Source organism: Malus sylvestris, chromosome 2 (assembly GCF_916048215.2).
Source record: "Malus sylvestris chromosome 2, drMalSylv7.2, whole genome shotgun sequence".
In the NCBI taxonomy this organism is placed as follows: Eukaryota; Viridiplantae; Streptophyta; class Magnoliopsida; order Rosales; family Rosaceae; genus Malus; species Malus sylvestris.
The window spans coordinates 37,363,257-37,421,422 of NC_062261.1; the positions used below are offsets into that span (position 1 = coordinate 37,363,257).

The 58,166-nt window shown below is 36.0% G+C and overlaps 1 protein-coding gene, 3 long non-coding RNA genes and 1 pseudogene across 5 annotated transcripts in view; 3 read left to right on the top strand and 2 right to left on the bottom strand.

The window, feature by feature from the left end:
* Nucleotides 1-2,510: 2,510 nt before the first annotated feature.
* LOC126605371 (linoleate 13S-lipoxygenase 2-1, chloroplastic-like) lies at nucleotides 2,511-6,426 on the top strand (annotated as a pseudogene).
* A 14,683-nt stretch (nucleotides 6,427-21,109) lies between these two features.
* On the bottom strand, nucleotides 21,110-24,296 carry LOC126614082 (uncharacterized). The gene is made up of 3 exons (XR_007620270.1): nucleotides 23,932-24,296; nucleotides 23,457-23,600; nucleotides 21,110-21,415 (listed from the first exon to the last, which is right to left on the bottom strand). It is a non-coding gene; the product is annotated as an uncharacterized LOC126614082 (long non-coding RNA).
* Nucleotides 24,297-44,339: 20,043 nt separating this feature from the next.
* LOC126614081 (uncharacterized) lies at nucleotides 44,340-46,662 on the bottom strand. Its single transcript, XR_007620269.1, has 2 exons — nucleotides 46,351-46,662; nucleotides 44,340-44,657 (listed from the first exon to the last, which is right to left on the bottom strand). It is a non-coding gene; the product is annotated as an uncharacterized LOC126614081 (long non-coding RNA).
* A 487-nt stretch (nucleotides 46,663-47,149) lies between these two features.
* LOC126614080 (uncharacterized) lies at nucleotides 47,150-48,393 on the top strand. Its single transcript, XR_007620268.1, has 3 exons — nucleotides 47,150-47,896; nucleotides 47,966-48,067; nucleotides 48,193-48,393. It is a non-coding gene; the product is annotated as an uncharacterized LOC126614080 (long non-coding RNA).
* Nucleotides 48,394-51,709: 3,316 nt separating this feature from the next.
* The window catches only part of LOC126614079 (linoleate 13S-lipoxygenase 2-1, chloroplastic-like), a 7,881-nt gene continuing 1,424 nt past the window's right edge, over nucleotides 51,710-58,166 (top strand). The window contains exons 1-7 of one of the 2 annotated variants that reach the window (XM_050281709.1): nucleotides 51,710-52,177; nucleotides 55,489-55,757; nucleotides 56,123-56,360; nucleotides 56,796-57,116; nucleotides 57,235-57,320; nucleotides 57,539-57,649; nucleotides 57,734-58,035. In XM_050281709.1, coding sequence (XP_050137666.1) covers nucleotides 51,787-52,177; nucleotides 55,489-55,757; nucleotides 56,123-56,360; nucleotides 56,796-57,116; nucleotides 57,235-57,320; nucleotides 57,539-57,649; nucleotides 57,734-58,035 — 1,718 coding nt within the window. In that variant the 5' untranslated portion in view covers nucleotides 51,710-51,786. Of the gene's footprint in view, nucleotides 52,178-54,802; nucleotides 55,067-55,302; nucleotides 55,758-56,122; nucleotides 56,361-56,795; nucleotides 57,117-57,234; nucleotides 57,321-57,538; nucleotides 57,650-57,733; nucleotides 58,036-58,166 lie in introns of those variants that run through there. The other variant, XM_050281710.1, reaches the window with a different exon arrangement.

Genomic DNA, 58,166 nt, shown 5'->3' on the forward strand with positions numbered 1-58,166 from the left:
CATACATATTAAGTCGTACCAAAGAATAAAATAAAATAAAATAAAATAAAATATAGTTTTACCTATAATTTCCTGTTATTTTCGTTTCTTTTATATTGGAAAATTGAAGTCCATGATATTTGACATTGTGATCTCTTTCAATAGAATCGAAATAACTCTAAACCGATTTGGCATCTTAATTATTTGTTGCTCTAGCTAGAAACGTTTAGAGTATACTTGAGTGCATTCATTTTACCTTGTGTGAGATGAAAGAGATTTCATGTGGTTAGAGTGATTCTCTCATTTTCTCTTTCACTGTTTCACAAAAACAATCAAACCGTGAAACAATTTCTAATCTGGCTAACTTTTTGCGAGGATGATTTTCAAATGGTGATATTTAAATTGAACGGTTCGGATCATAAAAATTTATTGCAGAGTAGACCCAAACGAGTAGTTAACATTATATATATATAAACTTACCGGTTAGTACTACTACTTGCATATATACATGTTAACATAATTCAGTCATACCAAAGAATAAAAGATAAAAAAAATAAAAGATAGTTTTAACCTATAATTCTCTTCTTTTTGTTTCTTTTATATTGAAAATTGAAGTCCAATATTTGAATTTGTGATCTCTATCACTAGAATGGAAACTAACTCTAACCGATTTGGCATCTTAATTATTAGTTGCGCTAGCTAGAACCATTATATTTGCGGGTCCTGATTATGAGTTTTTAGTCTCTAATCATTAAATGATAAAGATGCTTACATAAAATTAATTAAATTAAAAATAAAATAAAAACATAAGGAGTAAAAAAAAAAAAAAAAAAAAAAATCTATAAATGTGAGAGAGGAAGAAACACAACCATCCCTCTCCGCTAGCAACCAGAACCCAATAACAACAATAGTCCTACATAAGCAAGAAGAGATCTAAGATATTCCATTAATTCATTTGTTATCTGTGTCGAATTATCATTGAGACAAGCTGAATGCCCACTATCAACAACACCGATATTGTCCCCAACTTGGTAATTATTACCTGCACAATCCGTCAGGTATAAAGTTGTATCACAAAAGGCATCGGTATTAGTTGGAGTGGGGTTGAGATATTTAAACTCTTCTTGTCACAAAGATATTGTCAATGTAGGATATTCCAACACAGCCCCTTACGTGAGCCAAGAGGACGTGGGTCACGTGAGATATCCATACATCGACAACCACATGGAGCCAAGAGGACTCACCCTACACGTGGGGCCAAGGGGACCCACTCATCACGTGGTAGTACAGTATGGGCCCGTTCCTTGGTGGTGGGGATACCATGTCAAATTATCAGAGAGAAAGGGTAGAAGGCCCACTACCAACAACACCGATGTTGTCTTCAACTTGGTAATTACCACTTGCACGATCTGTCAACTGTAGAGTTTTATCATAAAATGCCTTGGTATTAGTTGGAGCGGGATTAAGATATTTAAACTTTTCTTTTCATAGAAATACGGTTGATGTGAGATATTTCAACAATCTTAAGTTTTGAACAAGAAATTAACTGGAAAAAAAGGTTACGAAACGAGCATCACAAGGTGCCCCTCAAATAAAATTATTTGAGGATCCCTCAATGGAAGGGGACTCTCACTCTGTATATAATAAATTGAAAGGTGTGATATCTACACACCATTTTTTACTTCTCACACATCTTTTTAATTTTTGACCGTCGGATTGGATGAATTGAAGAAGATCAAAGGACAAAAATTAATAAGGGGCGTGTGAGAAGTAAAAAGAGATGTGTGGATAGCACACTCCTATGTTGAAACTGTAATACTTTGGATCGATCGTGTAGCCTTGTAAATCGAAATTTTTTCAGAATCCATTCATTAGAAAATTAATTTACATTTCGAAAATGGTTGGAGTCTATTTAAAAGAAAATTCAGTCAAGTTTTTCATACCTTGGCTTGAATCTTGCACGCTCTTTCTTTTAATGTGTTAGTGTTAATCATGAACTTCACATGTAGCTGTTTGTCATCATTATATTCAAATGTAATTACAGAAATATCATCGTTTTCTAATTCTTGTAGAGACGGGGTTGGAGAAGGAAGCAATGAAGGGGTATGTCCATAAACTGAGCCAAAAAGGGGACGAGGTGAGATATGAGAGTAAATTCAGCATCCCTGCAGATTTTGGGGAGGTTGGAGCAGTTCGGGTAGAGAATGAAAACCATAAGAAGATGTTCATCTATAGCATAGACCTCAGCGGCTTCACAAATGGCTCTGTAAATTTTCCATGTAATTCATGGGCTCATTCCAAGTTGGACAGCCTGCACAAGAGAATTTTTTTCACTACCAAGGTCCTATATTTTATCCTCAATGCTGGTGCTTAAATTTTTTGTAAATAAGCTGTCCAAAATAAACAGAGTTGGCCCATTTTACAAAATACGAACTCTCCTGTCCACCAAAATCCACGACTTAGTCAATTTAAATTACGTACGTAAAAAGCTCTACCCCCTGGTGGTTGCCGGTTGGCGGTGTGGTGGCTGCTATGGCAGCGGATATTGTGTAATTGGTCTTAGTGTTAGGGTTTTTGTTTTGGGTTTCATAGAACCAACTGTTGCTATTCTAAACACTTACTTCCTTAGTCTTGCGTTCTATGATCTGCATGATTTCCTCTATGAATTTTTTTCCCAATCAAACCTGATGAATGAGAAGTTGTGACTTGTGACCCACCTATTACGGGTGGAGTGTGATTTCCACTATATATGAAATAAAAGCCCTTCCCTTTTCTTTTCCACCAAGAAGAAAAAAAAAAAACAAAAAAAACTTGTATTGCTGAGATTCATTTGAAACTTGAGTACAATATTATCTGATTTGCTAATCTATGAGCAAAATGGAGCAGTCTTACCTGCCCTCAGAGACACCAAGTGGGTTGAAGAGGTTAAGAGAACTAGAGCTGGAAAATTTGCGAGGAAATGGACAAGGAGAAAGAAAAACATCCGATAGGATTTACGATTATGATACATACAATGATATTGGGGATCCGGATACCAAAGCTGAATTGATTAGGCCTGTCCTTGGCGGCAAACAGCACCCGTACCCCAGGCGCTGCAGAACAGGACGGCCACGCTCCAAAACGGGTAACCCTTTTCCATATTTTGGTCAATAAAAGCTAAGAAGGGTAACTAATTTATAAAAAATATTGTTTAGACACACAAAATTGGTTTCAGTGCTGACACACCTACTAGAGGTGGACTTTATCAGTGCAGCAATGAAACCAGTTTTGTGTCTAAATAACATTACTGATTATAAAGTCGTAAAATCCGCCAACAAGTAGGAAGAGAGAAAGTGGTGCAAAGGAGATTTATATGTATTACAAAAATTGTGTGATTCTGAATTTTTAACACATTAACATTTTTTTCCCCTCTATTTTAGTGATATGCTAATTTAATCTAACTACAAGGGATAGAGAAAGGGGATCTAACTTGGGCGCAAAGTGTTTTATCTTCTAATTATACGACCCCTGTGTTATGTTGCAGAAACATATTTTTTATTGTAAAACTGTGAGAGTTAGTAACTGTGTCAATATTACAGACCCCTTATCAGAAAAAAGAAGCAGCAGTGTGTATGTACCAAGAGGTGAAGCGTTTGCAGAGATGAAACAACTAACATTCTCGATAAAGGCCCTCAAATCAGTGTTGCACGCATTGGTTCCTACACTTGAGATGACGCTTATTAATCCAGACTTGGGATTTCCATACTTCACAGCCATAGATTCACTGTTTAATGAAGGTGTCACATTGCCTAAGTAAAAAACTGGTGGCTTTTTTCAGACAATTGTCCCAAGGCTAGTCAAGACTATTATTGATGGACAAGACGATCTTTTGCTCTTCGAGACCCCTGAAATGCTTGATCGTATGCCTCCCTGGACTTATCTTTCATACATAAAAAGATATATGTGTGTGTGTCTGTCTGTTTGCACAAGTAGAACTATAAAAGAATTATCCTCTTTTAAAGAAAAGAAAATGTCTGATTGTGGGGCACATTCGGTAATGTAAATGCAGATAGTTACCTAATCTCTTGATTATGCTATCGTCTTTTGTAGGTGATAAATTTTCTTGGTTTAGAGATGAAGAATTTTCCCGCCAAACTCTAGCTGGTCTTAATCCATATAGTATAGAGCTAGTAACGGTACGCTTTCCTTTTTTATTTGCTAACACAATTCAATTCTATTCTTTCACTTCATAAAGAAAACCGAGTTAACCTGCATTTCCCTCTGAACCCGTCTTCCTTGGAGAACAAGCTAAACAATGAACTCCTCTGGATGCAGGAATGGCCACTGAAAAGTAAACTTGACCCTGAAATTTATGGCCCACCTGAATCATTGATCACCACAGAATTGGTAGAGAAAGAGATCAAAGGTTGTATGACTGTCAATGAGGTAACACATAAATACCAACACTCCAATCTCTTTTTCATTTCTTGCTCTTTAAGTGGATGAGTTTCTTTCCCCACTGTTTTATAAAACTTTAAATCGTTTTAATTGTGTGTGTGTGTGTGTACCTTTATTTTCTGTATGAGAAAGTCTACTTGAACTTGCAATACAGGCCTTAGAAGGAAAAAGGATCTTTATTTTGGATTATCATGATTTGTACATGCCTTTTGTGAACAAAGTAAGAGAGATTGAAGGGACAACGTTGTATGGTTCTCGAACACTATTCTTCCTCACTGAGGACGGAACATTGAGACCTGTCACCATTGAACTCACCCGGCCACCCGTTGGTGACAAGCCACAATGGAAACAAGCATTCACCCCAACTTGGGATGCAACCGGTCGGTGGCTGTGGAGGCTCGCTAAAGCCCATGTTTGTGCTCATGATACTGGCTATCATCAGCTTGTTATCCACTGGTAAGAAAATATGTGCCTCAGTCATGCCCCTTCCAACTCAAGCATGGATCTAATGTTACTAAGATTTTTGGAGTCAACAATTGTGTGACTAAATCGTGGGTGGGTACTTGTTTGCACTTATATTTTCATAGGCTTAGGACTCATTGTTGCACGGAGCCGTATATAATTGCAGCTAATCGACAATTAAGTGCAATGCATCCCATCTATCGACTTCTACATTCTCATTTTCGATATACAATGGAAATCAATGCTCTGGCTCGAGAAAGCCTCATTAATGCCGGTGGAATCATTGAGAGCAGTTTCTCACCAGGAAAGTACTCCCTTCAGCTTCGTTCGGTTGCTTATGACCAACTTTGGCGTTTTGATATGGAAGCTTTGCCAGCAGATCTCATCAGAAGGTATTTTACATGATAAAACAAAGAGTAGTAATGCCATTAAGAGTTTAGACACAAAAATGACACTGTCATCGACACACTTTCTAATACAGGCTGGTCCCAGATATATTAGTAAGGTCTACTTGAGCTTGTGTCTGAATACCCACTATTGTTAAACAAATATAAGACTTATCCAAGCTTTTTACACGAATGAATTCTGGATAGAGGAATGAAAATTCATCTACTAAATAATCACTAATGTTTAATTTCAGGGGAATGGCAGTTGAGGATCCTACCGCTGAGCACGGTCTGAAGCTAACAGTTGAAGACTACCCATTTGCAAATGATGGTCTTATTTTGTGGGATGCCATTAAGGGATGGGTGAGTGACTATGTGAACCACTATTATCCAGACCCAACTCTTGTTGTGTCTGATGAGGAGCTTCAAAGTTGGTGGACAGAAGTTAGAACCAAGGGCCATGCAGACAAGAAAGACGAGCCATGGTGGCCTGTTTTAAAAACCCCAGAAAATTTGATTCACATTTTGACAACCATAATTTGGGTAACAGCTGGTCATCATGCAGCTGTGAACTTTGGCCAGTACATGTATGCTGGATACTTCCCCAACCGACCTTCAATCGCTCGAACCAACATGCCAACTGAAGATCCATCTGAAGAGGTTTTCCAGAACTTTTTGAGGAAACCAGAAATGGCACTGCAGATGTGTTTTCCCACACAGGTTCAAGCAACAAAGGTGATGGCTGTCTTAGATGTGTTATCGAATCATTCACCAGATGAGGAATACATTGGTGAGAATATGGAGCCATCTTGGGCTGAAAATCCTGTCATAAAGGCTGCATTCGAGCGTTTTAATGGCAACTTGAAGAAGATAGGAGGAATTATCGATGGGAGGAATACCAATCTAAACTTGAAAAACAGAGTTGGAGCTGGGGTTGTTCCGTATGAGCTTTTAAAGCCATTTTCAACTCCTGGGGTCACAGGAATGGGAATTCCATATAGTATCTCCATCTGAATTTGATGAATTTGATGTTGTAATAGTTGTAAAAATATCCAGCGGTTAATTTCATATGTATCAATAACACGGATATTTAAGACAAAACTGCTTTGGGTCTGCCAAGTTGGCAGCTCTCCTTATGCCGCATCGTAAAACACAATTCGTTGAAAACACCAACAACAACAACAACAACAACAAAGCCTTTTCCCACTAAGTGGGGTCGGCTATATGAATCCTAGAACGCCATTGCGCTCGGTTTTGTATCATGTCCTCCGTTAGATCCAAGTACTCTAAGTCTTTTCTTAGAGTCTCTTCCAAAGTTTTCCTAGGTCTTCCTCTACCCCTTCGGCCCTGAACCTCTGTCCAGTAGTGACATCTTTGAACCGGAGCGTCAGTAGGCCTTCTTTGCACATGTCCAAATCACCGGAACCGATTTTCTCTCATCTTTCCTTCAATTTCGGCTACTTCTACTTTACCTCGGATATCCTCATTCCCAATCTTATCCTTTCTCGTGTGCCCACACATCCCACGAAGCATCCTCATCTCCGCCACACCCATTTTTTGTACGTGTTGATGCTTCACCACCCAACATTCTGTGTCATACAACATCGCTGGCCTTATTGCCGTCCTATAAAATTTTCCCTTGAGCTTCAGTGACCTATGACGGTCACACAACATGCCGGATGCACTCTTACACTTCATCCATCCAGCTTGTATTCTATGGTTGAGATCTCCATCTAATTCTCCGTTCTCTTGCACGATAAATCTTAGGTAGCGAAAACGGTCGCTTTTTGTGATCTTCGCTAAATTGCTCCGGTCATTAGTATGGATAAGTATATAAATGGATAGAGATAGGAAAGCGAACACAAGATGTACGTGATTCACCCAGATTGGCTATGTCCACGGAATAGAGGAGTTCTCATTAATTGTGAAGGGTTTACACAAGTACATAGGTTCAAGCTCTCCTTTAGTGAGTACAAGTGAATGATTTAGTACAAATGACATTAGGAAATATTGTGGGAGAATGATCTCGTAATCATGAAACTTCTAAGTATCAGAGTGTGGTATCGTCTTGACTTGCCTTATCTGTCTCATAGGTAGATGGGGCATCTTCTCTGGAAGTACTCTTCCTCCATCCAGGGGTGGTATCTTTAACTGGTGGAGATGCACAAGGTAATGTATCAATTTCACTTGACGCTTACTTGTAGTTTCAGGCTTGGTCAAGCGCGATACAAACCATGTAGTAGGAGTCCCCCAAGTCGCCGAGCTAGGGGATCTGCTGAAAGAGGTGACAGACAAGGTAAGCAATCATAGCTCCGGCTGATTGTTCACAGTCTCCCTATCTTGCAGGCAGCATGAAGGATAAAGAGAAGAAAATGAGAAGAGATGATATGGGATACTTTTGCTTTTGAAGAAGTAACTTTCCACAGGCTTATTCTTGAACTGAGCTGGAGGGTTTTCTGGTTTCCTCCAGAGTATAAGGCCGACTGAAGAATTTGAGGGTCAAAACAAGTCCATCAAATCTAGAGTACGTTCGACCCTGCTGATATGGGATACTTTTGCTTTGACAGAGTAATGGATGTATCGGCACGTGTGCTGTTACGCTTGTCTCCACATGCTTCCTTGTATCCTTCTCCCTTGCCCTATCTGTTCCTCAGGCAGATGCGGTATCTTCCCTGGAAGCATAAGATGTTGAAGATGAGTCCTCGAGAGCAATGTCAGGTAAGTAATCAGGTAAGGGGTTCCAGGCAGTCAGTTCTTGGCTGGAAGCTTGATTCCAAGTACTGACTAATTGCTCTCTTTCTCCTTGTCTTGCAGGTAAGAACAAGGTCAAAGGAAAAGACAGGGAAAAAGCATGATATGGGATACTCTTGCTTTTAACCCTGATGATATGAGATATTCTTGCTCTAGTATAGCTTGTTTGCAGAGGTATTATCGGGGGGAAAGAAAGCTGAATATTTCGAAAGGCTTCGTTGGGAGTGCCCTCTCAGATATGAGGAAGGGTTGAGCATTTTTGCAGGTCTGCCTGTCCGTTGGGGATGGAGGTCGACATATATAGGAGTCTCCTTAACAACAAGTAGTAATGCTATTCCTTTACCCTACTTGGTCATAGCACAGTAGTGGGAGCTGTCAGCTTCACATGTTTTAACGTTGTCAGAGCACTTTGAAAAAGTGGTTTGTGGTATCTGGAAAGCTGATGTTGCGTGTGAAGATTACAGACAGCTTTATCCAAGGAGATCCGGCTCTTGAAGTTGGGAAAGTGTTGCCTCTTCGGTTTTCGAACAAGCAATCCTATCGGGGATCTGGCTCTCGAGATTCGGAGAACGATGCCTCTTCGATTTTTGAGAAAGCAATCATGCTGGGGGTCTGGCTCTCGAGATTCGGAGAGCGGTGGCTCTTCGATTTTTGGGAAAGTAATCATGTTGGGAGTCTGACTCTCGAGATTCGGAGGGCGGTGCCTCTTCGATTTTGGAGCAAGCAATCTTGTTGGGAGTGTTTTCTCGAATGTGAGTGAAGGTTGGGCATGTTTGCTAGTCTACCTTGCCACGAAGCACAGAGGTTGACACACAGGGACTTTCCAATTATCCAGCAATGGTACTGTTCCTTTACCCTCTTCGATTTTTGAGAAAGTAGGCATGTTGGGAGTCTGGCTCTCGAGATTCGGAGGACGGTGCCTCTTCGATTTTGGAGCAAGCAATCTTGTTGGGAGTGTTTTCTCGAATGTGATTAAAGGTTGGGCATGTTTGCTAGTCTACCTTGCCACGAAGCATAGAGGTTGACACACAGAGACTTTCCAATTATCCAGTGGTGGTACTGTTCCTTTACCCTTGTGGGTAATAATATGGTAGCTAGGCCTTCAAAATTTATGTGTCTAAACTTTGTTAGTGTTGTTTCTTTGCTATTCTTTTACCCTTCTTGGTCAGAGCGATGTAGTGGGAGCTGCAAGCTTCACGTGTTCAACTTTGGCAGAGAACTTTGGCAAAGTTATCTATGGTACCCATGAGCTACTGTTGCGTGTGGGAAGTGGGTGACTGAACAGTAAGACTCATGTGCTTTCTACTTCACCAGAAGTCTTCGACCGAATGCCCATAATTTCCGCAAAGCTGAGTGTGCGTGTGACAGGTGCTGACAAGGCTGGAAAAGTAGGTGCCTCTTCGATTTCTGAGATCGGCCCTCGTGGTCTCTGAGCAGCCCAGCTTTTGAGAAAGCAAGCGCCTCTTCGATTTCTGAGATCGGCCTTCGTGGTCTTTGCGCAGCCCAGCTTTTGAGAAAGCAAACGCCTCTTCGATTTCTGAGATCGACCCTCGTGGTATCTGAGCAGCCTTGCTTTTGAGAAAGCAAACGCCTCTTCGATTTCTGAAGCTCCGTCGAGTGCAGATTTTTATAGAGGCTGGCATTAAGTTCCAAAACACCCTTGAATCTCCACCAGTAGAAGCTCCATTCTTGCACTTCTAAGATCTTGATTTGTCCGACCTCTTCTCTCTTCAACACCTTTGAAAATGTCTGGCCCCTCCGACCGTCGTTTTGACTTGAACCTTGTTGAAGAGGCAGCCCCGCCTTCTCCTGACAACATATGGCGTCCATCATTCGTCTCCCCTACTGGTCCTCTTACCGTTGGGGATTCCGTGATGAAGAATGATATGACCGCTGCGGTGGTGGCCAAGAACCTTCTCACTCCCAAAGATAACAGACTACTTTCCAAACGGTCTGATGAGTTAGCTGTTAAGGATTCTCTGGCTCTCAGTGTTCAGTGTGCAGGTTCTGTGTCTAATATGGCCCAACGCCTATTTGCTCGAACCCGCCAAGTTGAATCATTGGCGGCTGAAGTGATGAGTCTCAAACAGGAGATTAGAGGGCTCAAGCATGAGAATAAACAGTTGCACCGGCTCGCACATGACTATGCTACAAACATGAAGAGGAAGCTTGACCAGATGAAGGAATCTGATGGTCAGGTTTTACTTGATCATCAGAGATTTGTGGGTTTATTCCAAAGGCATTTATTGCCTTCGTCTTCTGGGGCTGTACCGCGTAATGAAGCTCCAAATGATCAACCTCTGATGCCTCCTCCTTCTAGGGTTCTGTCCAGTACTGAGGCTCCGAATGATCCCCCTCCGGTGCCTTCTCTTTCTGGGGCTCTACCGACTGCTGAGACTTCTCCTAAGCAACCTTTGTGAAGGCTCCCTCTTGTTTGTTTATTTTGACTTATGTATATGTACATATTTGTAGCTTATCGGGGATATCAATAAATAAGCTTTCCTTCATTTCAACGTATTGTGTTAAATACACCAAAGCCTTCTTCGCTAAGTTCTTTGAATTTTCTTTTGTTGAAGCTTTGTGAGTGGAACATGTAGGTTGAGGTAGTGTTCCTTTAATTTCCTGAGTGAGGAAAACTTCTCGGTTGGAGACTTGGAAAATCCAAGTCACTGAGTGGGATCGGCTATATGAATCTTAGAACGCCATTGTGCTCGGTCCTGTGTCATGTCATTCGTTAGATCCAAGTACTCTAAGTCTTTTCTTAGGGTCTCTTCCAAAGTTTTCCTAGGTCTTCCTCTACCCCTTCGGCCCTGAACCTCTGTCCTATAGTCGCATCTTCTAATCGGAGCGTCAGTAGGCCTTCTTTGCACATGTCCAAACCACCGTAACCGATTTTCTCTCATCTTTCCTTCAATTTCGGCTACTCTTACTTTACCCCAGATATCCTCATTCCTAATCTTATCCTTTCTCGTGTGCCCACACATCTAACGAAGCATCCTTATCTCCGCTACACCCATTTTGTGTACGTGTTGATGCTTCACCGCCCAACATTCTGTGCCATACAGCATCGCCGGCCTTATTGCCGTCCTATAAAATTTTCCCTTGAGCTTCAGTGGCATACGGCGGTCACACAACACGCCGGATGCACTCTTCCACTTCATCCATCCAGCTTGTATTCTATGGTTGAGATCTCCATCTAATTCTCCGTTCTTTTGCAAGATAGATCCTAGGTAACGAAAACGGTCGCTCTTTGGTATTTCTTGATCTCCGATCCTCACCCCTAACTCGTTTTGGCCTCCATTTGCACTGAACTTGCACTCCATATATTCTGTCTTTGATCGGCTTAGGCGAAGACCTTTAGATTCCAACTCTTCTCTCCAAAGGTTAAGCTTTGCATTTACCAATTCCTGAGTTTCATCTATCAACACTATATCGTCTGCGAAAAGCATACACCAAGGAATATCATCTTGAATATGTCCTGTTAACTCATCCATTACCAACGCAAAAAGGTAAGGACTCAAGGATGAGCCTTGATGTAATCCTACAGTTATGGGAAAGCTTTCAGTTTGTCCTTCATGAGTTCTTACGGCAGTCTTTGCTCCTTCATACATATCCTTTATAGCTTGGATATATGCTACTCGTACTCATTTCTTCTTTAAAATCCTCCAAAGAATGTCTCTTGGGACCCTATCATACGCTTTCTCCAAATCTATAAAGACCATGTGTAAATCCTTTTTCCCATCTCTATATCTTTCCATCAATCTTCGTAAGAGATAGATTGCCTCCATGGTTGAGCGCCCTGGCATGAACCCGAATTGGTTGTCCGAAACCCGTGTCTCTTGCCTCAATCTATGCTCAATGACTCTCTCCCAGAGCTTCATTGTATGACTCATTAGCTTAATACCTCTATAGTTCATGCAATTTTGTACGTCGCCCTTATTCTTGTAGATAGGCACCAAAGTGCTCGTTCGCCACTCATTTGGCATCTTCTTCGTTTTCAAAATCCTATTGAAAAGGTCAGTGAGCCATGTTATACCTGTCTCTCCCAAAACTTTCCACACTTCGATTGGTATATCGTCTGGGCCTATTGCTTTTCTATGCTTCATCTTCTTCAAAGCTACAACCACTTATTCCTTCCGGATTCGACGATAAAAAGAGTAGTTTCTACACTTTTCTGAGTTACTCAACTCCCCTAAAGAAGCACTCCTTTCATGTCCTTCATTGAAAAGATTATGAAAATAACCTCTCCATCTGTCTTTAACCCTTCATTGTGTTGAATCCATTCCACCTCTCAAAACCAAAAAATTTCCGAAGCCACCCACAATGGTCACCGACGATGATGCCGATGTGGCGGATTCAACTACGGAGAGAGAGCGCAATATAATACGATCTAATCTTCAACTGCAACTGCAACTGCAAGCAATCACAGGTTTGATAGATAGTTAATTACTACTAATCTAGTTTCATACCTCCAGTGCAATCTTCGACAAAATTCTCTTTCTTTATAGAGACTGCTGATGAACATAACATATTACAGAAAAATGAAATACGAAGACAAACAAAAAACAAATAATAGAAAAAAGAATAAAATAGGAACATTAGAAATTTGCTTGTGGAACTTGGCGAATTGTGTTTTACCGATATGCTTGGCAAAACCTTGCTTTTGGAGCTTGTTAGCGCCGACCTTGACCCCAGTAAGCACTAGTACTACTTGTGCCTATCCGAAATTAACTTCATTAATTCATACAAAGAGAAAATTAAGGGAAAAAAATAAAACGTAGTTCGAATTAAGCCAGTTTTTTAGTTCTACTTTACAACTGATCTCTACAAAAGGTTAAACTGACCGACCTCCTAGAACAAATTGGAGACTAATAGTCCCACTAGAAAAAGTTATAGTCGGTAGTTCTAACAAGGTCTTAATTAAGTGCATCGTACGTGAAATCTGATCAGAGTTTTGGCGTAAAAAAAGGCACATGCATGGAAGTGCAGTAAGCAAAAAGATGCAGTTGCACTGCAAAAGTTCACAAAAAATGCTTCAATAATCATGTTCCTTATTTTGTTTATATGAATGAATTTCCTAGCTAGCTCAGTTTTTCATCATTGAATTATAAGTTGAGTGATCGACCTGATTGAAATATGATATCTAATTGAATGGTGTTATATTGTTTATATGATTGAACTTCCTAACTAATCCATTGAAACCATGCACAGGGGGCTTATTTAAGGCTGTTCAAGGATTTATGTCAACTTCAAAAATCCTTGTACGGCTTATGTCAACTTCAAAAATCCTTGTACAGCTTTCAACAAGTCCCTCATGCATGATTTTAGCGGATCAGTTCCATCTTATTGCATATTAGTTTTCGACAGAGTCAAGCTAATTCGTCTTTTTTATTTATCAGCATGCCTCTTACACCATTTATTTATACAGGCGGCAGTTCTCCGGAGCTTCTTACTCAATTTACCGCTCTTCTTGCACAACATTTTTATATCAAAGATTTGGGTCCTGTCGGTTATATTTTAAGCCTCCAGTTTCATCGTGTCTTCTGGTATTCACATTAATTAACTGAAGTATGCTCATGATCTTCTTCAGAAATTTGGCATGGTTTCCTGTAAGCTTGCTTCCACGCCTTTAGATATCTCTCAGGGTATCTGAAGCGTCCCTCCTTGCTTCTCCTACTTCTTGTCACGATTTACTTGGCTCTTTACAGTATCTTACTTTAACTTGTCCTGACATATCCTTTATTGTCAATATTGTTGCTCAGTTCATGTGTCCTCATCGTACGACTCATATGATTAATGCTGCCAAATTGATTAGAATAGAGTTAGTTAATTCGTAATCTTTTCCGCAATCATAGGAATGTAATTTTCTATTTTAATTATTTTAGGATTCCTTTCTTATATGGTTTTATCAAACCTATATCTATTGTAAATATTGTATCAAATTAACCAAGGAGTCATATTTCTACACCCACATCGATCATATGAAAAAATAATATACAATTACTAAATACATAAAAGTTTCGACAAAAAAAAAAAAAAAATACATGAGAGTTTCCACCTCTATTATCACCCATGCCTTTTAATAAAATCCAACACCTAGCAATAAGTAGTTAAATTAGAACATCAATTATATTAATGGTGGACCTGCATTGACCTACAAAGTTTAACACTGTTGTCGTAGTGTTTTAGTTGCTAAATAATTTCATATCATAAATAAGCAGCTCACTTTGTACCTTCCTTTTTTTATATACATTATAAATCTTTCGTTATTCCAGTGTTATTGATTGTAGTGATGAGGTATTTTGATCCATATTTGGTTTTTGAATTTCTTAGACCAAATATCTTTTAGATATTTGATTTAACTACTTTCTACATTTTTAATTAATTATTAAGTTCAATTACACAAAGGGAATTTGTAAAGTCTAGTCTTAAGTGTTTAGTTTTTTTTGTTGTCAAATATTGTATTTGTGTACCACATGCTCAATTTAGTTTTAGACTACATTCTCTGATTATGGGCTATTGCTGTTGCTAGGTTTAATCGTTCAAGGACGCAACTCACTTCACTTTAAAAGGTTTGGTCATGCATGTGCATTTCATGTCTATATTCTTGGTGCATTCTGTTTAGTGTTGTTGTCTAGTCAGAATTGCTTGCTGCTTCCCAGCTGGCTAAGCTAGCTGGGCACGCAAATTAAGAGCTGCCCACATAGGCTTCCTTACAACTTTTGCTGATGGTCAGATCTCAGCCCTTAATCTTTTCTTATCAATTTGTGCTACGACAAGTGTCCTTGGTAGGTGAAAAACAAATTGATGCTTTTGGGATTAAGATCCTCAGTTAGGGTTGTTTGGTTTTGGGGTTTCTAGGTTCAAATCTGTCTAGAGAAAAGATAAAGAAAGAAAGAGCATTTATGCTTCTACCTTCTTCCTCCTCCTCATTTATGAAACCCTAGTTACAAAACCAAGTTCATGCATTAAACACCTAATCATTGTATACTAGGGTTGCATTGTTTTAAGGTTTTGCATTAAGTTCTTGATCTGGTTTTCAAGCTTTAAGTAAATTCGTTTTTAGACCAAGCTTTTGGATTCAAGTTAGATTATTCCTTCAATTGTTTGACTAGAAAATCTGACTAGTCATTTGAATCGAGATTTTATATGCATATTATAACATCATATCATTTCGTGATTTGAGTTGATATCGGTGCCATAAGGTGAAAAGCTCAGGAGGAGCTGCCACTTCATGAAGACCGAAGGAGTTCATCTCGTGTAAGGCAAGGTTGCACAAAGGTAAAGTTGCTCCGTAGATAGGGATCTAGGAATTGAGCTTGTGTGGTTTTGTATGAACCTTGTTTACATTGGTGGATTGGACTCAGTGGAGAGTCCCAGGTTTTTTAACCTAGATGTGAGTTTTTTCGGCTAAAAATATCTTGTGTCCAAAGTTCTTTTATTTGTGTCACATATCTCACATACATATACATGTTACATGTATTACTTGAATAGTTAATTAGTATGTGCTCACAATCATGCTCACATGATACATTAATAACTTGGAATGAACTGAGGCCTTGCTGACTAGGATAGTTTTGGGTACTTGTAATTGGTTATTGAATCTTTGATTCATTGATTAACAAATCTATCTTAGCTGACTAGCGGACTTGACTAGTCAGTCTAGTATAGTATAATTTTTATTTAAAGGATATTTCATCTGGTACCAATTTCAGAACTGTTATTAGCACTTTAAAAATCTCATTCTACACTCCTCACAAGTGCATTTTTCTTTCTAATTATAGAAAGTTTGGAGTGCAAAATGAGATTTTTGGAGTGCCAATAACAATTCTCTTACACAAATTGTTGTTATGATTAATTTACTAATTAAATTCAAAAGATAACAGACTCCTAAATTATTGCAAAGAAGATCTCGTTAAGTTATGTCCCATTAATTAATATATTTCAAAAGAAAAAACCAATAAAATTTCTATAAAAAACAAAAAAAATTGAATTGCGGGTGCAAAAAACAACAGTACTTTTTAATATAAAAAAACAGTGATATTTTAAACGTACCATTGTACTTTAAATGATATTACATAGATGACACACACATACACACAAATATGGATGCACATAAATATTAAAAAAGGAAAAATTAGGTTCACATCCTTCTTTTTGTTACTCCATTGATTAAAATCCTATTCATTTTCAATTTTTTGTCAAGGTCCTTGGGTATTAATAATATCATTCATTTATTGAATAATAAAATATTTTTATTTTTAAATATATTCCTTTAATGTTAAAAATGTTACAATTAGTATATTTATATTTATGGTTAAATTTTTTTATCATATATTTTTATTTTTAGTTTGTACCTATTTTTAATTTGTACCAATTTTCTTTTCATTTTGAATTTGTACCCATATTTTACTTTCTTTTTGTGCCCATATTTTTTAAAGTTTTATTTGTATTTGTTCCCATGTGTATACCATCACGTGACATTGTATTTTTAATCAATGATAGAAAAATTACATATGGTATATTTATGTTTTAAGCCTAAACTTTGTATCATATATTTATATTTTTAGTTTGTACCCACTTTTAATTTGCAACATTTTTTTTTAAATTTGTAGTATTTTCTTTTTAGTTTTATTCTGTACCCATGTATTAATTTCTTTTAGCGCCTATATTTTTAAAAATTCATTTGTATTCATAATTTTTAATCTTTTATCTGTACCCTAATTTATTTCTAATGTACCCATTCTTCTTTATTAATGTACCACTTTGTTATATGTGAAATGTACCAATTTTTTTAACACTATTGACACACCTCGATCGAGATCAAGGCATGATGGCCGTCACGTGAGAGTGACGTAGCCATGTGTACAGTGCGGAAGCAATAAAGATAAGAATTATAAGAATAATTAAGAACCAAATTACTAGAGTGCACTACTAAACAGAAGATGATAGGAGTTAGTTACAACAGTAAACACTCATAATCAGAGCATAATAAGTCTAGGTGCAGTCCAGTAAAACAAGTACTAGTTACACAGTATCAGGAATGTCCTACTATTAATCAAATGAGTCAGAACAACCGACAATCCCGAGCCACCAACAACAAGCTTACTTAGAACCTGGAGGGGCGCAAAACAGAAAACGTGAGTGGACAAAAACAAATGTTTTACAAAATCATTTCATTTATCAATATACTAACCCCTCGCTGTAACACATGTATAATTTTCCCATAATCAATATATAAGTACACACACACACACACACACACACACACACACACACACACACATATATATATATATATATATATATATATATATATATATCTGAAATCATAACAATTCAATTCATGCTTCACATAATCATATTCATATGTATGCCATGCCAAAATATAACAAAGTAAACAATCGAAGTAAGAATGATTTCATAGAAACATGATATGTTAGTCGGTACCCATGAGGTGGTCTGTACAGCTGAATTCATAGCTCAAAAGTCACTCTGGCCGGAGTCACTACAATGACCTATACGACAATATACTGCACATAAGTCGGAACCACTAAAGAGGGTCTGTACGACAAGATTGGGTGAAATATAATTATGCTCAACTCTATTCTCTCATAATAGCCGGGCGATAAATCGCTAGTCACCTGCGAGTCGAAACCATGAATAAGGTCTGTACGACAAGACTGTGCATTTAAGTTGGATCCAATATGAGCATATAGTGCGGGAGGTGACGTAAATAAACAGGCATGTACCTCATATCTCAGGCTAATTCACAATCACCCTAGGTACTGTTTTATGAGCTCAACATTACTTAATCACATATCACATCATCGATAATTCACACAACCAAACATAACTTACCTGAACTCACCTGTGCCTCCACACCACATTTATTTATATGCAACCATGAAATGCATATTCAGAATATAAAAGCATTTGGCATATTATTTCAAAGCATATTTTCCTTAAAAAAATACATTTCTGGGAAATATATCAAGTATATAGATATATACTGAAAACAAAAGCCCACTCACTGGTATGTTGAAAGGTCGTAGCCCCTGAGTCGCCTGTGGATACACTTGTCCTCGGGATAGGCCTCACCTATATGCGAATTAACTATAAAAACGTTAATTTAAAGCACGTATACAAAATTAGCTAATAACTTCTCATATATTGCTCAATTTGGGTATATGAATATACCACAGTGATCTACACAACTCCACGGACCTACCCAAATTTTCAAAATAATTTTCTGACCCCGCATGCGCCGAACAAGGCACGGCAATACGCGCGGCCATGCGCAGGGGATCCTGACGGATCCTTCAACGGCGTCAGGAATATTCCTCGGAATATTCCGTTAAATCCTAACGGTAACCGTCAATCATAACTGGCAGCGTGAGAATATTCCGTCATACTTGACGGAATATTCCTTCACCTCCTACCTCCAGCTCCGGCGACCATCGCCAGCCGGAAACTGGGCAAAACTTCAAACTCACTATTCTCCTTCGTTTCTTCACCATTTTTCATGCAATTAGTACCAAAATGAAGCTAATAACATGTAGAATCACCTTATACTACTTTTAAGCCTTGAATTCCACTAGAATCTACCTGAGGAAGCTCGATTATCTGGTCGACTTTGAAAAGCTTCGATCTTGGCCCTCCGACGTCCAAACCCTTCCAATGAACTACCCTAAGGCTCATGAGGACCTCTTTAAGCCTTCTATGTACTTAGAATTCCCTGAAATGCAAGGTTTAACTTGTGCATGAACAGTGCACAAAATCGGGGTTAGTGTTTCTCGGGTTTCCGACACATTCGCATCCAAACAAGGGTATCAATAGACTCAGGAGGTTACAATGAACAAGGACCTTACCATTAAAGCTTCGATCCGTGCTCGAGGGGGAGCTTTATGTCTTGTCCGTACGTAAGGGAATGAGAGAGAAAGTCTGAGAGAGAAGAGAGGATACATGAGAGGAGAGATAGTGAGTATTGTGTGTGTGAGTTCCACGTGGTCACCAACCAACCAAGGAAAAATATCAAGTCTCCAAAACAAGTTACACACACACTACAACATAACGTTCAAAGGTTAGAACCGTCATTTCACACTGTCGGAAATCAATTATTCGGGACGGGCTGTGACAACTATGAATACATTCTTTTGCCATTTATTATTTCTTATTTTTACATAGTTTTTATCCATTTATTCAATCAAAATATTTGAATTTTTTTTATTGTAACCGTTTCTAATAGTATTATAATGATGGATTTTAAATTTATAGGATTATAAATCTCATAAAATATCAAACAATTAATGTCAAAACTATAAAAATATAAATATTAATAGAAATATAATGAGGTGTACAAAGTCAAGGGACCTTGATCAAACTTTGAATACTATTAAGGTTTTAATAAAAAAATGTTAAGGATTAAGGACCACATCCAAAATATCCTATTAAAAAATTACGTAACGATAATTTGGTACATTGGTATTGTATATGATCCAAATTTGTGTACAAATTAGTATTTTGGTATGTTAGGCAATTTTTTTAGATACGTATTAAGCTACTGATACCTTATATTATCATATTTTAATATGTAAAAAGCTAAGGGCTCATTATGTGTAACCCTAATGTTGCATGATCTATTGCATTTCATATATTCTTTCAAACTTATTACTTTGTTTTGTTGTTTGATATTTGGTAAGTATTTAACGTCATTTTCTTTTGTTCTTTCATTTGTATATAGTCTGTCATACATTTTTGTGACTATATCCATATAAGAACTGCAAACTGAGTTGAGCTAAGATCCAATTAGATTGTGGTTATCATTTGGCATACATAAAGAAAATATTTGAAGTCCTTTATAAGACAAGGCATATAAAAGAACTTAACATGGATCTTAATCCCATCCATGACACAATCTTCCGATTAGAAGCTCAGTTTACTTGTGGTGCAAGCTTACATTCTAACAACAACATCATTCAACTTTTATGTCGATATTAACCAACCAAGGCACGCTGGGTACAACAAATAACGCATTTAAAAGAGCATGATGCCTCCTTAAGGGGTTCAAAGACACTAAATTGACAATCGTGGCACGCCTGATACAACAATTAACTCATTTAAAAGAGCTTGACGCCTCCTTAATGTGGTCAAATGCATTTTAAACTGACAATAGTTACAAACATTCACATGGAAAATTGTGTACCACAATAATAAACATCAGATTAATCAATTCTACACCCACATCGATCATAAGACAAAATAATATACAATTAAAAATATATATGAAAGTTTTCATTCCTAACATCACTGGTTCCTTTTGTGATAAAACTCAACACCTAGCAATAGATGGTTAAATTGAAACAATATCAATTATGTTAATGGTGAACTTGCATGGGCCTACAAAGTTTATCACTCATGTTGTAGGGTTTTAGTTAGTGTTCTAAAAGGGGGGTGGTTCGCCATCGCGATTAAACCAAAATCATTGAAGAAATCGAAAAGGGTATTAGGCGGCGCCTAGACGGGCGTTGGGCGAGCTAGGCGGCCTCGGCAACCGCCTAGGCGGCTTTGATGGTAAGTCGACTATAACGTCGTTCTTTCGTTGTGGTAATGAGGTTGGACAACTGCGCGACCATCCCAACATTTTTGATATGCAATTGCAGAGAAAACCAAGTGAGACGATTTGGTTAGGATGAGAGCGATAAACATCGATATGCAAATAAAAAGTAAAGATGTGGACGAGATAGTGGATCTGCAATTGCAAGGTAAAGAAAAGGGACGACTTGGTTAGGAAGAGAAAGAGAAAGGGAGAAAGAAAGGTATTTGTAATTGCAGAGAGCGGCTGAGCTTGGATAATTAGAGTTAGGGTTTTTTTTTTCTTTGTTAAAGGGAGAGGAAGGTGAAGGAGCGACCTCGAGGTTGGGAGCCCAAAGTGGGCTGAAGGTCCAACAACACCTCATTGGCTCCAGCACCCCATATCATATCCCCATATGAGCTTAGCTACTAAGGGGTTTGCGGTTTGGCCATCCCCACTAAGTTTCTTTAAAAACTAGGGAATAAACTTTGTTTTTTATTAATAAGAAAACAAGGTCCAATTCATTTTTAATGAAAAACAAAGGCTCAACAATGATTAAAATAAATGGGCTGACTAAATGTTACAAATTCAACATAAAAAGTCTTAAAATATTACACATACTTAAATCCGTCTCGGCCGCCTAGGCGCTAGGCCCTAGTCGGCCGCCCGACTAGCGCCTAGCGTTTTAGGGCTCGCCTGGCAAACGGGTTGTGTCTGTCGTATTCGTGTCATTTATTGGAACTTTGGCTTGATCTATTGCCTTCAAAAGTTATGTTGATGATGTTTTCAGTAAGGTTTTCCACGTCAGAACTCTCTTCCGCATAAACTAAGTATAGAAAAACCAAACATTAAAAACCATTCAAATTATGAGAAGTTTACAAAAATAATTATGAAAAGAAATAAAACAATAGTACTATACCATATAAAAATATATTACCTCATTTTCCAAATAGCCAATCTCATGTGCACAACAAAGCTTGAACTGTTTCTGGTAACAATGAACTACGATACTGATCTAGTACTCTACCCCCAATACTAAATGCGGATTCTGATGCAACGATTGAAATGGGAATTGTTAACACATCTCATGCTAACTGAGAAAGTATCGGATAATGAAAACGCTCCATTTGCCACCAAGAAAGAACATCTATGTCTACTTTTCTATGTATTCTTTTATCCTCCAAATACTTCTGCAATTCATTTTTTTCAATTGAACTTGAACCATCGTAATTATTATCAAAATCCTACTTCATAAAAAATAAAAATGAAAACGTAATAAGAATCATGCATCATGTCAATTTCAAATATAATATCAACACTTTTTATAGTACTACTACTACAAATATATAAAGTAAATAAAAACAAACTTAGGTTACCTCAAAGAGAATATCTCTAGATTCTGTTTGATGATTAGGCACTGAATTCACTAGAGTATTTGAATTATCAAGATGCGAAGTTTTTCCAAGTACACACCAAAAAGAACATTCATTTTGTCATTAACCTTTGTAAATTCGACCGAATTCACACCATGAAACTTTGTGTAATGGGCATCCACAAAATGCAATTTATAACGAAGGTCTAAGATGATTGCAATTGCCAAAATCAAATTTTACTCTGACCAATACTTCTCAAACTTCGTGTACATGTAAGTCCCCATCTTATTCATGAAACTTTTAGAGTCATCCATGGCTGCCTTAATTTGAAGTTGGTTTACGAACACCTTAGGGAAGAACAAATTTGATGTAGGGTACTTTGTCCCAAAGAATAAGCACGTAATCTCATAAAAGTACCCCAAAAACTTGGAAATCTTTATTATTTTATCTCACTCTTCAGAAGAAGAACAACTACTAAAATTGGAATCACTCAACCCTAAATGAATCAAAGCATATCGATAGAAAATTGCACTATCTAGCATAATATAGGTTGAGTTCCATCTAGTAGGGACATCTTGTGTCAAACCTCACCTACTATCCAATATCCCTACTTGTCTAACACATTCATAAAACTTTAGTTTCCTAGCCTCAGAGCCCTTTATATACTTGATGCATTCACGAATCTTTATCACCGAAGAATCAATTTCTTTAAGTCCATCTTGGACTATCAAATTCAAAACATGAGCACAACAACACACATGAAAGAAGTCACCATTTATCACGAGAAGACTTCTATGATTCAATTGATTCTTCAAAATGCTAACAAAAGAAATATTTGAAGAAGCATTATCCAAAGTAATAGAAAATAACTTCTTCTCAATCCCCCACTCAGTCACCAATGCATTAATTTTCTCAAATAATGCAACACCAATATGTGGAAGAGGCATGTGACAAAAACTTAAAATTCTTTTATGCAATTTCCAATCTTTGTCTACAAAGTGAGCAGTAGGAGCAAGATACCCATCAGTGCATTGTGAGGTCCATAAGTCTGATGTCAAATAAATTCTACCTTCATCTGAGTCTAACAAATTATGAAGCCTTTGTTTTTCATTTTTGAACATCCTCAACACACAGGCTTTAATTGTATTTCTACACTGTAATTTAATATTAGGAGATATATATGCAAACAAAGCCCAATTCCCTCATATTTAGAAAAACTAAAAGGAAGATTATGCTTGATGATGGCCTCTACCAATAAGCCATGGAATATCACATGATCAAAGTTTTGGGAACATAATTCAGACACCGATAATAATCCACCAGTCGGTCCAGGGCATGTTTTCAAATGTCTATTTATATTACTCGTCCCATGATGACTATCATTTATTATTAGTTTCTTACAATCTTTACATTGAGCACGACTTTTACCATCTTCAAAAATAGTAGTCAATTTGTTGAAAGTTTTCCAAACAGGAGACATGAGTGTTCGCTTACCTAATTTGATCACACTAGCCTTTTTCTTTGCTGGACTTATATCTTCTGTAACTTCACTTCCATTATCAAGTTGTATTCCCATTGTAACTTCCATTGACCCTCCATTACTAAGGTTCGCAAAATCTTGCTCTACAACATCCATTGCTTCAAGAAAGAAAAACAAAACCGTAAAATCTTGCTCATACCAATTTCATACCATATCCATTTCAAATTCACATATCCATTTCAATTTCAATTTCACATATCCATATCCATTCAAATTCACATATCCATTTCAATTTCAATTTCAATTTCACATATCCATTTCAATTTCACCTATATATATCCATTTCAAATTCACATATCCAATTCAATTTCACCTATATATCCATTTCAAATTCACATATCCAATTCAATTTCAAAATCCAATTCACATATCCACAAATCACAATCCAATTCAAATTTACTTTCAAATTCACAATTCAATTAAAAATACCTTGCACTTGTAGGTTGCAGCCTTGCTTAATTGCTTTGCTTGTTCCAAATCTTCAAATTTGGAAAACAAATATAGACCCCACTTATTAACTTCAAGTAAATAGACCCCAAATGAAACATATATACAAATGATTTCGCGGTGTTCACAATAAAAAAAGGGACATGCCTGCCAATTGCCAATACTTTGGACAAATAATTCCATACAAATAATTAAGACATTGCATCTACTACAACAAAACAAAAATAGGTGGGGCGTCACTACTCTGTCGTTGCCTGCCTCACAGGCCACCTGACTTCTAACCTCCCCAGTCCCCTGATAACATATCCCCAATATATATAATATATAACCTCCCCAATCCCTTGATAACATATCCCCAATATATATACATATATATATATACATACATATATATATATATATATATATATATATATGACATTAAGTAATAAATCTCACCTTACGGCTTACTATATGACTAAATGGCATGACATAATAAAGTTAATTTACATAACTACATCTATACTCCCAAATTCCAATGCTTGATTCTATTTTTGCCTTGTCCTTTTGTGATTTTCAAGCTTGTGAAGCCAACGCGAAGCACGCTTGCTCAATCGCTGGGTTTTTTGAATGTTTGCAAACATGCCCCAACCCAAAAACTCCAGAATCTTCATAATCAGAAAACCCCAGAAACCTCAAACCCAGAAAATCCCCAGCCATTAGTTTTAATTTTAACGAAAACCCCAAATCACTAGTTTTTGAAAAAAAAAACACAGAATACCCAAAAATACAAAATTCATACATTTAGCGTGTGCTTGCTTGTGTGTGATTTTCTTATGGCTGCTGGAGTCGAGTTGAAGGAAGTGAACGGAGGAAGATGCGAGAGATGCGGTTAAGGAGGTGGCGCATGAGTAAGTCTGGACTGGAGAGATCAGAGTGAATGAGAGAGAAAAGAAGGATAGCCTCCCTACCTAATGCATAATGGACGGTTGAGATTAAATATCAGCCGATCCAATGGTCACCAATTTTTTAAATTAAATTTAATATATATATATATGGTTTTTAGGGGTATAAAATTGTTAAATTAATATATATAATTATTATAGTATTTTTTTAGGGTTATTAAATTATAAAATTAATATTTTGCTTATCGTGTATCGTGTTACCCACATGTATACCCGAACCAACCCGTTATCTTAACAGGTGCTTATCGGGTTTCCCGATAACGACCCAATTCGTTATCGTGTCGACCCGAATACCTGTTAATTTCATATTGTGTCGTGTTAGATTATCGGGTTATGTTAGGAATTACCATGCCTCATATAAGCATCTCACTTTGTACCTCCTTTTTTATATACATTATAATCTCACATAATTATATAAATTTTGTTTAGTTATCTAGTGTTATTAATCGTAGTAATTCATCAAATAATTTAGTGTCTTCTCTTTGGGCGATAAAAAAAAGGGAAATGTTATTTGGACTCTAAAAATCTCATTCTACACTTCTCACAAATATATTTTTCTTTCCTAATATAGAAAGTTTGGAGTGTAGAATGAGATTTTTGGAGTACTAATAACAATTCTAAAAAATAAAAAAGGCCAAATTGGATTATTCATCCCCGTGGTCATAGGAAACTTGCATTATGACCCCCGTTGTGAAAAAACTAGGAATTAAACCCCTGTGGTCAAGAATGTTAGCAAATTTAGTCCAAAAGTAAGATTTCTGCTAAATGACTGTTAAAAGTATGGGTAAAACTGTATTTTCAGTTCCAATTGACATTTAAAATAAATATTTTTTTATAACAATTAACAAAAAAAATAATGCTTAATTTTTTAAATAAAAAAAAGCCCTAATTCAATGTCAATTGGACTGAAAATACAGTTTTACCCCAACTTTTAACAGTCCTTTAACAGAAATCTTACTTTTGGACTAAATTTGCTAACATTCTAGACTACAGGGGTTTAATTCCTAGTTTTTTTACCACGGAGGTCATCATGCAAGTGTCCTATGATCACGGGGATGAACAATCCAATTTAGCCAATAAAAAAATAAAGCGATTCTTGCGCAAATAATGAATCTAACTCATGAGTCGTGGGACACTGTGCATCATGTCGTTGTTGTGTTGGATATAATGCATGCATTTCTCAATTTATGTACCTTACTAAGAAAATCAGAGCTAATGGACCCAATTAATTATTACTATATATGACTTGATGTACCACAGTACACCAGCAGGATACAATCCGGATGCCGTATCAATCTAAACATCAGCACACGTTTTGGATCTTTCCGACAATGGCTTTTGGTGAGCACTTGCAAGTTTATGGATACAACAATTTATCAATTTTATCTAAATTGAACCAAAAAAAAAAAAAATTAGAGTTTTGTACAAAATATTGAAGTGATTAATTTGACCGATTAATTTCGTTCAAAGAAAAAAAATTTGAATTAACAAGATAAGCAAAAGCTGGGGGTGTTCTATATCATTCCAATTTATATCGAATTTGAAATTGTCGGCAACAACGTTCTTTAACGGCCTTCTTCAAATTTAATTGTAGTGGAAGAGAAGTTAATCATTTCTATGAATTTGGATTTTATTCGGATTCAAATTGATGAGTTTTTACATTATAGTCATTCATTGTACATTGTACGGTTAGAAATTATTTGAATTTTTTAATTTAAAATTAAATACAAATAGTACCTAAAGAAAACTGGCCGCACGATGTACGATGAACGACTAAGATGTGAAGATCCCTAGGATCCCCACAAAGAAGATCCGACGAGGATCCTCATCCCATTTCTATGGGTGCTTAAATCTAGTGGTGAGTGCTTAAATCTAGTGGTGACAAGGTCGCCTTTTTTTTTCTCTCTAAATAAACGATATTATCTACACTATTTAAAATAGTAAAATACTAAGGAGACCTTCTTGAAAAGTGAGACTTTTTATAGATTCTCTCTGATCTCATATTTTTGGCACAATGTTTTTTAATGTTAGTATGGAAATTAACGTTAAACTACAAAAGGCAGAGTCCATAGAGAGTTCCACTTTAAAAGACCCTCTTTAGCATTTCTCCTTGAAAATTGTGTTTGAGGAGTAGAGTGGGTATGGTCACTCCCAAGGACGGAGCTAGTGTAGGCCTAGGGGGCGGATGCGCCCACTCATTTAAAAAAAAAAGTATGGTTGTGTTCCAATTCTCAATAACCAGCCCTAAACTAGTCTACCGTTTTGGATCCCAAATGCCCTACCTGATGACAATTTAATTAACAATTAATTTAATTGTACCTCCCCGTTTTTCTAATCCTAGGTCGTTAATCCACACAAAAACTCATCCCACCACATACGACAAAGCAATTCCAGTCCTCAACTTCTCCAGATTTTTCCTCCCCTTTCATTCAACCAAAACTCAATTGAATTTGGAGTGTTATAGACAGTTGGAGTTCAAGTAATCAATTATCAAAATTCAACACAAGAATTTTACTCCACAAGGTATTTTGTACGACTTTACTTCATTAATTTGTTTTTGGCATTTCAATTTAGAATTTAGCTTTCTAATTTAGAGATCAATGGATGAATGTAAAATGATTATTTTTTATATAAAGAGATATTTAATGGTATTGGTAATGATATTGTTATGCAACGCTTTCAAAACATGAAAACGATTCGAGGAATATTGTAATATGTTCTATGAAAAACTTTATGAATTAATATATTAGTGTTTTGTTCAATAAATTCTTAAGATTTTTAATTGTGACTTTGTTGTTTGAGGATGCCCTCGCTCATACAAATCTCTGGCTTCGTCCCTGGTCACACTTGCCCACGATGTGCTCTTGTACGAGTTTGGTCAAATTTATTGACTTGCTCGATCTTACTGAGTATTCATATTTATCATATGGTTTGGATGAGCTATTTAAAAAGTTAGACTATATTTGCTTATTGTTTCTCAGGTAGCTAGCAATAGCATCATGTTTTTAGTGGTTTGATCATTTGTATTTGTCAAAATTGTATGTATTTGGTGTTTGTTGGAGCATCTCTTTGAATAATTGGCCCCATCTTGATAATGGAATTTTCTAAATTCCACAACAAGCGAGCTCCTTGCATGATGCACGACATTAATATTGTCCATTGCCGACCATGCTTTTCTCATTACAAATGTTTATCATTCTTTTCTGCTCTAAAACTCATTCCAGGTTTATAATGATAAAAAAAAAAAAAAAAAAAAAACTAGCTATCACGTTATTGTTTTACACAATATTCAAATTTATTTAAAAGGAGAATATTCAAACAATTAGTTCCCACCCCAATTCTATTCTCTGAATATAAGTTCCTAAAATTTAATAAAAATTTAAGCACACTCATATATATACGCTAATACTATATATAATACAAAGTTTTGTGTTTATCAACATTATAAAAATAGATGAATGGAAATGTTGAAAGTATTACGAATTGTTTATTTATTTGCTACAGTTGATTGACTAAATGACCTTAGTTTTATTTTATTTATTTATTTATTCTTGCAGAGATGATATTTACATAATGATTTATAATATGAACGGTTTTTATTATAAGCACAAAATTGTGTGAATTGAACACAAAAACAATTTGTGTAGGAATTCATATTCATCCTTAAGTAGTCGAACATTCTTCTATAACATGCATCATCCTTACAACGATTAGAAGAATCAGATCATCACTTTCATATTTAAATATTGAAAGCACGAACTGCATTCACCTTATATTTACTAGTTCAAGCTATTTAGTACTACAGTCTAGTGATATTCCTCTTCACTTGTTAGTGAGAGGTCTTACGTTTGATTCTCGCCAAATGCAAATTTGAACCACATTGCTAACACATTGTGAGATTTAAGTCCACCCTCTCCCTTTTAGTGTAAATAATATCGTTTGTTAAAAAATAAAAACCAATCCCACGTAATTAGATGCTAATTAAAGTAATAAATAATTAAATGTAAGTTGATTTTCATAATCCATATCTCAATATGATCCTTAACCTTTATCTTAAGTATGCCAACCTCAAACTATAAGTTATTGTCTTGCACCAAGGTTGTACAAATAAAATATGTGAGTATAAGGCAAGGGAAAATATGCCAACCTCAAACTATAAGTTATTGTCTTGCACCTAGGTTATACAAATAAAATATGTGAGTGTATGGAAAATAATTGCTTAATGAGTATACTTGACATGTTTGTCTTACACCTAGGGTATATAGATAAAGTGCAAAATTATAAAAATAGGCATGACTTGTTGGAGAATAGAGATCCATATTAGGTATATGACAAAATATATATAATACAACTTAGATAGGAGATATTCCTCCTTTAATATCATTAATGCATTTTGTGATAGAACTCAATACCTAATAATAAGTGATTAAATTAGATAATATCAGTGATATTGGTGGGAGGGTTGAAAAGTTTATGGGCTGAAAAGTTTATCTTGACATATTTTTTCTTGCACCTAAAGGCTTTATGTGTTAGAATTTAAAAAAATAAAAACACAAGTCTAAACAATGAGCTAGCATCCACAGCGATTTTAAACTTTTAGTGAATAGTATAATATTATGTTTTGTTAAAAAAACACAGTGCCATCTTATGAGGTCTTTCGTTAATAATTTGTCTTCCTATTTTACCAGAGTACGTAATTATACGATAAAAGCGCTGTTAATACCTTTATGTATAGTGGTTAAAATCAATGGAGATTGAAGATGAATTAGTTTTTGTATCATTAAAGAAAGTTGAGCATGTTTCATTATAAAATTAATTTGATAATATTAAAAAACACGTTGTTATAAACAAATGCAATATTCTGTTTTACTCTAATATGAAACTTTTTACTCCCGAACAATCATGCAACAGGAGTAACAGTAGCCATATGCATGCTGAAAGTGATTTATTTGAAGTTGAAACTAGAGTAAAAGCATCTGAGCATGATCATGACAGCTAATCCGATGACCGAATTGGAGGGAAGGAATGCAATAAAAGTCAAAAAGAGGACGGTGCGTGTGACGGGACATGTACAGAGGAAAGTATTTGAAAATTGCAAAGTTTAATTACTTCAGGCATCACCACTCATTCCATATCATTAGAGATCATTTCTATCAAATTCAGACACATAATTTTAGATTTTAAAATTTAATTTAATGATTAAAGTTATTATAATTTTTAAAATAAACTTTCATTTGTATTCTTATTTTTAATCGTTAAATTAAATTTTAAAGATTCGGATTGTGTATTCATCCTTTCCCCTGGCTAGCCGATTTACTGATCTAGTTGTCCCATCATCATCAGCAACACACACACACTGATTTTTGCCCTTGTGAGTTAAAAAGAGAGGATGAACGTCTTAGCTCATCGGTTACCAAAATTTTTATTTGAAGTGTTATTTCTTAACTTATTTGGTATTTTTATTATATTTTCATATCATATTTGTACCATATTTTTAATAGAGATGAATTTCACATATGTTAATGAGTCATATTTATATTAGAGATGCGATATAGTGATACAAATGTAATATGAAAAATATAATAAATGTAACATTATTACTACATTTATCATTCCTACATATACACTCTTTACGCAAATCTTGAATTAATCAAATAAACTATGGGGTCTACTTTCTCGCTATCTTCCCAACTTCTGTTCCGCAAATTGAACGAAAAGTTCAATTGGTTGTCCTTTCATAATGGATAATTGGGTTGAGAATTCAATTCCAAAATTAAGTTGACATTAGTAAGTTGCTTACCAAAAAAAAAAAAAAAAAACAGTTGATATAAGTAAGAAAATGGGTGCCTTTGTCCTTCGATTTTTTTTAATCAATTTTGTTCTTCTATGGGATCCCAGAAAAAGACATAATTAGTAGGATTAACTGAAATTAGTCACCCTTTCATCCATCCATCCATCACAAGAAACCACATAGCATCCAGGTGAAGTTCTCTTTGTGATTTTACAGAAGAGGGGAGAAGACGGCAAGGATAAGGGTGAGGAGAAAGATAGAGAGATGCAGAGTGATATGGTGTGAAGGGGATGTGAATATAAATTTGATGTGGATGGATTAGATTAATCAAATTATCAAGATTTGTCTAAATTCACGCAAATGTACTGATAATAAATGCAAAGACTCGAGATTCGGAGATGAGCTCATTTTCTACTTGTAAATAACGTATCTTAACCGTAAAAATTTCATAATCGAAACCATTCAAATAGTCTTGTTTGAATCATTAATTGTTTAGTCATCCAAGTATATTAAATAAATGGATGATTCATCATTAATATGTTACGTAATGTTGATTTACTTAATACATTTGGATGACTAAACGATCATCGATTGAAATAATTTTTTGTAAAAATGATCTTCAAACATCTTATTGGTAATAATATTTCTTCTTAACACGATAAGGGAGTCTTGTTTGGGGGATGAGATGATGCATGACCAATTAATTTTTAACACGATATACATATGGATAATTGCTAATAGTCTTGTTTGCGAAATGCCATGTGAATTTGAAAGAGAAATAAGGCCAAATAATAATGTACGGGGCCACTAGGTCCTAGTGTCCCAACAACTCAAGCATCATTACGTCGTACTATCATTTAAAAGAAGTGTTATTCATATACATTATTTTACTTTTCACATGTCGTTGTTAATTTATATTGTTTGGGAGATGAGATGATGCATGACCAATTAATTTTTAACACGATATACATATGGATAATTGCTAATAGTCTTGTTTGCGAAATGCCATGTGAATTTGAAAGGGAATGAAGGCCAAATAATTACGTACCAGACTACTTGATACTAGTGTCCCAACAAATGCATCATGGATGTACGTCGTACTATCATTCGAAGAAGGACAAATTAACAAGACGTGACCGGTCATTTTCTCTACCCGTGTTAATTGCTTGCCTTGTTAAAGCTATACTAGGTCCAAAAATATGTAATATGGTCAGAAAAAGATGAAAGTTAGGCCATCTCCAACCGAAGGGTCCAGAGGGCCAGAGGGCCGAAAATAGCCCTAAAACCGTCTCCAACCGAGGGCTAGGCCAGAGGGCTCTGGAATCTGGGAGGGTCCCACGGGATCGGAGAGGGCTGGAGGGCTGGAGGGCTAACTTATTTTTTTTTTTAATGTTTTCTATTGCTGTCGGTTAAAACCGACAGCATTAAAGAGGTTTTATTTTTTTTTTGATAGTTCTACTATTAGTGTCGGTTATAACCGACACTAATAGTTTGAATGTTTTTTAATATAACGGCTAGTAGCCGTTGTATTATTAGGGCTTTTTTTTTTTTTAATGAATTTAAACTTTTTTTTTCCCTTTTTTTTTCCTTTTCATATTAATCAAATTTTGTTTCATATTTTTTTTCAATTCTATTTTACAAAATTTGTTTTAATTTTTTTTTAAATTCTATTTTTTTCCTATAACTTCTATTTTACAAAATTTGATTCATATTTTTTTTCCTATAACTTCTATTTCACAAAATTTGTTTCATAATTTTTTTCAATTCTATTTTTTTCCTAGGCCATTTATACAACATTAAATTAAATTAAGTAACATGAAACAACATTAAACAATATGAAATAACATTAAATAACATTAACTAACATACAAATTATAGTTTTGACGTCACCTAGCCGTTAGATTTGAATTTAAATTGTAGTTTTTAAATAATAAATTATGTTTGGCCCTATGGCCCTTTGGCCCTCGGTTGGAGACGGTTTTTTGTGACAGGGCTAAAACAAGCCCTTTGGCCCTCTGGCCCTCGGTTGGAGACGGAAGCAAATATGGCCATGTACTGTTCATTAAAATATTAATATATTGGGGAATCTTGGAGGGCCAGAGGGCTCAAACGAGCCCTCTGGCCAGCCCTCGGTTGGAGATGGCCTTACAACCTCTTTGGAACTGCTTGAGGTTCCCACCATGGCGGTGGAATTACTTGATGATGGTTGGAATTAGATTGAAAAGAAATTGAATCGAGCAGGGTTGAAATGAGAGGGAATCATAATTAGACTTTTGTTGAGATTGTTTACGCAGATATTATGGAATCAGAGTTAGAATGAAACTAAGTTTATATAAATCTATTTTATCTAAATCAGAATAAGAATTAATATGATTACTAAATATCCTTGTTTTTTTTTGAACTTTTTTTATCTCATCTCTATATTTATATTTAATAACATTTTAATTAGTTATTTTTATTTGTTTGGTTAAAGTGAAGAGTGAAAATGTCATTATTGTAAATAAATTAGTTTATAATCTAATTAAAAGACAAAGGAAAAAAAACCCTAACCAAAATCATTTTTTCCACCGGGCAGACCAAACAAGAAAATAACCCACCCATCCCACTGTAACACACACTCTCTCTCGATCTCAAATTCTTTCTAGGAAGCCATAGAAGGTCCTCTCTCGATCTCTGCATTGATTTCTTGTACAACGAGTTGTTGATAATTAATTTCATGGGAAGTGAAGGTTGCTGGTGAGGGAAAGGTAACGGGGGTTGATTGCAGGTACAGGGGAGGCGCGGCGGCGGTGGGGTTGCTGGTGGTGGGTGGTGGCTGTTGTGTGAAGGACGCGAAGGAAAAAAGAACGTGCATATTGTTGTTGGGTTAAAGTGGAGGGCAAGTTTGAAATTTAAAGATTATGTGAGGGCATAATAGGTATAAAAGTGGATTCCTAATTCCTTCCTTCTACCAGAATTCAAATTATCACATTTTGATAAATACTAGAGTATGCTGTAAATCGGAATTCAATTTTATATTTTAATTCCAATTATTGTTACATAAATGAGTCTTGAGTTCTTTATATAGGAAGATGTAGGGTATGGTAAACTTTCCAATGTGATTGTTTCATGTGGCATTAAGATATAGGTCCAAAAAATTGACGTACTATTGATTTTAGTCCAATTTTTTGAAATTTATGATTTACCTCCATTTAGCTAATTTTTAAACCAATTTTACCCTTTGTTTTCAAATTTTGAATATTTAAACATCTGCAATCCACTAAATATTTTTTTTCAAATAAAACGTTTCCATTCTTTACCTTTCAATAAAATAAAATATTTTTCTCATAGATTAAGTTGCAAAAATATACAACCTAACTAAAAGGTACTAATACATAAATGTATATATACCTATAAGCAAGGCATAAAAAATATAAAAAAAGGCTAAATAGCCAAAATGGTCCATGAGATTTGCATAACTCATCATTTTGGTCCTTAACATTTCAAATCAACAAAAGTGGTCTCTGAGATTGTCCACCATCTATCATTTTGGTCATTCCGTTAAAAACTCCGTTAAGTGTCCCGGAACTCTTGGCCGGAAGTTTAGGCAATTTTCAAAGCTTCGTAACTCAATCGTTTCTTAACCAAATTCGGCCCATAATATATCAAAATGAAGATAGGAAAGTGTAGAATAAGATTATACCTATTTGGAAGCCCAATGGTTGCCGGAGATTGCTGTAAAATAGCCTCAAAGTTGACTGGTGCGAGGGAAAACTTGGGAAATTGGGTAAATTTTAAATGTTCATAACTTCTTCAATACTCAACGAAATCAAGTGATTCAAAACAAAAATCATATTTCTCGACGAAAGGAAGAGAATGGTACCATTTTTGACGGCTAACTCGATGTGGTTTGGCAGGAAAACAGCTCGAAAGTGGCTGTCTTGGTCTCGAGTTAGCCACTTTCGAGGCGTTTTCAGGCCAAACCACGGTGATTTATCCGTCTAAAAATATACTATTCTCTTCGTCTCATCGAGAATTATTATTTTAGTTATTGAATCACTTGGTTTTGTTGAGTATTGAATAAGTTATGAACATTTAAAATTTACCTAGTTTCCAGCGAGTTTTCCAGTTTTCCTTCAGACCAGTCAACTTTGAGGCTATTTTCCGGCCATCTTTGGCAGCCATTGGGCTTCCAAATAGGTATAATCTTATTCTACACTTTCCTATCTTCATTTTGATATATTATGGGTCGAATTTGGTTAAGAAACAATTAAGTTACGAAGCTTTGAAAATTGCCCAAACTTCCGGCCAAGAGCTCCGGGACACTTAACGGAGTTTTTAACGGAAGGACCAAAATGATGGATGGTGGATAATCTCATGGACCACTTTTATTGATTAGAAATGTTTGAGACCAAAGTGATGAGTTATGCAAATCTTAGGGACCATTTTGGCTATTTAGCCTACAAAAAATCTATCTAATCAATAGGTAGATAAACAAACTGAAAGGTACAACTCATAATTACCTACCTATGAACAAGACAAATTACCATGTAATATAGGAAAACAAATAGAAGTAATTTGTGATAGAGATAGATAATAAAGATGGAAAAATATAATCTGTCTATAATAGAGGTAGGTCATGTAACGAAATCTTGTGATACATGTAGATTAATATTGGCCATGAAATCTGTTTGTACCATACTTAGGGCCTCCGTATTTAGATCTCGTATAAATACTCAGGGACTTAAATGTAATTATGTAATAAATGAAAGAGCAAATATGTAATAAGTGAGGAGCCCTTATTCTATAAAATGACTCATCACTCTCCTCATTGGAGAAGGCCAAGTCTTAGGCCATGGGAAGAGAGCACACAGAAAATAGGCTAGAGAGCACACTGCCTCTAGCCTTCTTCATCATTCAAAGTGAAACAATATGAACATCAGTGTGGACGTAGCCCAAACATTGGGGTGAACCACGATACATCTTGTGTTCTTTAATTTCTTGCAGATTCACGGTCGGATTTACGTTGTTCTAAGACCTTCCGGTTTTGTGCATCAACATTTGGCGCCGTCTGTGGGAAACGACACAAAAAACTATGTTGGTTCTCTTTCATTTTTCCATCTCACCATCGTGAGACCTCACCACACTCCACCGTGAATCTGTAGAAACCTAGAACCTCCTTGGAATTTTCCAGAAAACCCCCACAAACACAAAGCCACCATGTCCTATCCTTTTTCTTTCTTTCTCTCTCTCTCTTTCTCTCGGTCTCTGCTCATAATAGAGCCCCAAATATTCTTTTTTTTTTCTTTTTTAAAGTTCTCATTCTCTTTCCTTTTTGAAAGATAGAGATCTCTCAGCATGCATCAAGACCAGATATCTCTCTCTCTCTCTAAAAGCTCACATGAGTGAGAAACAGTTGAGAAACTACAACTAGGCAGACCCGTCGTCGTCTTTGGCCATGTGGGCATGGATGCTTAGCTGTTTCACCCATCACACGCCACCACAACATGCAGATTTAGATAATTCGACTGGGTCAAACCAGACTCCCTCACACCAGAGCTCTCTCTCTACTCAAACAGTGCAAGAAAAGTTGGTGATGGATCTGGCTCTACCTCCGCCAAGCAACAAAGATCTTGGCCTTTGCTGAGATGAGCTTCTCCAGTCTCCTGCGCCATCAAATCCTGCTCGGCTTTGCTAGACCTTCACTCCGGTGAGTAAGCTCACCAGCAGGCGTTGGTCTTCGGCTTTGCGTCCGACCTCTTTGTCTCCTCTGCCCTCATCGATATGTACTCCAGGTGCGGTCGATTAATGGATGCATGGAAACTATTCGATACAATTCCTTACAGAAATGTGGTTTCTTGGACATCCATGATCACCGGGTGTGTTCAAAACGACGCCGCCTGCCAAGCCTTGCCTTTCTTTAAAGAGTTGTTGATCGAGGAAATTGACAATGATGTTGTTTCTTTAGATTATGTTGTTCTGGTTTCTGTTCTGTCGGTTTGTTCTCGCGTATCGAGTAAAAGACTTTCATGATCACCGAATGTGTTTAAAATGGCACAGTTGGTCAGGGCAACAACCATCCTTATCATAGGCAGCTTCTTGTGGCTCCGGAAACCCATCTCGGAGCTCAAGCAGCTCATCCGCAACCTCCAGGTCCAACACATGCCTATCATCTCCCTCCACAACGGCTCCAGACTCGTCGTCTTCATCACCAACCGTTCCCTCGCCCACCAGACCCTTATCCAAAATCTGCCGCTAAAGCTGCCTGGCGAGTCAGATGCAAGCAAGGAAGAAAAAATCGATAATATCGGCGAAATATCGCCGATATTATCGTTTTTTAAGAGATCCGAAATTTTTTTAACTATCCAAATGATTTTCGTCAAAATATCGCGATATTATCGATAATATCGCGATATTTTTAAAATTATCGATAATATCACAATATAATATTCAAAAATATTTTAAAATGTTGAATATATCAACATATACTACACTTGATCAAAGCCCCAAAAGGCTAACCAAGACATGATTTTCTCACCGAGTGAATGTGCCTTTTATAGGCATTCTTGGCATGCTCACTGCCCTCACTGGGCGATGTGGGACTCGACCAAGGAAAAAAAATAGGAATTTCGGCCGAAAATTCATACCCACTTTAAACGGCCATAACTTTGTCAAAACTCAACCAAATCAAGCAAGACAAAAACGAAAGTTGTAGCCCGCGAAGAGACGAAGAGAATGGTACCTCACAAAACATCTGAATCGTCGTGTTTTGTCCGGAAAATGCCTCTAAAGTCACTAAGGTCGCCTGAAACTGGGTAAGATTCAAATGAGTATAACTTTTTCAATACTCAACGAAATTGAGTGAAACAAAAATGAAAGTTGTACTACTCGACGAGACAAAGAGATTGATACCTTGCACGCCGGCCAATTCGCCGTGGTTTGGCCGGAAATTTCCTCGAAAGCTACTGAGATCGCCGGAAACTGGGTAAGATTCAAATGAGTATAACTTTTTCAATACGCAACGAAATTGAGTGAAACAAAAAGGAAAGTTGTAGCCCTCGAAGAGACGAAGAGAATGGTACCTCACAAGACGTCTGACTCGTTGTGGTTTGGCCAGAAATTGCCTCGAAAGCCACTGAGGTCGCCGGAAACTGGGTAAGATTCAAATGAGTATAACTTTTTCAATACTCAACGAAATTAAGTGAAACAAAAAGGAAAGTTGTACTACTCGACGAGACGAAGAGATTGATACCTTGCACGCCGGCCAACTCGCCGTGGTTTGGCCGGAAAACCAAAACGTATTGCCTCAAGGGCTGGTACATGTGAACTTGTGACTCCAACTAGGTAAGAGCCAAATCTAATTTGGGGCCTTCTATCCTATATTTGTGGACAACCATCAAATGCTAAAGATTAAACAAACATAATATGTTCTACTGCTTAGCAAAAAAAGCTACAAACCCTTTGCTTATCAGCAAAAAAAGACAAGTCCTTGCACTAGATATACTTTCAAATTACGTTGAGTAGCAACCTGATATATGTATTCGGACGAATTATAAAACAATTGACACACTCCTGACTTCCAAAATTCAATTCTTTTACTTTATATAAACTTGAAAAAACATAATCGGCATCCAAATTAAAGTTTAGTTTTATTCAATGTATTGATTTTCAATCGTTAATTGATATACTATAATTTGGAACTTCAATGCCTAGACGCATGCTTATGTGTAAGAAATTTAAAATGTCAAATTCGGCACATTAGTCTTCATCATTTTATTCACTTCCCTTTTTTTTTTTTAATATCCTAAATAAAACCTCCAAATATTGTACTAATTCATTATATATAAATGATTATGGTGTGTTTAGACTTCTTTCATTAATTACTACATATTTTCTACACTCACAATGTTTGTCAGCTCGATATATAATCAACTTGATAATGTTAAATCCATCATGCAATGCATTTCCTTCCAATTTTTTGTGATAAACTAATAGATAATTGACTAAATAAACATCCTACAAAGTTTCAATAAAAATTTCCAAGTTTTTCTTACAATTTCCGTGGTTTCCATGTAATTTTTATCGATATCGATATTTTACCGATATTTCCATCGATATTTCCGTGTTTTCGGACTACCGATATTTCCGATATTACCGATATTTTCTTCCTTGGATGCAAGGAGGTGGCGATGGCTTCAAAGTGGAGCTAACTCAGTGCGAATCACATCTCAGAATTCTTATCAACAGAATACATAATTCATATAAGGCACATCCTCAAGGACATTCTAAAATAGTTTGAAACTCATTGATCTCAATTTAACAGTCAATCAAAGATCGACGGTAGGGTCTACGACCCTATATAACTCGATCCGAAAGATCCGCATATCAGATTTCCAATCCGTAACTTCTAAAGATCCAAATTATTCTTATAGAATAACATGCTAAAATTTCATTATGATCTGACGGTCGGATCTCCGCCAATTGCCAAAACCAAGTGGCAGTCAACAATTTATTTTATGAACTTACAATTCTAATTCTGAGAGATCCGTACGTCGGATTCCCAATCCGTAAGTTCCTATGATCCTCGAATATTACGTATTATAACATGTCAAAATTTGGTAACGATCCAACGGTCGGATCGTAGATGCACATAAATACCTATTAACGTATCGTAGAGAATTTAGGCTCCAACGATCAACCTACGTCATCTAATTATCAAAACTGACTTCAAGACATTTAAAATAGCCTTAAAATAGCATTGGCGGCCCCATGGTCACGCGCCGCCGTGGGTGGTGGTTGGCCGCCCCGACTTGCCGGAAAATTCAACTACTTTTAAAAATTACCAAATTTTGCAGAATTGAAGATCTCAATGAGTAGATTAACTTTCATACCTGTGACCAAAGCCAATTTGGCTTGGAAACACCCCAATTTCATCAAAACCCGTACGAAACCCTTGAAATTGGGGTGTCTTAGATCCAACTCCTAAACAACTCCGTTGCTCCCAAACTTGTTTGGGCTTTGTCCCTGGGGTTGAGGGAAGTGTAATGGTGGTGGAGATTGATATGATTGCATTCGGAATTTGCCAATTCACCGGAGTGGTCCGTCGCACCCACCGGTGTGATTCCTCGTGATTTCGAGCCTAATCTATTCGGATTCAGGGTGTAAATGGTATAGAGGGAGTAGTAGAGTACTTCCCAGGTGATGGCACGGCTTAAATCACCAGAATTTGGCCGGAGGAGTCGTAAAAAACCCATCGAGTATAACCCACCCGCGGGTCGGGTTGCACTGGAAATGGGAGGGGATCCATGATCCCGTGCCTCTCACTTCTCTTTCCTTTCGTCCCTTCTCTTCCTCTCATTGGTCCAGTCATCTCCTCCCTTTCTGGTTTGTCTGCCTTCAATCAGATGGGAGCTTTTTCCCTCGCAGCATCTGCCTTTCATTTTAATCATTTTTTTTCTGTCACACACACATACGCACACTCACACACACACCCCATGTCCTTCTAATTTAGCATACACTAATATAATATAATTAAAATAGTTATTTCTTCAAAATACTTTCGATTCGTAACTTCAAATTCACTTCTGCTTGCGTTTCCTCATTCATCTTGTTGAGTACTTCAGGAATACGCTAAAAGAATGTTTAGTACGTCTCACAACACGTTAGTCAATGAAAGTCAAAACCTTCGCCTATAAGGCATTTTTGTAAAATCACGTTTTTAAAACTTATTAAATTGAAAAATTAGGGACAGGCTGTCACAAGGAGTTTGATGAAGAAGTTCAAGTAAGGCGCAACAAACAAAACATAGCAGTAGCTATAGTTGCGGCCATGGTGTGTCAGCTAACCGAGGAACAACCTCAATGGGGTCACTCTATTGCTGGTCGTTTTTACAAACCACGAAACAGAGCGATGACGCATGCCAATCTGATGAACAACTACTTCGACCCCAACTCGGTGCACACAGAAAAGGATTTCAAACGTTGCTTCCGGATGAGGCGTCATGTCTTCGAGCGTTTACTTTGTGATGTCCAGCAGGTCAATCCGTACTTTCGACAGAAGCAGGACAAAGCAGGCCGCCCTAGTTTCTCACCTCATCAAAAGGGTTATTGTTGCACTCCAAATGATGGCCTATGGCTCCCCAGCTGATTCGATGGATGAAACCCATGGTATGTCTGAGTCTACATGCCTTGATACTCTTCAAGAATTTTGTAACACAATTGTTCAGCTTTACAAAGATGAGTACCTCCGCGAGCTAAATCAAGAAGATCTGAATCGGCTCCTTCACAAAGATGAAGACTGTGGGTTTCCGGGCATGATAGGGTCATTAGACTGCATGCATTAGGATTGGAAGAACTGTCCCACCGGATGGCAATGAGGCTTTAGCGGAAGGTCGAGAAAGTCAACTGTAGTGTTAGAGGCGGTTGCCTCATATGACACATGGATCTGGCATGCTTTCTTTGGAGTCCCTGGATCCCAAAATGACATTACAGTTCTTGGGTGTCCACCCCTCTTCAATAACTTGACGAAAGGTAAAGCACCTCAACTTGACTACTACATTAACGGCCGTCAATACAATATGGGGTATTACATGGCAGATGGCATCAACCCAAAGTGGGCGACACTTGTCCAAGCAATTCCAAACCCTATGAATGACGCGGAAAAATTGTTTACCTTACACCAAGAGGCATATCGGAAAGATGTTGAGAGAGCTTTTGGTATTCTACAAGCACGGTGGAAGATCATCAGTGAACCGGCAAGAGGGTGGAGTCGAGAAAATTTGGACTCCATCATGATGTCTTGCATCATATTACACAATATGATAGTGGAGGATGAGCGAGATGGGTATATTGATGGAAAGTCCGATGACGACCAAGAAGATCCAAATAGGTCAAGAAGGGCTCGTGCAAAAATATATGATGAGCCTAATTTGCCTTTCAATCCAAGAACTGGTAGTATCTCTATAGATGAGTACATGAGGCGCTATAGAATGATACGTTCTCGTGCCACAAACAAGTGCCTACAGCAAGATCTTGTTGCACATCTTTGGGCCCAAAGAAGCATGGAGTAGGCATTTACGTTTTATGTTTTTAAATGTTTTTAAAAATGTTGTTTAAGTTTCATGTTGTATAATTTTTATGTTGGTTAATGTTATTTAATGTTGTTTCATATTGTTTAATATTGTTTCATGTTACTTAATTTAATTTAATGTTGTATAATGGCTTAGGAAGTTATAGGAAAAAAATAGAATTTAAAAAAAAATATGAAACAAATTTTGTGAAATAGAAGTTATAGAAAAAAATAGAATTTAAAGAAAATATGAAATAAATTTTGTGAAATATAAGTTATAGGAAAAAAATGGAATTTAAAAAAAAATATGAAACAAATTTTGTGAAATAGAAGTTATAGGAAAAAAATAGAATTTAAAAAAAATATGAAATAAATTTTGTGAAATAGAAGTTATAGGAAAAAATAGAAGTTATATGAAAATTTTTGTAAATAAAAAAAATAATAATGTAAAAAAAAATCAAATCAAATGCAACGGCTAGTAACCGACAGGAATACATGCCAATAACAAAACATAAAAAAAAAATAGCCAGCCCGAGGCTGGCTGGCTGGCCGAAAGTAGCCAGACTTTTGGCCCTTTGAAATTCCGTGGGGCCCTCCCAGATTCCCGAGCCCTCTGGCCTAGCCCTCGGCTGGAGACGGTTTTAGGGCTATTTTCGGCCCTCTGGCCCTCTGGACCCTTCGGTTGGAGATGGCCTAATTTATTTTGTAGTTTTATTTTTTATCCATATGGTCTTCCACGAAGTTGGATCCTCTCCGAGGCAAACTTTCGGGATCCTTCTGACAGGGGTTAGTGGGTCGTTGAATTTTTATCTAACAACAACAATTATTATAACTTTTAGAGGGTCCCCCTGTTCATAGTCGTTGGATAAAAATTCAACGGCCCACTAACACCGGTCAGGAGGATCCCTGAGGGGTTGCCTCAGAGAGGATCCAATTCCGTTTTCGACGTCAGAAAAATATAGACCCTAATCATCCTACATTTGTCACGTCATCATTTAACGGATTAATTAACGAAATTCTGACATTGCGACGAATTTATAAATTGAGGTATAACATTGTAATGCTTAAAACATAAAGTATGAAATTATGGTTTTACTCATGATAAGTAATTTTGTGTAATTTATTCTAATATTATGTTTGTTTAAAAACAGAGTGCAATCTTATGAGGTCTTTAGTTAATGATATGTCTTCCTATTTTACCAGGGTACATAATTATATGAAAATGTTTTTGATACCTTTATGTTTAATATCAATAGAGATCAGAGATACAATTAAAGCTTATCTTTTATTTACACTCTTTACTATTTTAATCTTACATTACCTTTTAACTCAAAAGTTACCACTTATTCTCTCAAACTTATAAAATTTGTTCTATTTTGACTTATGGACTCTGTCTTCTCTCAAAAAATTATAGGTCGCTCTTAAAACATATGTGAGCCCCAATACTCAATAAAACTATGTCACATGTGCAATAAATTTTATTATAAATCTCTATTATGTGTTAATATTCAACAGTCAGATAATATTAAGTCTAAAAGAAATTGAAGAGATGAAAAAAAATAAAAAATAAAATGATTAGTTTGACGCATCCAAATCAAACACACATAAGAAATTAACAAATCTAAAGCAATGTGAAGCAAATCTTAAGTTTTATAGAGGCGACTTTCGAGTTTCAGAGGACAAAATGAGATTAAGGTCAAGTTTTAATGGCAAAGTGGAGCCAACTTTGAGTTTCAGAGAATAAAGTGCCGATTTTTGAGTTACAAGGAGCAAAATAAAATTAAAATCAAGTGCAAAAAAACATAGCTAAAAATAAGCCTAAAATTATTTTGACAATATTATAAGTAAGTTAAATAATACAAGTCCTTATAAACAAATGCAAAATTCTCTCTCCCTAATATGAAATTTTACTCTCGAACAATCATGCAACATGAGTACGAGTAGCCATATGCTTACGCTGAAAAGTGATTTATCTGACGTTGAAACTAGAGTGAAAGCATCCGAGCATGATCATACAGCTATTCCGATGACTGAATTGGAGGGAAATAGGACGCTATGTTTGAAGGGACATGTACAGAGAAAATAAATGAAAACCGGGAAGTTTTACTCCACCGTTGCATTCCAAATTTAGCTATCTAGCTTATCCATTTTACCGATCGAATTGTTCCATCACCATCATCAACACACACACACACTCTGAAATTTAGTCCTTGTGAGTTCAAAAGAGAGGATGAATATCTTATCGGTTAGCAAATTTTTTATTTTAAGTGTTATTTGTTAACTTATTTGATAAAAAAAATATTTTATTATATTTTTTAAAGAAAGATTATATTCACACCTCAGATTACTTTCTTCACATCCTTTTAATTTTTTTTAATATTTTTCTATCAAATGCTAGTGGTGTGTCATACAATATTTAAAAAAAAAAAGTGTAGGGAAAGTAATTTGAAGTGTGTAAAACTGCAAATATAATATCTCTTTTTCATATTATATTTGGACCACCTAACTAATAAAGATGGATCTCACATGTGTTTCTGGGTCTTACCTTTTTTACAGATGAGATTCACAAAAATAACATTATTCCTACATTTGTCATTTGTACATTACACTTTAGGCAAATCTTAGCTATTCAATTTATCAAACAAAGTAAATCAGTTTACATCATATTAGAACAAAATACACGTTTGCACCTTAGCACTAATATCTATCTGGGTGTCTACTTTCTCGCTGTCCTCCCAACTTCTGTTCCCGCAAATTGAACAAAAACTTCAATTGCTTTTCATAAATGGATCGAGAATTCAATTCCAAAAGTTAATATAAGTAAGAAAATGGGTGCCTTTTTCCTCCGATTTTGTTAATCGTTTTTCGTTCTCCTACTGGATCCCAGTGAAAGACATAATTAGTAGGATTAACTGATATTAGTCAACCTTTCACCCATCCATCATAAGAAATCTCACAGCATCCATGTGAAGTTCTCTTTGTGATCTTACAGAAGAGGGGAGCAGACGGCAAGAGAGATGTGTGAGGAGAAAGGCATAGAGACGCAGAGTGATATGGTGTGAAAGCGATGTCAATATAAATCTGATGTGGATGGAGTAGATTAATCAAATGATCAAGATTTGTCTAAATTCACCTAAATGCACCGATAATAAATGTATAGACTCGAGACTCGGAGATGAGCTCATTTCCTACTTACAAATAATGTATCTTCATCATAGAAATTTCATAATCGATCGGAACTGTTCTGTTTTTTAATTTTTTTTTTGTAGATCATCATTACAAAAAATTAATCGAATCGATAATTGTTTAATCATCCAAGTATATTAAATAAATGAATGATTCATCGTTAATATGTTATATAGTGTTGATTTACTTGATACATTTGAATGATTAAACAATCACCGATTCGAATAACTTTTTGTAAGAATAATCTTCAAATAAAAATTAAGAAATTGAACGAACATTTTTACAATAAAAATACATCATTTACAAGTAAATGAATTAGCTCATTCACCACCCAAGAAGAAAATGCAAGTATTATTCATAAGAATATCTTTCTTCACACGATAATAGTGAGTCTTGTTTGGGGATGAGGTGATGCATGACCAATTAATTGTTAACACGATATTCATATGATAATTACTAAGTAACTAGTCTTGTTTGAGAAATGCCATGTGAATTTGAAAGAGAAAAAAGGCCAAATAATTACGCACCGACCACTAGGGTCAAGCATCATTACGTCGCACTATCATTTAAAGAAAGTGTTATCCATATACATTTTGTTTGGGGGATGAGATGATGCATGACCAATTAATTTTTAACACGATATACATATGGATAATTGCTAATAGTCTTGTTTGCGAAATGCCATGTGAATTTGAAAGAGAAATAAGGCCAAATAATAATGTACGGGACCACTAGGTACCAGTGTCTCCCAACAACTCATGCATCATTTCGTCGTACTATCATTTGAAATGGATGTTATACACACCTTTTTTTTTTTTTTTTTTTTTAACTTCTCACACATTCTTATTAATTTATATCATTTGATTTTCTTCTTTTTATCAACGGTGAAAAATTAAAAGAGTGTAAAAAGTAAAATAAATGTGTGAACATCATATCTCTTTTAAGAGATGGCCAAAGTAGCTTTCTCTTCCCGTGTTAATTGCTTGCTTTGTTCAAACTACCGCACTAGTAGCTAGATCCAAAGATTTGTACTGTGAATGTCATATAAAGATGAAAACTACAACCAAGCACGTGCATGAGTTATTCACTAAATAATTGATGCATCTTTAGAAGTACTTGTGGCGTGTTTATTGTGATCGAAATTGAAACGAGAAGTTGAATTCCAATTACGTCATATTAGAACAAAATACACGTTTGCACCTTAGCACTAATTTCTATCTGGGAGTCTACTTTCTCGCTGTCCTCCCAACTTCTGTCGCAAATTGAACGAAAACTTCAATTGCTTTTCATAAATGGATTGAGAATTCAATTCCAAAAGTTAATATAAGTAATAAAATGGGTGCCTTTTTCCTCCGATTTTGTTAAGCGTTTTTTGTTCTCCTACTGGATCCCAGTGAAAGACATAATTAGTAGGATTAACTGATATTAGTCAACCTTTCACCCATCCATCATAAGAAACCTCACAGCATCCATGTGAAGTTCTCTTTGTGATCTTACAGAAGAGGGGAGAAGACGGCAAGAGAGATGGGTGAGGAGAAAGGCAGAGAGACGCAGAGTGATATGGTGTGAAGGCGATGTCAATATAAATCTGATGTGGATGGAGTAGATTAATCAAATGATCAAGATTTGTCTAAATTCACCTAAATGCACCGATAATAAATGTATAGACTCGAGATTCGGAGATGAGCTCATTCCCTACTTACAAATAATGTATCTTCATCATAGAAATTTCATAATCGACCGGAATTGTTCTGTTTTTTAATTTTTTTTTTTGTAGATCATCATTACAAAAAATTAATCGAATCGATAATTGTTTAGTCATCCAAGTATATTAAATAAATGGATGATTCATCGTTGACATGTTATATAGTGTTGATTTACTTCGTGACAACCCGTCCCTAATTTTCTATGTAATTTTCTCCCCATGTGTGTAAATTGATGTTTATGCCCTTGTTGGAAAAGTGACGTGGACGTGGTTATTCGGTTTTAAATTATTTTTCTCATTATCCTAATTAAATAGTACTCGTTGTTACAAGCGTGTGAGCGCGAGTTAGGCTTGAAACAGACTTGTAACGAAAAAGTTACGTTTAATTAAAGTGCGTGAACAACGGGTAAATTTGTACACGTGCGTGTTAATTATTTAGTGTTGAAAACCACTATTTTTTATAAGGCGCATTAGATTTCGTCTGATTTCAATTGTACAAACCTTATCTTTTTTTTCTCTTTAAAACTGGACCCATGCCTCATTCACTCTCACCAACCAATAAGATTTTTTCCTCATTTTTCTCCCCCATTCAAACATCAATCTCTCTCTCTCTCTCTTTTTCTCAGCCAATCAGAAAGTTTTCTCTCTCTTTTTCTCAGCCAATCAGAAAGCTTTCTCTCTCTCTCTCTCTCTCTCTCATCTTCTCCTTCTCTCTCCCTTACCCATGACTCTCTCTTCTCTACAACATCAAGGACCCTCATCAACACTCATGGATTGACTCTCAAATTACCACCATCGTGTTCCTCTCATCTCCACAAACACATATGTACCAACCGATCACGAAGTGGACGAGTTTTGAGTGTCCAACTCGAAGCTCTGACTCAAGTGGAGTTTATTCTGACGTCTTCTCGTGTGAGTTACAAGGTTTTGGGAGTTTTGGGAGCATCTAGGCAACTCCTCGAGGCCATTAACTTAGTTTTAAAGTGGAGCCGATGAGGAAACTCACGGTTTTGGGACGTTGAGTTTAGGTCTGAAGCTTTCGAGGCTTTTTCAACCTTTTTCCAAGTTCTTTTTGGACTCTCAAGAGATACAATCTTATTTTCCTCGTCATGGGCTTCAATTCTATATAAATTTCGTTGAAAATGGTTAAGAATTGACAAAAGTTACAGAGTTTTGAATTTTTTTCCAGAAACCGGGGAACCAGACGGCGGAGGACTACCAGAGAAGAAGACCGAATATTCTGTCAAAATTGACGGAATATTTTGATACTTTCAGGTAACATCGTTAACTGACGCTGTTATCGTTAGCGAAATATTCTGTCAAGTCTAACGGAATATTCCCTAGGTTTGTCAACATCTGACCTGCATGGGCAAGCGTGTAGTCGTGGGCTAGGCGGCGCATGAGGGCTTGTTCGGCCTCCGGCCAACGTGTGGTTGACGTGTACAGGTCCGTGACTTCGTGTAGAACGTTTTCGTATATTTAAACCCTCCGTTTGAGCAAACTATGGGTGTTTTTCCTAGCCTTTTGTTTATGTCCTAATTAATTAATTAGTTTAGTTATTTCCCACGTAGGTGAGACTTATCTCGAGGACGTACGAGGTCAAGAAAGGCTAGGAGGCTACGATCAATTGACGTATCAGTGATTGGGCATTTGTTTTCGTGTGTGTGTATATATATATATAATTTTATAGTTTCCACAAATGCTTTTGGATTGATTTATGCCTATCATGCCATGTTTTATTTAATTTTAGAAATGTTATTTTGTGGTTGAAATTTATATGTTGTCATGGCATGTTCATATGCATTTTACCTGCTCATCATACATTGCTACACCCGGTGTTAGTGCTCACCCAGGGCCAGAGACAGGGCCAATCTTTCACATGTATATTCACATCTGCATTACACGCTCGCCTTGGATCCAAGTAGGTGCCAGTCCTGTCGTATAGGTTGCAATAGGCAACTTCGACTCGTATGTGACCGCGAATAGTGTAGTCTTCACGTGATTATAGCACTAGAGCGTATATTATGATTACACCCAGTCCTGCTCATGTCAGAAAACCTCTGCATGAACTCGTGTGTCAACATAGATTGATGAGCACCTGATTTTATTATGCTACTATTGCGATATTGTGATTTGGTGTATCTCTAGATTTATTGCTAATTTGCATTTGATTTCATACTTATACGTATTATGATTTTTTGGAAACTATACATGTTTTACGGCGAGGGGTTGGTATGTTCAGAAAATAAATGTGTTTTATAAACCTTTGTTTTTGCCCACTTACCCTTCTGTTTTTCGCCCCTTCAGGTCCTAGTTAGTTGATTTACTCTGTGGCTTAAGAGGAATATCTGGCGATTCTGACATACCTCTAAATAAATGTAGGAACTTTTCTTGTTGTGTAATAAGTACTTTATCTAGTTTCAACTGCACACTTTTAGGTCATCTATACTATGAACACTAATGTTTTATGGGTTATTCCCACTACTGCGCACTCGCTACTTTAGATTAAATTTAGTTTAATTTATCCATATTTTTATGTTTCACTTCCCTTTTTGGTTACGTCATATTCGGGTGACGGCTGGCATGTTTTGACTCCGGTCCGGGTATGTCATACTTGATACATTTAGATGATTAAACGATCATCGATTCGAATATTTTTTGTAAGAATAATCTTTAAAAAAAATTAAAAATTTGAACGAACATTTTTACTATAAAAATACATCATGTATAAGTAAATGAATTAGCTCATTCACCACCCAAGAGGAAAATGCAAGTGTTATTCATAAGAATATATTTCTTCTTAACACGATCGAAATTGGATCCTCTTCTGAGCAAATGATGAGGATTTTCATAATCACACAACACATGCTGTTGGATTTTGAACCAACGACCATTTGCTCAAAAGAAGATCCAATTCCAACACGATAATGGTGAGTATTGTCGGGGGATGAGCGCATGACCAATTAATTGTTGACAAGATATGCATATGATAATTACTAACTAGTCTTGTTTGAGAAATGCCATGTGAATTTGAAAGATAAATAAGGCCAAATAATTACGTACCGGACCACTAGGTACTAGTGTCCTAACAACTCAAGTATCATTACGTCGTACTATCATTTAAAGGGAGTGTTATCTATATACATTATTTTACTTCTCACATATCGTTGTTAATTTATATTCTTTAATTTTTTTTAATTTATTGAGGATAAAAATTATAAAAAAAGTAAAAAATAAAAATAAATGTGTAAATAACACATCTCTTTTAAGAGACCGCCAAAGTAACTTTCTCTAGTTTCCAAAAAATAAAAAAAAATAACTTTCTCTTCACGTGTTAATTGCTTGCTTTGTTCAACCTACCGCACTCGTAGCTAGATCCAAAGATATGTACTATGTTCAATAATGATGAAAGCCATACCACATGCATACCACAGTCGTAGCTAGCTAGATCCAAAGACATTTACTGTGAATGTCATATAAAGATGAAAGCTACAATACTAAATAATTGATCCTCGCATGATTCTTTTTCTGGGGATTCCGAAGATCGTGTAATTATGTTCGTTCATCGTACATTATGCAGTTAAAAATTATTTTAAATTTTAAATTAAATATAAATAGTACCTAACGAAAATTGACTACATGATGTACGATAAACGAACATAATTACACGATCCCCTGGATTCCTGGATCCTTTCCCCTTTGGAAGTACTTGTGGCGTGTTTATTGTAATCAGAATTAAAATAAGGAGTTGAATTCCGATTACGAAGTATTGAAATGACAAGTTTACCAATCTTGGGGAATCAAAAGAATTGTGGGGTCCACACGAAATAAGGAAGCAACTCCACCCTTAAAAAATGAGTTGGTCCAAAATCTATTTAATCCACCAAAATAAATAGTAATTAACTGCAATAAATAGTAATTAACCAAATGCATCTCTAGCCCTAAAACAAAATAGCCTAGTCTATTTTATTAAAATATTATTAATTTTTATTAAAAAAATAATTTTATTTTTAATTTCTGACATTTTTAAAATTAAAAAAAATTATTAATTTCGAACATTTTATTTATTAATTTATTTTTTTAAGTTTTTTTGTTGAAAAATCTGGATCGTTGATCTGAAAATCGAGCGGTCCAGATTGTGCCACGTCACTAGTGGTTAGGTTTGAATTTCAAATTTGTTTTACAGTTGGAAATCCAACGACCGAGGCTTAGCTACGTAGCCCATGTCCTGCACTCCTTTAGTGTGTCTGCAGTGCGAGCTCGACGTGTCAGGGGTGCGTGCCCATGCACTTGACGCAAAAAAAATTTGTGTTGTCCGTTGACGTCATGCTGGCGTCAGCATGACACTGGATAGGCCAGTTCCTACCTCAGCCCATTTTGGGCCCACTTATAAACTGGCTTGGATTTTGGGTTGCCCTATTTTTAGGGGTGGAGAGATTTTTTTGGGTGCCAGCCTAAAAGATAGGGCTGAACTTGCTCTTACAAATGGTAAAAAGGATCATCGCCGATCGTGGTCGTTCATCGTATATTGTGCGGTCAGTTTTCATTAGGTACTATTTATTTTAAATTTTAAATTTCAAATGATTTATGACCGTACGATATACGATAAATGGTCACGATCACGAAATTCTCAGGAAAATGATCCAACGAGGATCATTTTCCAAATTTTTATTGCCCACACACAAAAAATGTCGAGTGAACCCATAGGGCATTAAATATGACAACAATCTCGTCAACGAGCTCCTAGCCGAATTTGGATCCTCGTCGGATCCCCTCCCTGGGGATCCTAGGGATCAACAAACACAAACCGTTGATAAAAAATCGTGCGGTCCTAATTAAATGCTTTTTATATTTTCAAAAGTAAAGCAGGATCGTTTTGTGTCAAAAATATAAAAGAGGAAAAAATTGTGGCCGCACGATTTTTGATCAACAATCCGTGTTCGTTAATCCCTAGGATCCCAGAGAGGGGATCCAACAAGGATCCAAATCCCTCCTAGCCAACAAGGATCCAAATCCCTCCTAGCCAATCAACCCTTCTCTCTCTCTCTCTCTCCCTCCTTATTATCTCTATAAATGCATGAACTCTGAAAGCCATTCTAGCAAATTATAAGCTTTCAAAAAAAGTCTAGCATTACAAAGTACACATCATCCAACCCTTAAGGGAGATGATGACATCTCAGCTGCAGAAACCCAACTATGCTCCATCCTTCCCTCTCTTACCAAAATCCTCTATTAACCCTAATCATCTGATTAAGCATGGTAGCCCCTCCCTGATCAGCATCCTTCCGCGCCACCATGTCCATCAAAATCGTAATAAGAAAAACTCCTCATCCTTGGTGATCCGTGCCACTTCTAGTGATCTCAAATCATCACCCGTATCAGTGTCCACGGTTACTTCTACGGAAAATAACGCGTTTACGGTAAAGGCTTTGGTGACGGTGACAGTAACAGGAGGGTTACTCTCCAGCATAGGCTTGACTCGGCCCCTCGATGACTTAACCGACTTGCTCGGAAAAACTTTGCTTTTGGAGCTTGTTAGCGCCGAGCTTGACCCCAGTAAGCAAGCAGTACTATAAGCATACTAAATATATAACTTTTTCCATTAAACAGAACACACAAAGATTATCTTGCAGCCTCAGCCAGTATGACCGTGGTTAATAATATCTCAATTTATGTTATCTTTATTTCCACTAATATTTTTGGAGTTGAGAGTTCTTTTGTTTTTTTGTTTTTTTTTGTTTTTTTGTTTTTGGTTTGATACAAGTGAGATCAGTTGGTTCTAGACTTCTAGTGTATTTTTTGTTCATTATTCGTTTGGGTTTTTTTTTTTTTTTTTTTTTTTACAAAAATAATAAACGATTAGCCCCAAGGTTATTCAAAACAGCCTTTCTTTTTCCTTTATATAGAAACAAATTGGAAATCAACTCTATCAGAAACCTGATTCAATGGATAGAAATGCCCTTTTCAATCTGTACTACTCGAATCCTTTAGATAATCGGATTGGTTTCGAGATCTACATATAATATATATAAAAAAAAGTTTGTAGTGCAAAATAAAAATTTTGAACTGTTAATAATAATTTCTATATATAAAGTCCCCTTCCTTTAAGGAAGAAGTTTATTTAAAGGATTCTTTGTAAGGCAGCCTCCATATCGTATTTCAAATTTCAATAGTAAGTTTCTTTGACAATAATAAAATTAAAAAAGAAAAAAGAGTACCCAGATCTGAAACTATTTAATTGTTTTATTAAGTTGTAGTCATATTAGTATTTTTTTTAACGTATTCGTTATTTTTTTCCCTATATTTTGAATTTATCTAATTTTTTGCAAAAATAATCTCTAAAGTACTAAGATACATACGCTTTGAATATCTACCCTCTTCCTTCCCCGTTTCTCTCTCTTTCCCATGCCCTCTCTTCCTTTCTTTCCAAATCAACTCTCTCTCTATGACTGATAGCTGGGAGCGATTTGCAATCGTATGGTGAGGGGCTTCATTTCTTGACAAGGATCTCTAAAAGTTTAAAATCTCATAGTTATTCATATTGACGATCCTTATATTTAGATTTGGTAAAGGGAGAGAGGAAGAGAGAGGAAGAGAAAAGGAGAAAAAAATTTGACCGCAGCAAGGAGAACAAGAGTTATTGCCGGCGGGTGCAGTGGCGATTTTGGTTAATGTTGGCTAATGAGTTCGTGCTTTTTTCTCCATCTTCAGTTTTTGTTTTAAACTTTAAAAATAGAGATATTTTAAAAAGGAAAAATTAGTATCCGGTCCTTAGTTTTTAATGTTCATTAACTGAGATTTTATTAGTTTTTAAATTTTGATCAAAGTTTCTAGCATTAATGTATTAATGAATTACATGTCAGTTACATAATTTTTTAAAATAAAAATTAGTAATTGATTTAGGGTTTTAATACTCACGTCCTTATTAAACTCCTAATTAATTTTCATTTCAAAACATTTCCAAAATATAAAAAATAAAATTAGAATAAGTTTGTGCCCATTATTTTAGTTATAAAAAATTACAATTTTTTAATCTTATATGTACCCGTTCATATAATTCTTCAACTTTTTCTAATCTTAAATGTACCAATTCTTAAATATATCAATTTATTATATGTAAAATGTACCTTTTTTTAGTATAAAATGTACCTATTTTTTTATATATATAATTCATTAAATCTTTTTTCTAGTTCATTTTTTAAACTTAATATGGATACATTTTATTTCGTTGATTTGAGAATGTATTCATGTTAAGTTTAATAGAAGAAATTTAATAATGTCATTAAGCTTAATATATATGTATACTAGCATTTGCCTACACATTTTGTGTGTATGAACACATTTTTTTAGAAAATGAGAAGGAGAGGGAACAAGGGGGAGTGGGAGGGTTTTGTTTTCGGTTTTAAATATATATTGAAGGTATTTTAACATCAAATGTAGGTGAGGTTTCAATAAAAAACAGTAAAATTTGGACCTGCGAAATTATATTATTGCCCATCATTTTTTTTGTGTGATAGAAGATTAATTTGTTTTTTCACCCTCTTTTAGTTGTCAAAGAGAGTTTTATTAATTAGTAGATATATATATACACACACATATATATATATTTTCTGAAAAATGTACCCATGTTTTGGTGCAATAATGTTTTAGTTAGTTTTGATGAACATACCCATGTGTGTATATATACATACAATATATTGGGAAGTATAATTTATCTTTATTTTTTTATTCCATAAATTATGAGTTTTATTTAAAATCTCATTAATATAAATAACTACAAATTTTATTTTTAATTTAAAAATATAATAACTTATATAGAAATACATTATTACATTAATGTCAGAGACTTTGATAAAAAATTGAAAACCACAAAGGTTTCAGTTAAAGAACGTTGATAGTTAGGGATTGTATCTAAAGTCTCATTTTTAGAAATAACAGTATGTGGGAGCTAGAGGATTTGGGTTTTTGCATTTTTTATAAGTTAAAATGGTGGATATAAGATGGGTGGAGAAATAAGTTAAAATGGTGGGTCTAGAAACTCTAAAAAACTAAACTATTTTAATTATTTTTTAATAGTTAATGTAGCTATAGATCCAATAAAATAATAAAATAAATATTTAACACATCCATTGAAAAAAAAAAGATTTAATACTTGTATTTAATCTGTCACATCAGCCATAAAATAAAATTTTGACCTATTTATTTGACATATCCTTTATAAATGCTTTGATTATGCAATAAGTTTTCTTTGCTAACATGCATAGCACGTGTGATTTTACAATTGTATGCACAAATAGCACTTTAAATTTTAGAAATATTGATTAAGGGCACGTTTGAAAGTGCATTTAAATGACAAAAATGTTTTTGGTAAAAATATTTTTAAAATTAATTCTTAGTTAAAAATCAAATGAATATTGGAAAAGCACTTAATACTTCTTGCAAGAAGTATAAGGACTCGTTTGGATGTGCTTTTAAAATGATTGAAAACACTTTTAGAGAAAATATTTTTTGGTTCCAAAAGCACTAAAAGTGCTTTCTACAAGAAGCACCAGCTATGTGCTTCTTCTAGGAAGCACTTTAGGTGCTTTTCAAGAATTTACTTGCATTTTTACTAAGGATTGGTTCCAAAAACATTTTCACTAAAAGCGCTTTCAGTCATTTTAAAAGCACATCCAAACGAGCTCTAAATCTGGTATTTTTTTCAAAAAGTACTTAAAAGTGCTTTTGAAACTCAAAATCAATTTTACCAAAAAAACTTACAGTCATTTTAAAAGCACTTCCAAACGAATCCTAAGTTTGTTTAACTGTTTCTCTTAACAAATAATTAATTTACTCACTACATATTTCTGAATTGGGTTTTGTCGTAGAGACGGGGTTGGAGAAAGAAACAGTGAAGGGGTATGGGCACAAAGCGAGCCACAAGGATGACGAGGTGGTGTATGAGGCTACTTTCACCATCCCAGCAGGGTTTGGAGAGGTTGGAGCTATTCAGGTAGAGAATGAACACCACAAGGAGATGTTCATCAAGAGCATCGACCTCAACGGCTTCCCAAACGGCACTGTTAATGTTCCGTGTAATACCTGGGCTCATTCCAAATTTGACAACCCAGAGAAGAGAATTTTTTTCACTAACAAGGTCCTTTATTTTAGATCCTTATACCTTTTCCTTGCTTTCTCATTATTATTGTACAAACATTTATATATATACAACTTCTTACCTGATAGTTCAATTTGCTAAATAAATGAACTGTCCGAATTGGAATGCTAGTGCTATATGTTAGCACTCCTCATCCTGCGAGTTAGTTTAGCCTTTTGGGCTATACTGTTGCAATTTTGCAGTCCTGTTGAGATTCATGTCTTGTACATGTCGTTGATGTACTGTTGATCGCTTTGTTAACTTCTGTCTTAAAATTACCATATGTTTTGACTGGTTGGCTGACATAGTAAATTTCATACAATATCATTTGAAGCGGTAATTTGTGTGAACATGTAATGAAACAGTCGTACCTACCATCAGAGACACCGAGTGGGTTGAAGAAGCTAAGAGAATCGGAGCTGCAGACTTTGCGAGGAAATGGAGAGGGCCAAAGAAAAACATCTGATAGGATCTACGATTATGACACTTATAATGACATTGGCGATCCGGACAGCAAAGATGAACTGGCTAGGCCTGTCCTTGGTGGCAAAGATCACCCGTACCCGAGGCGCTGCAGAACTGGAAGACCACGCTCTAAAAAGGGTAATTATATAACGAACTAATTACATACTAATCCCTCAATTGGTTGTAAAAGGTAGAAGTCATGTCATCTTCTTTCTTTCTAACTCGGAATATGAAGTCCTGTCACCGGTGAAATGGGAAAAAGAGGGGTAGAAACCCTTAGCATCCAATTTTGCTCCCATAATTGGGCCATATGTGAAAATAAAACCGTGTTCTAGACATTGAAAACTAAACATTTGTTTTAGTGCGTGTACCGTAACACGCATGTAAATTTGTGTTATGTGCTTTTTGGAGTGGAAACTTATGTAGTTCAAGAAGTTAATGTTAACGACAATGATTCTTGGTCTGAACCATTTGTTTGTACTATGCCTAATTGCTCGTGTGGGAAATTGTCTGGCTGAGAAACCACGAGAGCAATGTGATTATCGTGTCATATATTTTCTACCAATATTGCAGATCCTTTGTCGGAACAAAGAAGCAGCAGTGTGTATGTACCAAGAGATGAAGCTTTTGCAGACGTGAAACAGCTGACATTTTCAACAAAGACCCTGAAATCTGTGCTACATGCTTTGCTCCCTTCGCTCGAGACAGCACTTCTTGACCCAGACCTAGGATTTCCATACTTCACAGCCATAGATTCACTGTATAACGAAGGAGTCACGTTACCTAAGCCAAAGACTGGTGGGTTTTTCCAGACAATCATCCCAAGGCTAGTCAAGACCATTATAGATGGTGGAGATGATCTTTTGCTCTTTGAGACCCCCGAAATAATAGACCGTATGCCTCCCTCCCTTTCTCCCTGTGTATAGATTACGATCGAGCAAAACTTTTTAAATAATGATTCTCTCATGAGGTGATAAATTTTGCTGTATATTACTTTTGCTGTATATTGCAGGTGATAAATTTGCTTGGTTTAGAGATGAAGAATTTTCCCGGCAAACTCTTGCTGGTCTTAATCCATATAGTATCGAGCTAGTGACGGTATGCTTCTGTATTAATTTGCCGATACAAGCAGAAGTCTTTCACTTCAATTAAGAAATTCAAATTTGTACTTTCCATTTCTCACCCTAGGCCTCCATCTTCCTTGGTGTTCAAGTAATTAAATGTTAGAAGAATATCTTGTTTTAGTTAATTAAACTCTCTTTTATTTTCTCTAGTGGCACTGAATTGGCACTGAATTCTACAATTTCTGGATGCAGGAATGGCCATTGAAAAGTAAACTCAACCCCGAGATTTATGGCCCCCCTGAATCATTGATCACAACAGAACTGGTTGAGAAGGAGATCAAAGGTTGTATGACTGTCAATGAGGTATAATAAACACACTCCAATCTCTTTAACTTGCAACCGGGTTATGCCATAAGTAAAGGAAGATTGCTTGAACATGAAATGCAGGCCTTGGAAGGGAAGAAGATGTTTATTTTGGATTACCATGATCTGCTCATGCCTTACGTGAACAAAGTAAGAGAGATTGAAGGTACCACACTGTATGGTTCTCGTACACTATTCTTCCTCACTGCAGATGGGACACTGAGGCCTGTTGCCATTGAACTCACTCGACCGCCTGTTGGTGACAAGCCACAATGGAAGCAAGTCTTTACTCCAACCTGGGATGCCACCGGTTGCTGGCTCTGGAGGCTTGCTAAAGCCCACGTTCTTGCACATGACGCCGGCTATCATCAGCTTGTCGTGCACTGGTAAGAAACTCACACAAGATGGCTTCGAATCCATTTTTATATTGGCATTGAATTACCAAATTAGTCCTGTAAATGGCATTTGAGTGATCCGGAAACCACGAATGTGCAACTTCACATCATACCTCCTGCTC